We start from the raw sequence: 72089 nt of genomic DNA on the forward strand, positions 1-72089 counted from the left end.
CAGTGTCACCAATTATTAGAGAAATGCAAATCGAAACCGTAATGAGATATGATACAATATCATGCCATTCAGAATGGTGATTATTAGAAAGTCAAGAAACAACAGATGCTGGTGAGGTTGCTAAGAAAAAGGAACACTTTTACGCTGTTGGTGGGAATGTAAATTAGTTCAACCATGTGGAAGACAATGTGGCAATTCCTCAAACATCTGGAAGCAGAAATACCATTTGACCCAGCAATCCCATTACTGGGAAAATGAGATACCAAAGGGTAATAAATCATTTTATTATTAAGATACATGCATACATATGTTTATTGCCTCACTATTCACACTTGATTTTAGCCAAAAGGCTGAGAGGCGATTGCAGCACTGTTTCCAAGAGCAAAGACATGGAATCAACTGAAATACCTATCAATGGTAGACTGGATCGAGAAAATGTGACACATAGGCAACATGGTATACTATGCAGTATGGAAAGGAACAAGATCATATCCTTTGCAGGGACATGGATGGAGCTGGAAGCTGTTATCTTCAGCAAACTAATGCAGGAACAGAAAACCAAGCACCACATGTTCTCACTTATAAGTGGGAGCCAAATGATGAGAACACATGGACACACAGTGGGGAACAACACACACTGGGGACTGTCGTGGAGGTGGGGGTAGGGAGAGAGAGCATCAGTAATAATAACTAATAGGTGTTGGGCTTAATACCTAGGTGATAGGATGATGTGTGCAGCAAACCACCATGGCACACATTTACCTAAGTAACAAACCTGCACATCCTGCACAGGTACCCCAGAACGTAAAATACAAATAGATGAAAAAATGAAACAAAAGATATATTTTACTACAGAAGTAAATACTTTCTACCTTAAAAAATTTATAAACTATTTATAACAAAAATTTCAAAATGGGTAAAAGCATGTATACTTATAAAATGGGCTAATTTTCTCATTATACAAAAACTCTAATAGGAAAAAGATCAATTCAATATAAAGGTGAGTAAATACATAAATTGGCAGTTAACAGAAATATAAATATAGATTGCCAATTAATATTTTATAAGTGCTCAACCTCTTGGGTAACTAAGTCCAAGTTGGAAAGAAAATACTTTTTTAAAAGTTATAAAAGGACAAAATTGTAGCGTGAGCTTCGATGTTGTGGGTAGGTATGGGGAAGTCCACCCATTCAGCGTGGGACACTGCTAAATTAAATTGCATATTATTAAGTGAAGTTTAAAATTCACAATTCTTTTCAACTATTTTCAATTTTATTCCTAAGAATTTGTTTTATAGACTTAAGTATTCCCATGAAAATGAGTAAACATGAATGATCATTGTGACGATGTTTGCCTGTTAATTATCTACTGCCGTTCTTAAAAATTACTCCAAAACTTAAAAGTTTAAACTCATAATAGACATCATTATCTCACAGAGTTTCTGTGTCTCAGTTACTGGAGAGCAATTTAGCCAAGTGGTAGTCTCATGGGGTTGTAGTCAATGATGACAGAGGCTGCAATCATCTCAAAATCTGACTGGGGCTGGAAGATGCAATTCCAGTTTGACTTGCGGACTGACAAGTTGCAGGAAGGCTAAGCTCCTCACCAACAGTTATGTTCCTTCTGACATAACTGTTGGAGGATCCTCATGACACGTTAACTGGCATCTCCCAGAATGAGTAACTCAAGAAAGTACAAGGCAGAAGCCACTATACTTTTTATAACCTAGCCCTGGAAGTCATATGTTGCCATTTGCACAATGTCTTCTTGTTACACAGGACAGCCTAATTCAATGAGGGAAGGGAATATACAGGGGCATTGTCACCTGGAGATAAGGGCTCATTGCGGGCCATCTTTTGAGACTTCCTGAAGTTTGGAAGAACAGAAAAAAAACAAAGAATGTAAAAGTATCTTAATATCCATTAATAAAGTACCGGGTATAAATTTTTAAACTTAATTAAATGTTATAGAGCATTTAATATGTAACTGAATTAAATGTTACAGAGTTTTTAATATATATTTAATATGTAATATAAAAATATAATGTGTTTATTAAAAAGAAGGAAGGAGACTAAATGTGTTGCTGTGGAAAATTGCCCAAAACACATTAAAGTATATAAAGCACATATTTATGCATTTATAATAAGACTCCCTCAATATTTTTGTAAAAGTAGACATTTATGCATAGTTATATGCATAAGAGTGAGAAATTTCCTCAAAAATGTATAAAGAGATCGATCAGTGGGTGGCAAAACCTGGGGGTGATAGTGGTTAGGGATATATAACTTTTTATTTTATGCTCTATACTTACACTAGTAATGTTTGAAAAAAAGTTACACTGCAAATATATTACATGTATGATATTTAAAACTAGCTAAAATTATGTTCCACGGAGCTCTAAAGGACAGATAACCAAAGGGGAATATCATTTGAGCCAAGCTCAGACAGACTTCTTCCTGACTACCTCCTGTTCAGAGGAGCTGAGTGTGTAGACAGGAGAAACATATGTTGGTTTTCTGAATAGAGAACTGAGTGCTACCCAATCTCTTTAGTCTTTGGCCTTTGCAAAGCTGGATTAACAAGACAGTGATTATCTCAAAAGTAGAATTCTATTGTGGCAGATTTCTCCCTATTCTGAAGTTGTAGGGTCCATTAGAGAATATGGAAGCTAAGAATCTTCAGGGATGGCAGGGTGTGCAGATAGCAGCAGTTACACAGGAAAAACCTCTCAGCACCTTGGTGTTAGCAAAACTCAGCTCCAGTGGCTTTCCAAAGCATCCACTACTATTATAGCAAGGCTGGGGCATCTGAACACCTGTCTTAGAAGATTTTCAGGAACTGTAGTGGCTGGGAGTTGAGGTAATCCAACTCTTGATAGATTACCTTGAAGTGATGGAGACCCAGATCAGCCCGTGCTCAGTTGATTACAGGGCCAAGTTTGGGGTTTGAAGCCTCAAAAGAAACCCTCCACTGAGTTGAGGAAAAGAATAGCTAAGAATTGTCAGCAGCAAGAAACCACAAAACCTCTGAGTCACAAAGCTTTAAGAAAGCCTTCTAATAGCTTGTATCAAAGTGCAAAGAATATAATGATAAGAATTATACAGATGCAGTTAACATTTATTGAACACTTATTTTTCATTTACTAATTCATTTTATAGATGAAAAAGATGAGAATTGGAGAAGTTAAGCAATATTCCCAAGGATATTGCACACCCTATAAAATTTTTCAGTTTTAACAAACAATTCAAAATGGTCTTTTCAAAAAATGAAATTTTGACCAAACATTTTAAGAACTTTTGAAACATTTCTACAAGACAAGTGAAAAACCACTGCTTTGCTATTTAACCACTGGAACCAGTAGGTGAAATTTATAGAAAAGTAGATTTCTGTTCAATATAAAACATAAGTTTATTCATAACTAAATTATCCAATTATAAAATGAAAATTTCTGAGAGGTAGTTAAGTTCTCCATTACTGGAAATGTTCAAGCAGAATCACTATTATTACCTGTTAGGTATGTTAGAAGTGTGAGCAGCATACAATCGGATTTCCTTCTAAAACTAAGATCTGATGTTCTCTGAGAACATCCACTTCACTTTGCTATTTCTTTTTTTCTTTTTTTTTATTTCTTTTCTTGAGATGGAGTCTTGCTGTCACCAGGCTGCAGTGCAGTGGCGTAATCTTGGCTCACTGCAACCTCTGCCTCCCGGTTCAAGTGATTCTCCTGCCTTAGCCTCCTGAGTAGCTGTGACTTCAGGCATGTGCCACCACACGCACCTAATTTTTGTATTTTTAGCAGAGGCAGGGTTTCACCATGTTGGCCAGACTGGTCTCAAACTCCTGACCTCAGGTGATCCACTTGCCTTGTGCTGGGATTACAGGTGTGAGCCACTGAGCCTGGAGTTCACTTTGTTATTTTTCGGGTTAAGCTGAGTCAGAACTTCTGATTGCACAAGGCTGAAAAAGTATATTTCCTGAAATTTTGGAGTTTTAATAGTAATAGTAAACATGTATAAAGCACTTATGTGCTCGACACTGTTTTAATTGCTTTACATTTGTTAACATAGGTCATCCTTTCTACTGCACTTTTGAGGAATGTATTATTTGTGCAGAATTACATTGAATTCTAACCTCAAAATCCAGCTACCACGTTCATGTTCTTCAGCAGTCTGTGATATTTATGCTCCATGTAGTGATACAATTGCAAGTCTATGACCTTGCAAGTGGAGAAGCGTTTAGCTAAAATACTGCAGATAAATGAATAAACAGATGCAGGAAGTGGTTTGTTACATAATAGGGAGTTTCTATCCATGTTTCTATAATTGTGTCACCAAACCACAGGTTGGTACTTTGAAAAAAATCAGTGCTATAAAAGCTTTCGTATCATTAATATTCCTTAATTCTGAACTCAGTAAAAGCTTAACCAAAGAAAGTATTCAGAGAATATGAGTTCTCTAGCATTTTGTATTTGTTTGTTTCAATAACTGTAGGATTTGTTTCCAAAGAGCAACAACCATAAGACATTTACAGTTCCTTTCTTAAATGCAAATCATGATTAGGGGCCGGGGCACCTAAACTGTGAGACAAGGTCTTGATTCCTATTGAGCTTTCATAATTTTAGTTCAGAGTGATGTCAGAGGCCAGACTTGTGTGTGTGTGTGTGTGTGTGTGTGTGTGTGTGACAGGATCTCCCTCTGTTGCCCAGCGTGGAATGTAGTGGTGTGATCTCAGCTCAGTGTAATCTCCGTCTCCCAGGCTCAAATGATTCTCGTGCCTCAGCCTCCTGAGTAGCTGGGGTTACGGGCACACACCACCACACCCGGCTAACTTTTGTGTTTTTAGTAGAGAGTAAACAGGATTTCATCATGTTGGCCAGGCTGGTCTCAAACTCCTGGTCTCAAGTGATCCCCCTGCCTTGGCCTTCCGAAGTGCTGGGATTGCAGATATGAGCCACAGCACTCAGCCCAGACTACTTTTTACTCAACACTTGGCTCTGTGGGGGTGAGCAAAAACTTCAACCCCGACACCTCAATGTTCTCATGCATGCAATGGGAATAACCTCAGGATGATTTCAAATATTGACTAACTTAACTCACGTAATTTTAGAACAATGTCTGGCACATAATAACCCCTCAGTATCGGGTATTAGCACTGGCTGGTGTGAAGAGAGATACAGCATTTAAGTAAATTTAAGTTTACAAAAAGATAAATAATTTTACTGAGTGCTATGTGAGAGCCAGGTGAGAGTTATGGATATGAAATATACGTGGGTTTAAAGAGTTGTCTAATTGCTATGAGTCGTACAGCATTGTGGGCCACAGGGGGAGACTCTCAGGATGAGGAGACTTGATCAGGGTCAGGAAATGAATTATTTTGTTCACCTTTGATGTAGCTCACATTCAAATGCTGTCACAAGTACAACAGTCTCAGCTAAACTAAGGTGGTCTTCAATATGCACTTGACCACAAAGAGGAAAAACAAAAACAAAGAATGAAAAAGTTAATCAGTAAGTGGGAAGTCGATGCAAAATAAAAAAATTAAAATACATACAAGTCAACGTGTTACATCTTTCCCAAATAAAATACATGCACATGAAAAATACAGGTATAATATTTTGATGTTTATAAATACCTATCCTTGAATTTTTTTCACTTTTCCAGCTACATTCCTTCATCAAATTATTTAATTTTCCTAGCTTAAAAATTATTATTTTTGATTTCTACTAAAGAAAGTGAAAAGCAATTTACTGACACATCTGTCTATATTACATAAACCTACATGCCCATATAAACTTTGCACTGGGAGGGGAAGAAGCATGATATGAAAATGACTAAACTCTTTCTCTCTGACCAATCTAGTCTCCTCTTTTTCCTACCTTTAAAGTGCTATCCAGTCATTTGCCCAGCTTTCTATTGATCAGATGTCTGATTGTTTGTTTTAATGTCTTCAGTTGATTTCCTAAATACCTACTGGTCACATAGCACTTAACAGTTTGTAAAAATCTTTCCCATGCGTTATTTTATTTACTGCCCACAGTAATTTTCAGAGGTACACATTACTTACTCTGTTTTACAGAGGAGTTAAGAGTAGAGTCTGTGTGATGTCCCTTAAATCACACAGCTGTGACTAGTCTGAAATATGGGCTCAGATTGTATGGGAATACTACAAAAGATTTTAGAAATGATCACTATCCATTTAAGGGTCCTCTGGTGTCTGATTAAAAAGTTGAAAGGTGAACAATTCAGATTTATATTTGAATCTCTGTCTATAAAGTTTTTTTGCGTTATAGCCCCTTGTTTGCCTTACTTTTATTTCATTTTTGTTTTTTCTTCTAACTGAAAGAAAGCTAGAGAGTTCTTTTCCCTCACAAGCTTCAAAAACCTGCCAGGCAGAGACTGATTCCCACAACCCCATCTGTGGTCTGGGCTTCAGGGAACAGGAAGTAGAGTGGTGGACCACGTTCTTCCTCTAGCAGCAGAGACACACTGGGCCACTGGGTCCTGGGAAACTTTTCCCAGGAACGGTCTTTATTGCTGCACTCTCACAACAATAACACACACTCATAACAAGCACTCATGTAAATTGTTAAAGCCACAACCCTGTATACAGCTGCATTAGCACCCAGAAAATGTGGCCTAATGTAGCAAAGGTAATTCCTACCGTAAAGTCCCTTACCGGAAGTGGTTCACAATGGGCCTGTAATAATTTAAGGAATTTCTACAAAAGGGGTAGGACACAGGGAGGCGGTAAGGCAGGGCCACTGTGGGAGAGGTAAGCAGCACACTGAGGATGGACCAGGAGAGTATTCAAAAGCAGTTGTTAACCACCAGAAGGGAGAGGAATTTCATCCAACCCAGGAAATATGAACCCATGGCCTAACAACCCCTTGGGAACCCTGAGTCTTTAGTGGAAGGTGTGAGAAAAAGGGGTAAAGTGAAGTATAAGTGAAGTTTCATGAATGAGAGAAAATTGAAAGGGTATGTTGGAAGGAAAAGAAAGACAAGATGGAAGTTAAAGGCAAGTGCAGGTTTTAGTGGCATGGCGATTCGTTTTATGTCAACATGGTAGGGCCACAGTGCCCAGATACGTGGTCAAATGTTATTCTGGATGTTTCTGTAAGAGTGTTTTGGATGAGACTAACATTTAAATAAGTGGACTTTGAGGAAAGCAGTTTGCCCTTTATAAAGTGGGTGAGCCTCACGCAATCAGTGAATGTTCTGAATAGATTGCCCTTCCTGAGCAAGAAGGAATTCTGGCAGCAGGCGTGAACTGCAGATTTGGGACTTGCCAGTCTCTGTATTCACCAGTTCCTTAAATAAAGCGATATATAGACATACACACAGGCATCCTATTGGTTGTTTCTCCGGAAGACCCTAACTATCACAAGCAGGCTGTGGTCATCAAGCTACACAGGGAGGGACATGAAGCTGGTGAAAAATATCAGGGATATAGCAGCAAGCCAAACTGCAGCTCCGTGAGGCAAGCATCTGAACACCCACCTTGCTCTTGGCTTCATCTTAATTTCCAACCATTAGTTTCCCTTTGTCAACTTTTCTTATTTTTAATTGAATTCATCTCATTATATTTTATGCATTATTTTATATGTCACCTTAATTCCTTTCTGGGACAAATTAGAAGTATGAATAAATAGATTCTCATCATTTGGAACAATTATGTAAGACTAGATTTAGAATCTCTACAAATAAAATTTAAGAGACATATGAATTACACAAATCTAAAAATGAAGAGATACAGATTATAAATGACAAAATTTTAGAGATGTGCAGTAGAAATCCAAGTGTATACGTAAGGGAACGTAGTTTAGTCATAAAATAGAAAGTATTGAGATTAATCAAGAAGCTAAAACATCAAACCACAGAGCTGTAAGCAAAAAGCGAAAACTCTTCATTAAAACAAAGGTTTACAGATCAGAGAAAATGCATTTTGTGTTAGTATGCCCACCTACATTTTTTGAACATTATATAATTAAAATACTTTCTGATGGAAGAAAATTAAGAGGTTCAAGAATGAAGACGTACAAGGTCCTGAAAACATAATGCTTCGTTGTCTTTGTCTATATATACAAAGACTATAGAGTAAAACCTCTTACTCTAAAAAAATTCTGCACTAATAAAAATTCAGGTGTACTTTTGCTCTATGTCGGTAAGATGAGTTGATGGCCTTTCTGACCTTACCTAAGGTTATAGCAAAGCACTAATAAATTGAAGAACAAACAACAATTATCTTAGACTGTCACACCACAAGAGCAGAGTAAGAATGAGAGGACTCCACCCCAGCTACCCACACAAGAACCTGGGCAGGCTAAAAGTCAAAGCCTGTTGTGGCCTGAGACACAGGGTTTGATTTTTACCCTTGCTAGATTTTTGTGTGCAGGTTTGATTTTTACCCTGCCCAGGTTCTTGTGTGGGTAGCTGGGGTGGAGCTACCCACACCACAGGAAAAGCATTGAGAGGAAGCCCAAAAGTGTCAGGAAGAAACATTCTTCAAATTGTTATCCATTTTTCCTAAACAGAAAGTGTCCTTCGATCTGCTGTCTTCACTTATCCCTGCTGTATTTGCACCAATCAGACCATAAGTGATGATGCTGTGTTGGGGGTTTTGATTCATTGAGAGCATTTCCTTCAAATTATCACTAAAATATAATTTGAAAAAAATAAAGTAGAGCTGTAAAAACTAGACTATGCTTTTCTCGTAATGTCATTCTATACAAATACAAATATACCCAAGTCCGTCTGGAACCCATGAGATGTATTCATGGTTAAGCCACAGGGCTGCTGTGTTTAGAAAACATAACACCAGGCGCAGTGGTCATTAATTTAAATGTAACTTCTAAACTTTGAAGCAAAAACTTTAAAAATGTCATATATCTGGACTATTGTCTAGCATACACTTTTTTTTTTTTTGAGACGGAGTTTTGCTCTTGTTACCCAGGCTGGAGTGCAATGGCGCGATCTCGGCTCACCGCAGTCTCCGCCTCCTGGGTTCAGGCAATTCTCCTGCCTCAGCCTCCTGAGTAGCTGGGATTACAGGCACGCGCCACCATGCCCAGCTAATTTTTTGTACTTTTAGTAGAGACGGGGTTTCACCATGTTGACCAGGATGGTCTTGATCTCTTGACCTCGTGATCCACCCGCCTGGGCCTCCCAAAGTGCTGGGATTACAGGCTTGAGCCACCGCGCCCGGCCCGCATCCACTTTCTGAAGTACCCTCCCCGTATACCTTGAGGTGTGTAAAAGCTGTGACTTACTTTGCATTTTATGAACAATGGTTTTACTTATTAACGTAAACAGAAAAGGCATGTGGGTACCACACATAAAGTTCTACGAATCTTTAAGGATTGGAACCTATTGAAGAATATTTTGCTCTGAACATGTCTTACTTCTTAAAGTTAAAAATAGTTCGAAGATAACATGTATTTAATCCAGCTCAACAGTGAGGTCAAAACAGGAAGCGGTCTTTAAAAACCCTGACAAAGTAATGGTAACACATGATACAAATTAATGTAGCGGAATGGAAAGTTTTTTCTAAGAAACATCTTTATGATAAAAATGCACAATTAAAATGATGTTTTCAGGGTTTAAAACATCCATGGCCTTTATTGTTCAATATTTGTATTAATCTAATGAATACAATTGGTTCAACAATCAAATAGTGGTAAAAGGTTATGACAAAAACCATCAATTCCCTTTCCATTTCTATCCACCCCAGTCCTGCAGTCTAAAAGCAACAGCTTTTAAATCTTTTTTTTTTTTTTTTTTTTTTTGAGACGGAGTTTCGCTCTTGTTACCCAGACTGGAGTGCAATGGTGCGATCTCAGCTCACCGGAACCTCTGCCTCCTGGGTTCAGGCAATTCTCCTGCCTCAGCCTCCCGAGTAGCTGGGATTACAGGCACTTGCCACCATGCCAGCTAATTTTTTGTATTTTGAGTAAAGACGGGGTTTCACTGCGTTGACCAAGATGGTCTCCATCTCTTGATCTCGTGATCCACCCGCCTCCCAAAGTGCTGGGATTACAGGCTTGAGCCACCGCGCCCGGTCCACAGCTTTTAAATCTTTTTGGTCTTTCTATTACCTCCATATTTCTAAGTGTAATCTCTTATCCGGTCTACTATATACTAATAAGAAGTCTGCCTGTCTGTGGTCTCTGCTTATTTTTTCTCTTTCTCTTATATTTGGAGACGTTTTCCTCAAATATCTAATGATCCTTGGCTATCTGTCTTATAAAGAGGCAGTAAGAAGTAATTGGAAGCTCTGGGAGGAAAGAAGGGGTAAAATAAATAGCTAATCATTTTGTGGTGAAAACATCAAAGCCTCTAGCAGTATTTTTTTCCTCTAGAACTATTCATCACTTATTTAAATACATACATACATACATAAAGCTCTTAAATCTCCTGTTCAGCTGGAAACCAAGTTCTCATAAAGAAATGAGACAGTTAATAGTTAGAGCCTTCAGTCAGCAGCTCACTTTCAAGAAACCTGGTATTTTCAGCCCCAGTGGATGATTTGCCTTTGAAAGGTTTGAATAATGGGGAGATGCTTAAGGCATAAAAAAGAAAAATGTGAGTATTCAAAATTATATACATACATATGATTTAACTAAATTAAAATATGCATAAAATAGCTAGAAATACATCAACATTTTGAGTATTTATGGTTGCTTCTGAGTGGTGGAATAAAATTTAACTATTTCCTTAATACTGTTGTTTATTTTCCAAAATTTCCACAAAGCATTCACACTAATTTAAACATATGGGAAAAAACACTTGATTTTTTAAAGAAGTACATATCAGGGTGCCAACAAGAAAACCAATAGAAGTGAATGTTAGTTTCAGAGTAAAATCATTTTTCTGATCCTAGCTTAAAAGATTTTTAATTTAATCCTTGATATACACATGAACATTTATAAAATATGAATAGGATATTAAGAAATATTCTATTGATATATTGAAATGTTGAAATGGCCACTTGTATATCAGAATCCAGCTGAACACTGCTAAGAACTTTGAAGCCATTCGTGAATCCTGCCTCAGTTCCATTCTCCATTCACCTGAATCTGGTATTTCATTATGTGTATCCTTAAATAGCCTATGGCCTTGCTTTGCATCTTTTGAATTTTAGACAAATGGAACCACATTATATGTATTATTCTGCAGGTTATTTTATCTTCAATCAATGTCTGTGATATTCATCTCTATTAATTTTCCCAGTTCTATAATTTATATATACATAATATAGAGTCTATGGCATTTCATGGCTTAATTAATATCCCTGAATTTACTTATCTAGTCTTCCATTGACTAAACTTGGGTTGCTTCTAGATTGTCATACAATTTTACCTCCTCTTTTCTAACCTTTGTATTTCTAATTCTTTTTCTTGTCTAAACTTATTAACTTAGCATCTCTAATACAACACTGAATAACAGTAGTGATACTAGACATCCTTGTCTTGTTCCTGTCTGCTTATTTCTCTTTTTCCTTTTCTTCAGTTTGTTTGGTTGTCCTATAAAATTTCTTGACTGAGAAATAGTTTATTTTTGTTTTTTCTTATTTATCAATATAAATATTTAAGCCTTTAAGAAACCACTGTATTCATTACGTCTCATGGGTTCTAGAAGGTATTGTTTATATTATCAGTATTTCCTAGATATAAGTAATTTTGTTTTACATTTCCTCTTTGATCCAAGACTGGGCTAAGGAAATAAACCTGTTTTAATTTACAGGATGCTGCAGCTTTCAGTCTTTTACTTGCTTGTTAATTTTTGTCTTCTTATGATTACAGAATATTGTTAATATCATTTCTGTGCTTTAAAATTTCTTATGGAGTTTGTAATTTAGAAAATAATTTTGTGAATGTTTATAAATGTCCCTAGGTACTTGGAAGGGTTGTCTCTATTTTCAGGGTTCAGAGTTCACGATACATGTAAGTTAGATATACCTTGTTACTCATGTAATTTAGGTCTGTCAGGGACGAAGTGAAATAATTCAATATGCGTCAGTCTAAATCTTCCCCATTGGATTTTTTCTCTTTGTGAATATGGTTATGTGCTTTGGTCCACTCATATTTATACCTTTTTACATTCACATTTTAAGTACCCTTCTTTTTATTATGTTATGCTTTTTGATGTGAATTCCATGATGGCTGATGTATCATCACTTCTTCATTTTTTAAAATTTGTACTTGCCTGGTATAGCTATTGATTTTTGCTTTCTGAAACATTTTGTCTAAATGTATCTCTTTTATATAGCATCTATTTGGGTTTTGTTTTATGGTCTCATTTAAAATCTCTTAAGTATGATACACTTTATTGATATGTATGTTATTTTTAAATTATTGATAGGATGGGTATGTTTGCTATGGCTTTATCATATGGTTCTTGTTATATTTTCTAAATTTATAGTTTAAAGTCTCTCACTTTAGTTTGGTTTATATTTTGATTACCTTTATTATATGGTATTTAACATCTATGTTCTCCATTTCTTTAGACATGTCCATTACTTTCCTCTAAAACCAATGGGAAATTAGCATACTTTCATTTCCTCCCCTGTAACTCTGCCCAGAGGTAAGAAGCCAAGCTTTATAGCTATTCTTTCTTTATCAAGACATTCTGCTTTCTTCTCCATTTTCATTTTTAGTCCATCAAAATGTAAAAACGTATACACTATTGAACAAGCAATTTTTTTATTACAAGCTGCTGATTTTGTACCCTCAAAATATGCTTATTTGTGAATTAAATACCTACATAATTCGATTGATTTATTGTGGCCATAATGAAATTACACACAAAAACGAGTTTTTGTTTTCTTACCTTTCTTCACTAAATTATCACACACACCCCCTGGGATTAAGACTCTAAACTGAATACACACATTTAGACAAATAGTCCTTATGCTTTCAGAATTGTGTGTCCTCTGAGAGTCAAATTAACATGATTCACTCTCAGACAAAAATGTTCACATTTGCTCAGGCAACTCGCAGTTCAGAGATTGCCAAGGAACTCAGCTGTTTAAGCACCCTACTTTAGACATTCAACAGTGTTGGAATTACAGACACTGCCAACTTTAGAATCTCCCAATCACAAAGTGAGAAATGAAACATGGTGGAGACATTTGACAAGATATAAACAGCATAGTCAAATCAGCCATGCTTGATTAAATATGTAATAACTCCTTTGATAATCCAACCACAGCATTGTTCAACAAGGGCCAGATTTCAGATAACTCTCATTTCCCTCCTTTTTGCCTCTCCTCTTTTCCTGTCCTGTTCTCCACCTTTTCTCTCTTTCCTCCTTCTTCCTCCCAGCATTTTTTCATTCTCCCTTTTTCTTCCTTGCTTTTCTTTACTTTCTCCTCCCTCCACTCCCCACCAAAACAAAACAAAACAAACAACAACAAAAAAACGCAGATTGGATTTTCTGCTCCACCTACTGGTTCTTTCAAGAATGTCTTATTTTTAGAAACCGAAGACACTACCTGGTATTTAATGGAAATAATTTTTCATCAAAATTTTAGTATCAGAGAAGACCTTAATAATTTATAGACTAGGATCATTTTTTAAATGTTAATTTAAAATCCCAATTTATCAAACATACGAACATAGGGTATAGATCATGTTAACATCTTCTATTTGGAAACAACCATTGTAATAGTTAAACCCTTACTACAATTGCATTCCACTTCTTCCTCCTATTCTATTTGTTCAGCTAGCTGCTTCTCAGCCGTCCTTCCTGATACCTCATCCCGTGTTCATTTCTCTGCCCCCAGTTCATTCTGTGATGCTCCTTTATAACATTGCATGCACTTCCTTGGGTGGCTTACCTTCTTCCACTTCAATTATCACTTTTACAAAATTTGTAGACTTATGTTTCTAGGCTGAGCTCTCCTGAGTTCACATCTCTAAATACTGGTATAGGTAGCCTGCAAGCATTTCAAGCTCATCAAAACTGCTCTTCTCATTTTTGTTAATGACAATCTGCTTCAATTATGTATTGCTATGCAACAAACTGCTCCAAACTTAATGACATATAACAGCAACCATTTTATCATGATCACGATTCTACGAGTCAGGAATTCTGATAGGGCACAGTAGTGATAGCTTGTCTTTGCTCCACACACTAGGGCGCATCAGCTTGCTGTTTGGGGAGATACCATATCTCCCACACATTACTAAGATGAAGTGTGGAGTGGAGTGGCTATTGACAGGTGCGATCCCACTACTGATCAGCACGGGAGTTTTGACCTGCTCCGTTTCCAACCTGGGCCTGTTCACCCGTCCTTAGGCAACCTGGTGGTCCCCCGCTCCTGGGAGGTCACCATATTGATACCAAACTTAGTGCGGACACCTGATCGGCATAGCGCACTACAGCCCAGAACTCCTGGGCTCAAGTGATCCTCCCACTTCAGCCTCCCAAGTAGCTGGGACTACAGGCATGTGCCACCGCACCCAGCCTTTTTTTTTTTTTGAGATAGAGTTTCGCTCTGTCACATAGGCTGGAGTGCAGTGGCATGATCTTGGTCCAGGTAAGCCCTGCCTCTCAGGTTCAAGCAATTCTCCTGTCTCAGCCTCCTGAGTAGCTGGGATTACAGGGGCCTGTCACCACGCCTGGCTAATTTTTGTATTTTTAGTAGAGACGGGGTTTCACCATGTTGGCTGGGCTGGTCTTGAACTCGTGATCTCAGGTGATGCACCTACCTCGGCCTCCCAAAGTGCTGGGATTACAGGTGTGAGCCACCATGCCTGGCCTGTATTGAGGGAGTACTAATTAAAATGTTCTTTGAGGATATCTGAACTAATTATTTTTAAGAAACTACAGTTTCAGCTATAAGAAATTGCTGAACTTGCATATTATACTAATGGTTAGAAGAATGTCAAGCAGGAGGTATGGAACAGACTCTAAAAGCCTGTCTGCCTTACCAAGTCATCAAATGGAAGCAACCTTGACCAGATCTGAGCATAGGTAAATTGCTAGAAAGATTTTTATTTATGAAAGCATTATTCACTTGCTATTACATAAGAGGCATCCAGTCAGTACAGCTTTGTGAACTTTGATACCTCTCAACCATCTCATAAGAAAACACACCCATGACAGAGTCAGTGTCGAAACTCTAAATGACTGCGAAGTCAATTTGCTTTCCTAAGTGGCTGTATTTGCATCAACCCATTGAAACCATGATGGGTTAGATTATGACAAGTTTTATGTTCTAATACATTTTGAAACATGAAGGGATTAACAGTAAAAGGATTATTTAAAATACTCATTGAATGAGCTTAACATCTAGACTAGAGCTGGCTACACTGATTGGAAGAGGAAATGAAGTTCAACTACCTTGCTCTGCTGATATGTTAGTGAATATCCAGTATAAAACCACTTGTAGAAACAAGTCTGTGAGTGCATTAGTCCATTTTCACACTGCTCTAAAGAACTGCCTAAGACTGAATGATTTATAAAGGAAAGAGGTAATTGACTCATACCTGGGGGCCTCAGGAAACTTACAATCATGGCAGAAGGCAAAAGGGAAGCAAGGCACCTTCTTCACAAGGCAGCAGGAAGGAGAAGTACTGAGCAAAGGAGGGAAGAGCCCTTCTAAAACCATCAGATCTTGTGAGAACTCACTACCACGAGAACAGCACAGGGGTGGTTTACCTTCATGATTCAATTACCTCCACCTGGTCTCTCCCTTGACATGTGGGATTTTGGGGATAATTCAAGGTGAGATTTAGGTGGGGGCACAAAACCTTACCATATTGGTGAGGTTTTATATTGTACAACCTATGACTTGATTTCAGGTGACAATACAAGGGAATTCAGTCAAGCCATTTATAAATGTCTACTTGTCACTTACTTCAGTGTGCTAATTTAGGTTTATCATGATCTGGATTGTTATGTGTGCTTCTTTGGGAAGAAAAATGAAATTTTTAAATGTGGGATTTCAAATAGGTAACTCATACTTGTGGCAGGGATAATACAATACATCCTTGAAAACAATTTCTAGATGGGCTTTTAGAGATACTGGGAACTTCTGCTTTCACAGACTAGGAATAAGACAGTTATACAGCTAAACAACACTAAGCTTGATACCACAGTATGTTGCAAAACAGTGCTGGAAAACAAAGATGAACAAATCATTCATTATGTAGAGGTACTATAAGGAAAGACCCACCTTCAATATTTTGTAACAAGTGGAGTGTGGATTGAATTAAACAGACTATGTTGAGAGCAATACTAAAACTAAAATGTGCTGAAAAGGTGGAAGAGACTGACTCCAAGGAAGGTTTCTTGAAGGAAATTTAAACTGGGCATGGAAGGGTGAACAGGTGTATAATACATTCCAAGCAGATGGCAGCAAGCAGCCTGAGAAAAGGCCAGAGGGGGTATAATCTGGGGCAAGTTCAGAAAAGTGGTGAGTAGTGGGCATGTGGTCTGAGGCTGAAGTGCACAGAGAAATATAGATAAGGCTGAAAAAATGATTTTTTGGATTGCTTGAATGTCAGACTGACTTTAGAATCTCTTCTGCTGGAGGGAAAAGGCTTTGAATATTTCAGCAGGGTAGTGATAATGGGACCTAGGAAAATAATTCTGAAGGGAGGGAAATGTCAGAGTGCCCAGAGGCAGGGAGGGCATTGCAAAAGTTCAGATGAGAGAGTATGTGAGACTAAAGCAGGGTAGTGGCAAAGGGCAGAGGAAGGAAACGAGGAGCCATTTCAAAGGTGGACTCAGCAGGAACTGATTAGAGCATTGCGGAGGGCAAGAATCTAATCTAGTTTGTGGTTTTGAGTGTGAAACACTGTGTGGAGATTTTGAAGATGACAAGTTTCTTGACCCCCCCCCACCCCATTGAGAATTGGGATCCAATTCCCTTCCACGTGAATCTGGAAGTGGCCTTAATGACAGACTTGTCAGGAGTCCAATGGAACGTGAAGAAAGTGAAGCTACATAACCTCAGAGGTTATGTTAGAACAGAAAACCACCACACTGCCTTTGTCTTGTTCCATGGAATTCATGTTCTGAGTCACCCATAGACAATGAGCCTGCAGTCCAAGGTGAGCTGGGCCTTTGAGTCATCCTCACCTATGTACAGACATGCAAGTTAAAACCCTGCAGTAGATTCCTGTCTCTCTGACTTGTAACAGCACAAGATGCATGGAAGGACAAGTCATAAAGAAACATTTGGCTTTCAAATCTCTACTCTTTAATGTGCAGAAGCAGTCACCTCAATACTCAGCTGACTAGGAGGGTCAGCAAAGTACAGTGATGAACAGAAAGCAGTGGTAAAAATTTGCTCCGGAGAATTTACATCTATCCCCTCCAGACACCCCTTATTACCATGAATATGCATGCATAAGACAGTTAGGTGTTCAGGGCATTTGGAGGTGCACTGTGGTCTTCAGGTAGACTCAATAAATGTCAATAAGAATTTGAAAGAGAAATTCACTTTGAGTAACAGCAGAATGACCTACTTTCTGGTAGTTATGTAATTTTTTTCAGACATAGCCTAATCCATAGAAATGCATAGTTACTGAAGAACATGAAAACAAATGCATAGAAAAATTTGATCTTCGTTGAGCCGTCAGACCTTTAAATACAACTAAACAGGCTAGTATTTTAGCATTACATCATCACTATGTAGTGATCTTCTATTTTTTAAAAGCTAAACTGAGGTTGATCTGAACATTTGTTCCTATATGCCTATATCGTTTTTTCTATTAGCTTTATTGAAGTATTACTCACATGTACAATAAAATTCCATGATTTTAAGTTCTGTGAATTTTGATAAATGCCCACAGTCTAGCAGCCATCACCATAATCAAGATGTAAAACATTTAAATCATCTCAAAATACTCTTTTGTTCCCTGTCACAATTCTGCATCTCCCAGCCCCTGGCATCCATTGATCTGCTGTCATTAAAGCTTTGCTTTCTCTAGGATTTCTTATAATGTAGTCATATATTAAGTACTCTAACATGCGGCTTTCACTTGGCATAGGCTTTTGATGTTCACCCGTGTTACTTCATTAGCAATAGTTATTCCTTTCCATTGCTAAGTATTTTAATATATGCATATATCATATATTGTTTATCCTGCTCACCTGTTAGTCATTTGGGCTGTTTCTAATTTTTAGCTATTAAATAAAGCTGCTATGAAAATTGAATACAAAACTTGTATTTTTCTTTAGTAAAATACCCAGGAATGAGGAACTATGGCATTAGTATAGCGGACCCTTGAACAACACAGGTTTGAACTGCAGAGTTTTTATTCTTTGCAGATTTTCTTCCACCTCTGCCACCCTCGAGAGAGCAAGATCAATTCTTCCTCTTACTACTCCCACTAAGCCTGCCCAACATGAAGACAATGAGGCTGAAGATCTTTACGATGATTCACTTCCACCTAATGAATAGCAAATATATCTTCTTTCTTACAATGCCCTTAATAACATTGTCATTTGTCTACCTCATAAGAAGAGTATGTAATACATATAACATAAAACATGTGTGAATTGGCTGTTTATGTTATTGGTAAGGCTACTAGTCAACAGTAGGCTAATAGTGGTTAAGTTTTAGGGGAGTCAAAAGTTGCACTAGAGCCTAAATAATCAGGCAAGAAAAAGAAATAAAGGGTATTCAAATAGGAAAGGAGGAAGCCAAATTGCCTCTATTTGCAGACGACATGATTGTATATCTAGAAGACCCCATTGTCTCAGCCCAAAATCTCCTGAAACTGATAAGCAACTTCAGCAAAGTCATAGGATACAAAATCAATGTGCAGAAATCACAAGCATTCCTATACATCAATAACAGACTTAAGAGAGCCAAATCAAGAATGAACTGCCATTCACAATTGCTACAAAGAGAATAAAATACCTAGGACTACAACTAACAAAGGATGTAAAGAACCTCTTCAACAAGAACTACAAACCACTGCTCAAGGAAATAAGAGAGGACACAGAGGGAGAAACATTCCATGCTCCTGGTTAGGAAGACTCAATATTGTGAAAATGGTCATACTGCCCAAAGTAATTTACAGATTCAATGCTATCCCCATCAAGCTACCAATGACCTTCACAGAACTGGAAAAAAACACCTTAAACTTCATATGGAACCAAAAGAGGGCCTGCATAGCCAAGTCAATTCTAAGCAAAAAAAAACAAAGTGGGAGGCATCACACTACCAGACTTCAAACTATACTACAAGCCTATAGTATTCAAAACAGCATAGAACTGGTACCAAAACAGAGATACAGACCAATGGAACAGAACAGAGACCTCAGAGGCAACACCACACATCTACAACCATCTGATCTTTGACAATCCTGACAAAAACAAGCAATGGGGAAAGCAGTCCATGTTTAATAAATGGTGTTGGGAAAACTGGCTAGCCATGTGCAGAAAGCAGAAACTGGACCCCTTCCTGACACCTTACACTAAAATTAACTCCAGATGGATTAAAGACTTAAACGTAAGACCTAACACCATAAAAAACCCTAGAAGAAAATCTAGACAAAAACAATTCAGGACATAGGCGTAGGCAAGGACTTCATGACCAAAACACCAAAAGCATTAGCAACAGAAGCCAGAATAAACAAATGGAACCTACTCAAACTCCACAGCTTCTGCACAGCAAAAGAAACAGTCATTAGAGTGAATCCGCAACCAACAGAATGGGAAAAAATTTTTGCAATCTACCTATCTGACAATGGGCTGATATCCAGAATCTACAAAGAATTAAAACAGATTTACAAGAAAAAAACAAATAAGCCCATTCAAAAGTGGGCAAAGGACATAAACAGACTTTACAAAAGAAGACATACATGAGGCCAACAAACATGAAAAAATGCTCATCATCACTCGTCATTAGAGAAATGCAAATCAAAACTACATTGAGATACCATCTCACGCCAGTTAGAATGGTGATCATTAAAAAAATCGGGGAACAACAGATGCTGGAAAGGATGTGGAGAAATAGGAGCACTTTTACACTGCTGGTGGGAGTGTAAATTAATTCAACCATTGTGGAAGACAGTGTGGCGATTCCTCAAGGACCTAGAAATAGAAATTCCATTTGACCCAGCAATCCCATTACTAGGTATATATCCAAAGGACTATAAACCGGTCTACTATAAAGACACATGCACACAAATGTTCATTGCAGCACTGTTTACAATAGCAAAGAGCTGGAACCAACCCAAATGCCCATCGATGATAGACTGGACAGGGAAAATGTGGCACATATACACCATGGAATACTATGCAGCCATCAAAAATGATGAGTTCGTGTCCTTTGTAGGGACATGGATGAACCTGGAAAACCATCATTCTCAGCAAACTGACACAAGAACAGAAAATCAAAAACCACATGTTCTCACTCATAGGCGGGTGTTGAACAATGAGAACACATGGACACAGGGAGGGAGCATCACACACTGGGGTCTATTGGGGGAAAACAGGGGAGAGACAGCAGGGGTTGGGAGTTGGGGAAAGGTAACATGGGGAGAAATGCCAGATATAGGTGATGAGGAGGAAGGCAGCACATCACACTGCCATGTGTGTACCTATGCAACTATCTTGCATGTTCTTCACATGTACCCCAAAACCTAAAATGCAATAAAAAAAATTTGAGAAAAAAGAAAAAAAATGTTGCACAAGGATTTGAGCCTGTGCGCAGTAAGGAGGAGCCGGCACTCCAGCCCTACTGTTGTTCAAGGGTCAACTGTAATAAGAAATATTTGTGTTTTTCTATATTATCCTGGCAACAAAAATATATAAATATTTATTGGTCGTACTTCATAATCAAATTTATTAGCATATCTGTTTAAGACATTGAAGAGTTCATACATTTTGCAGCCCTTTTTAAGGCCACATGCAATCACATACATTCAACATGTTCCAAGATAGTGTTTAATAATATATGAGATGCTGTTCCTTATAAATTTATTGTGAAACGACTAAAATAATACATTCCTGTTGTTATATAAACAAAGAAGTGATTCATTAAGAATTCTGTTGTGATTTTCTCTTAAGAGCAAAGAGCTGCAGAATCTCTAATATAAAAAAGAGGACATTTTTAATGTGTCCATTTTACTAAGAAATGTGTGTATGAAATGCCTGTAAGTTTCTCATATTATATATATTTGCTTTAAATAAGGAAATTATTTCTCATTTCACTTTCCAAATGAGAAATACTACCTAAATTCATGATATCCCTAGGATTGTTTTTAGTTTCAACTTCCACATAGAGATGTCTGAAATAGAAAATTTAAATATCAGAATTCAGGGATATAAGCTTTCACATTCAAAAGAGCAGAGAATCCCAACATTAACAAACTATGGTTCCACAAAAATCAAAATTACAACTCAGACATCTCTTAAATAATAGTAATGTCACTTTAGTTTACATACTACAGAAATAAATGAATTATAACACACGCAGAGATTAAGAATATTTCAAGTGCTTCTAAATGCCTATTATAAAAATGCATATCTACTTTACAATATTATGTTCTCTGAAAAAAGATATATAAAGATTACATCAGAGATTTTGGTACTGACAAAATAAAATTTTTACCTTCAAGTTGCATTCTAAAATTATTATGAAGTCTCAACTTCACTGAATTAATAAAAATAAAATGTATCCCATGACAGATTTTTGTGGCAGAAATGAAAACTTTAAAAAGTACATGAAACAAAAACAAGATGAGAAATTTCCTGATACATATAATACTATTTATATTCCCTTATCTCAATACTTGGAAACTCAATGTCCTATTTTGTAAACTAGTTATATAAAATGATGCTAGATGTATAAATGAGGTTTAATCAATTGACTGACAATCTTCCATCTCACCATTCATCACTGACAGCATCCAATACATGTTACCATCTGCCCATGAGGCAGGGTGCAGAGTTGAGAAGACTGGAGCACTGAGGCACAGGTAACTAACTGCCACACGGTGGCAACAGTGCCAGCCAGTGGCATGGGGGGCACACATCTTGTGCCCTCCAAACCCCTGCATGGCCACTTTGCCTGCATCAACGCACCCAGTCCCTTGGATGACGTAGAACTTCCAGAATTTCAGCTTCTTTGGAATTCTCTGAGGGTGAATGCATGTACTCCCATCTGAGCATGTCCAAAACAAAAGCAAAAAAATCATAAAAAATAATGACACACATACCTCTTTACTTAACATAAATAAAAAATAAAATCCTAAGAATTAAAAAAAAGATTTAAACTTCTTTGTCTCTACTGTGCCTGATGTGCCTTGTAACAACCAGACCTTTAAAAAAAAACAAATAGTTAAACAAATAGTTTAACTAATTTGTTTGCTAAACAAATAGTTTCTTAATAACTCTTGAGTATGCTTTGGCTAATATTAATATCCCAGAACCAAAATACACTTTTAATATAAACCAGGGTTTCATAAAGTGTAGAACCTCATATGATCCACAGGCAAACTTTCTTTAGCTTAATACTTATGCATACCTCTTCCCAGAGAAACAAATAGGCAGGTAAGGTCCATCTCACCTGCTAGCCACCATGACCCAGCCTGTGTTCTCTCTCCCTCTAGTGCCTCCTTGTCCTCATAGAGCTGTGGCATTCACCCTGTCACCGCTTAAAATACCCAATTTGATTTGCCTTAATTATTTGACTGTGATTTTCTTATAAAATCAGCAAAGTCAAAACTAACAAAGACATCTGCAGTGTCAACTTTCATATTTTGTGGGTGTTTGGGAATTGGGAGTAGACAGATAACAACTACAATGAGTTATCTTCTTACCGGGCAGTTAAAGGTAAAGACATCAAGATGCTTTCAATTCTGGATCCTGGAGTGAAGAGGCCAAACTTTGTCCCCCTATCATACAGCAGATTAAATTCTACATACCTGTCATAAATACATCAAATAACATTAAGGGCCAGCTCAATAAAATCTTAAGACTAACCCATAACAAATACTTAAAAAGGGGTGGGTTCTTCCCCCCAGTTCCCATCAGCTGGAACTGGCACAGAGGACACCAACCTACAGCCCACTGAGAGCTCTCCATCTGGACAGGCAGAAATAAAAGGGTATTCTACCCAACAAACAATAGAAAATAGATTCTGCCCCAACACAGAGCAGTTACAATACAAGGTTATGTTTTCCCATAAATAAACAGAATTGACACACAGCTGAGAAGTTTAAGACACAACAACAATTAAGAAAAAGAAATGGCATCCCTTTTCAGGATAACCCAGCTCCTTCTGGCCTTCCTCATAGTCTGAGATGTTTCAGAGTCAAAGATTTCATTACACTGCCTGTAACTCACAAGTACTACTACTAAGATGGTGTAAAACTTCTGCATCTGAAAGGCCAACTACAGCTAACAATAATTTATTAATAATAAAGATATTCTATATATTCTTCTTTCTTAAAGTAGTTAATTGCATTAATAAGCAGTCATATAATTCAGTCTCTCTGCAGATTAATAGCAATCATAATAAAAGATAGTGTTGAGTTGCAGCTTTTTTAATACCCTTAGCATCAACTCAAACTTGATTCAGTATATTAACTGCCATAGTCAAAGCTAGACTCCATCCAGCTTCAAAACCTGTATCTGCCTTTAACATAGGATGTAAAGGGTCTCCCTCTCCAATTTCAAAAGGATAATTTCTACTACTCAAAAGAATTTAGAATGATTCATAAATCTGAAAAGTTCAATAAACAGTGCCCCTTTCAGATCATTTCTTATCTTATTCAGAAATTCCTCCCTTGGTCTAAACTTCACTCACATATTCTTATTTACCTACTGGGTACTGTCTTGATGCCCATCTATAGCAAAAGATTCTCTAGATTCCCCCAATACTTTAATTTTTAAAAAAGCACCTTTTTATGTGGAACTTGTCAAAAGCCCTGCAAAAGGGTAAAGAATTTATCTATGGCTCCCTTTCTAATTCTCACCATTTATCATTGACTTTTATGTACAAACAACTATTTAATACCTTCTTATGTCTGTTTCAAAAGATAATTAAAGTGAATCTTCTGAATCCTTTTCTAAGCCCATGGGAAATAATTCCACTTTTTGGCTACCTTTTTCACCGGCTATTACCTTTCTGAAACAGGTAACTGGTCAGGACTGCAGTATTAGAAACCAAAAAACAGTGTTGATAGTTCTAGAGAAGAGCTGGGGTTATCCTAGGCCCCAGAGTTTATTGCCATCTTAAGGTCCAGAGATAAGGGAGGCAGAAAGAAGCTGTCGTTGAATAACAGTCACATACCATACCACAGAAAATTAATCTAACGTCCCACACTTCTGCCTATCTCATGACACCAGACGTGCAATATACACACAGTGACTTTCAGGATGACCTGCCATCAAGCAATGTAAAACAAAACCACAACACAAACCGTGACTCCTGTCAATGAAGCTTTAAAGGGTTTACTTAAGTAGTATTCACAAAACCTGCCAGCTTTGCCTATGAAATCTTCTGCAAAACTAGAACACTTTACTTTGCACAGAGTTCTAAATTGTCCTCTTAGGTCTGTCTACCCACTAAAGTATGAGGCTCTTTTTGACAGGTTCATGTTATGGCCACCTGGTAGCCAAGATAGTGCCTCATCTCTGGGGCCCAAAAATAAATATCAAGTGAAAGAAGGAAAGAGTGGTAGAGGTTTATTCAAGAAATTATGGAAACGAACAAAAAAAACCATGTTAAAAAATAGATGCATTATTTAAGAAATTTCTAAAAAAAAAATTACTCTCATGTTTTTCAAGTTAATAAATGGGAAGCAGATAGCACAGGCAGTCAAAAGAAGGATATACACAAATGTTTATCTTTAGACTTGGAATGTTATTTAGGTTGACCTCTTTATGGCAAAAGCTTTACCTCCTTAGTACCCAAAGCTTCTTTTGCCTGACACAGAATTAACATCAGTAAGAAAATCTATTTTATAGCCAGGTTCCAGTAGGACACAGGTATTTAAGGTGGTAATGAGACGCTGATCGGGGCCAGCAGGCTGTATAACCTGGAGTCGATTTACAAGTACACCAGTGGCTGGAGATAACCTCAGGCTGGACACCTACTGAGCTCGCCAGGCTCACTGCACAGAGCAGGGTGGCTAAGATGAGTATCACGGTAAGAATCACAAACCTGCTTCGACTGCTTAGCTGGATACGCTACACAGACTACAAGTTTTGAAGTCATTTTGACCCAGTTCCACATCTGAGATCTTATACTTACCAGCTGTGTTTCTTGGGCAACAGACTAACTTTGTGAAAAAAGATGATTACACCTATCTTACAGGTTTGATAAAAAACATCAGATACAAAATGCTTAACAAAGAGGCTGGCAGAATTTCTGAAATTATTTCCATTAAAAAAACTTCTGTAAAATCTTTAAGATGAATGAAAAAATGTATGATTCCAAATTTAAAAAGCAGCAAAGACATTAAATGATGCCCACATCATTAAGGCTGGAGGGTATTACTAGAAGACTAACTAAAAGAAATCAGCAGAATTAAATTCAGCAAGTACTTAACTACATAAGCCTACTATGAGTCTCTAATGTATAGATGAATTAAACTTTGCTATATTTATAATACTTTAAACAATGTCTTTTAATTCATTTAATATTCATCTAGCTATTAAAAGAAATTAACATAACGATTACAAAGTATCTAACAACGCAACACCCACTATTATTAAGAGCTGCTCCACCTCCCCCAGTTATGCCATGAAAGAATTCATTCTCCAGTCACTTACCGTCCTCTTCTGAGCTGCTGCCACAGCTTCTCCTGGGGGGTGAATGAGTCATTACAGTGCTTTTTCACAAGGGGAATATAAGAAGGCACTACAGCCTTGGCACAGCTCTGTACAAAGCAAAACACCTCCTCCTTGGATGGAGAGTCAAGATCATCAAAAAAGATACCACCAATGCCCCGCCGCTCTCCACGATGGGCAATAAAGAAGTAATCATCACACCTGGAAAACACAGCAGGCCAAACCAGGGATCAAATGGAAAAAAGAGACATGAAAATCAATGTGAGCTTTTCAGGTTACAGCACTATCCTCAACTAATCTCAGCATAGTGTCCTTACTTGCTGTCCAACTATGAAAATGAAATGAGGACTTCAGACAGATTTTTTTGCAGATATCACCCATGTAGAAAATGATTATCCTCTTATCTTCAAAGCAACCAGACAACAGAACACAAGTCTATGTAAAGGATGTGAAATTCTTAAGAACTATAGTGAAAAGAGAAATACTCCAATATTGACACTGTATTTCTTGGAATGAGTGATGCTGCTACCTTCAGAAGCACTGCTGCTTTTGTAAGAGGCAGGAAGACAGGAATCTTCCACTAACAATGATACAACCACGTTGCAAATCCAAGCTCTCTTGAGTTCTTTATTCACCAAAGGAAGGTACTATAAACAATCTCTCAGGTTTTCTTCAGCAATAAAATTTGATGGTTCTATAGCATGAACAACAGAGCAAAAAGCTGGTGGAAAAAAAAGTTCAGAGAATAGTTATTCTTTCATATGTCATAGCAGACATATGAAAGCTTACCCTGTGAGGCAGCACATACAACTGTTCATCCGTTTTTGAGTCTCCTCGCCTGTGTCTACTAGAACAGTTTCTTAAGAAGCTGTTTCCGAACTGCTAAACTTGTAAAATAGTTTACACCCTAGAAGTAGTTCTTTTGATAATCTCTGCATAAAGGTCCCTAAATGGAAAAACGTGTTCAAACAAAAACTAAAAGCTATGTAAAAGGTCACCTTAAATACAGCTTCAACTGCTTAAAAAACAACAAAAAGCAACAGCTGCAAATCCCTAGAACTGACGCATTAGTAGAATTCACCTCAACTGTGACTTGTTGGCTTTATATGCACATTTTATTAACATGGTCTAAAAAAGTAAATCCTGAGCAAGGTTGTAAAGTCAGCTCTTAACCCAAGTTATACTATTTCAAAATGTCTCTTCAAAAAATTATAAAATTAAGTGATCTATTAAACACTTATTTCCCAGTAGGTGTTCTATTGCTTATAATAGAATAGCTGAAACTCTATTAATTTATAAATAAAAGGAACTTATTTCTTATAGTTATGGAAGCTGAGAAGTCCAAGGTTGAGGGGCTTCATCTAATGTGAGTGTTCTTTCCAGTGGGGTCTTTGAAGAGTCCTGAGGCGGTGCACAGCAACACATGGTGAGGGGGCTGATCATGCTAGCTCAGGTCTCTTATAAAGCCACCAGTCTCACTCCCATGATTTAATCCATTAATCTATGAATGGATTAATCCATCGGTCAGGGCTCTGCCCAATCACCTCTTAAAGGACCCAGCTTTTAATACTGCCACATTGGGGGCTAAATTTCAACGTGAGTTTTGGAGGGGACAAATATTCAAACCAAAGCACTTATACTAAAAAATTCTTAACTAGCTAGCATCCTAGATATTTTATTACCTAATACTGCTTAAAGTCATCTCAGTAATAGCTAGAGAAAGGAAGCAAAAAAAGAGAACTGTCTACTCTATCAGTCCTCCTGGAAGGATGCTAACGTCTGCGAGAGACGAAAAATCAAACAAAAAACCCGTATCTGCATGCATCCATGACTACGTAGTTTTCAGTAGTAACGTTAAATCAAGAAGAGAATATTCAAATGTTTCATCTTTTCTGAGGATTTTAAAGCAGAACTCCATGCTCTTGCATCAATGATATTAACATTTCACAACTATTAGCTCTAAAAACAAAGCAAAAAGACAAAAACTTTTCTGTTCTTCCTTTTTCAAGAATGACAATTAGCTCTAAGCAGAATCAAGTACTTGGATTCCAAACTATTTGTGCCAAGATTCCATTTGATAGATAACAAATATTCTGGGTCTTCCCACACTTTTGTTTGTTTGTTTTCTTATTTTACCTTTAGAATTTCTTTAACAAATTCCCAATTCTTCTTTCCCCTTGGCCAAAATCTCTGGTATGTTAGCATCTCCCTCCAGTGGTTCTCCAACCCTTCCCATGCCCTTACACATTCCCAAGTCAACATCAGGATAATTCTCATTTGGAATGAGAATTTACCATCCCACTCTAGATTAAAAAGCCTCTCATTCTCAAGTATAGATCACCTTATAGTTTATAGTCTACCATTCTAAATCATTTGGAATAAAAAGATGTTACTACTCAATTTATATTATAATATTCCTAAGTAAATAATAAAAACACTTAAAACTGGTATACTAATTCTTCTGATGAGCAAAGTAAAAAAAATAGTCCCATTTTCATATGTAGAAGATATTTTGTGACAGTGGCCTTCAGAAGGAATGGAATGTAATTTGGGGTCATGGAAGTTCAGTTCTTTTACCTACCATTTTTTAAATTTGGGGTAGAGATCTGAACCATGCTGGTCACAAGCCTCCTTTAGTGTTCTGTGAAAATGGACAGCGTCTTCTTGGTTCAGGTATGTTGGGGTGAGGTCACATCCACCACCAAACCACCACTGCTTGTTACCTACAAAATCAAGACATGGGATTCTAATGTGGACTTGGAGATTCAGCATCACTGGCTATATTAGGAAATTTAATTTAGCAGCTTAATTTATTAAGCATAAAATGGATGACAATTAAAAAACATTTTAACTGATTTTAGCTCTAAAGACGAGTAAGGCCCAGGCAGAACAAAAGAGGTAAAAGCAGCCAGGTGCAGTGGCTCATGCTTGTAATCCCAGCACTTTGGGAGGCCGAAGCGGGCGGATCACCTGAGGGAGTTCGAGACCAGCCTGGCGTACGTGGTGAAACCTCGTCTCTACTAAAAATACAAAAATTAGCCAGGCATGGTGGCAGGAATCTATTATCCCAGCTATTTGGAAGGCTGAGGCAGGAGAATTGCTTGAACCAAGGAGGTGGAGGTTGCCATGAGCCAAGATTAAGCCGTTGCACTCCAGCCTGGGCGACAAGAGTAAGACTCCATCACAAAAAAAAAATAAATAAATAATAGTAATAATAATAAACAACAGAACAACAACAAAAAAGTAAAAGCAGAAAGGAAGAAAGTAAAAGGCAGGAGAGTGGAACTTGCAAGGAATGATATGCAGGGCAGTGAAATGATAAAACCGTGTAGTGGTGGATGAGGAAGTAGACTGCAACTCTAGCTGTATATGAGAATCATATGAGGAGCTTAAAATAGCTCTTCTGAGCACCATTTAAAAAAAAAAACAAAAAAACCACACATCTCTGGCCCAGGAATCTGTAGTTTATAAAAGCTCCCCAGGAGATTCTCACACTCCTTGTATTAAGAACCACTGCCACCCCTCCCCTTTCCTAGAAAGAGTAAAAACACTTGCTGACGCAACTTACCACTTGAGAATAACTGTTTCACGTGCTCACAGGTGTTTGAGTTGTCAATACCAGTTATCAACTTTAAACATAAAAGGTTGAACAAAACTGAATGACTTCAAAATGAAAAGTTAAAGCAGTGACTTCAAATGCCTTCACCTACATAGACACCAACAGGAGTAGGCGTGGCACTGCAGAGGTGCTCTGACATGTGTTATCAGAGAAGAAACAGGCTGGAACTACAAACTACATGCACACGAGGCACAATCAACTGCCTCCCATTTTAACCCACTGCTAATGCACTGGTGACTAGCAAAGCTATGTACATGTAAAATATTTTCCCAGAACAAGTTCTCATTTTCAACTTAACCTTGTACATAAGGTGCTCCTTCGGATGTAATGTATTTATACTTGCAAAGAACCCTAGGTGCACCCTGAAGTTCAGGTTCATTAAATCATTCCTTATACGTTGGAGGAAATATGGGAAGGTCAGAGTCAATCAACATTTTTTTTTTTTCTGAGACGGCGTTTCTGTCACCTAGGCTGGAGTGCAGTGGCACAACCTCTGCTAACTGCAACCTCCGCCTCCCAGGTTCAAGTGAATCTTCTACCTCAGCCTTCTGAGTAGCTGAGACTACAGGCACGTGCCACTGCGCCCAGCTAATTTTTTGAATTTTTAGTAGAGATGGGGTTTCGCCATGTTGGCCAGGCTGTTCTCGAACTCCTGACCTCAAGTAATCCGCTCGCCTGAGCCTCCCAAAGTGCTGGGATTACAGATGTGAGCCACCGTGCCCAGCCCCATTCTCACTTGTCATGTCTTGTGCATAATCCATTGCACTTGCCAAGAAATTGCCTTTATATGCCTCCTGAAAGACCCAGTTAAGACTATTTACTCTTTCTCGTTTTCAGATGTTATGCCCTCTTATCTGTTTTAAAATGCACATTTTGCACAATAGTACTTTCCACAGCTCCTGAGATCCTTACCGTCAGCTTCTTCTACTTCAAAGTATCTGTAGTTGAAATGGATAGTAGGAGCATGAGGATTCTTGGGGTGGATAACAGAGCTCACACCCATAGCACAAAATGGCAATTTACCTGGAAAGTAAAATACGAGTAGTAAGCTATATTCAGTTACCTTGAATGGCTTGAAACAATCTAATATGCTTCTAAGTCAATTTTCAAAAGCTGCTTTTTCATTTGTCTCTTAAAAACATAATTTTTAAAAAGGAATTGTCAATATGTGGCATATGAACCCAAATGGCTTTTTTCAGAAACAATATTTAATTTATAAATAAAACTTGTGGGCAAAATAAGGTTTGCAGGGACTAGTAAAGACTATCAAGATTGTCTGATTTACCATCTTTAGTCTTCAGAACTTTTCCTCTGCTTCTCATTTGTTTTGCTGCTTCCTCAGAAAGATTTCCATGAACAACAGAAATGCTCACCCCAGCCTTTTCGAAAACGCGCCCATCTTGAAGTACACAGCTGATGCCGCCACCTCCTGTGTATAGAAATGTAAAATAAGGAGACAGTGTAAGAGTATGTGCAAAACTGAAAGCAAACCTTGCATGAAGATGGTTATTTTCCTCCTGTTTCCCAAATCTTTTATGTCAGTGTATTTATTATTTTATGTATGATAAAATTAGATAACGAGTTTAGCTTTATGACATATGCTATTAATATTGGGCACATACTGGACCTTCTTATATCACTAAACTGAGTATTTCTTCAACATTCTCCTGCCATCATCTGAAATCAATCATTGGAATATTCTCCTTTCAAATACTACTGTTCAGAACAGCATCCAACAGTTATGATATATGAGAGAAAGCTAACTAAGGTAAAAAATAGGAATGGGTAGACTTGAAGGGTGTTCTATTATTACTGAATTTAAGAGATCAATACTGTTTCAAAAATTTCTTTCTCAGTGGGCTGCTTACCTTTTAATTTGATTTACAGGCAATTAAGAAACAATTGATATTCAAACTCTGAAAAAATTCAGAACCTTAATATGAGTGAGACGCACATTAGTATTCAGGTGTATGAGCCTTACTACTCATTTTTTTCTTAAGGTACTAGGGTCACTGCAAGGGCACTGTTTCATCAAATTTCATGTTTGGCTTGTTATTTCTAAGAACAGTTAGAGCTGGATAGGAAATAAGATGATCCTGTACAACTCTCATATATTCCCAATGAGAAAACTGAGGGCCAGAGAGGCAAAACATCTTATCCAAGATCTAACTGATGACAAGTGGCTGAAACAAATTGTCTAAATGCTATGTTTCGGACAATATTCTAAGCACTTCACATATATTCTATCCATATACATGTGTAGTAGGAGGATTAAATAAGATGAAATATATATATGTATATTTCACAGATGGGAAAACGCCATAAAAGAGTAACCTCTAGGGTCACACAGCTAGTCTTGTACTTGAGATTGTGTCCTGGTTCAGTGGTCTTTACTTGAAAACATTACACGATAGAAAACTAGACTCCATTCAATATAGATGTGGCAGTATCACAGATCGAAATCTGCTGGTGAGAAGCTGCTGTTGTATTTCCAGCTAGGAAAAGTCAGGAATCCTTCAAGTTTCCACTCAAGATGTGGGGTTTCCCTGTATGGGCAACAACGTGTCATGAATGTATGCCTCTATGAGAACTGGATTTTGATGCTCAAATATTTTGCCATTGAAAGGGAAGATTTTCCTAGCAGGAAACCTGATGGGTGCATTTGGTAGCGCTACTGAGAAACCAATCAAATATATCTTGCGCAATATTAAAAAGAAGTGGGAAGAGTCTGACACAATGATACCCTAACTGGAGGAGTTTAGCTGACACTTAGCGGGCAGGAGATGAGTTCTATATCCTAAAAAGGAAAAAGGGCAAATTCACCCAGAGAAGGAGATAAACTGTGTTCCCTAATCTACTGAAATTTATGTTCAATAGCAAACTTTGGACATCTAAGCTTGTTAGCTGCAAATATCACTTAAGATTTCTACAAAAAATTCTGCTATGGAATTGCAAAGATTTTGAAATGCAGTACTCGAGTGACAGCTGATCCGTGTCCATACCTGCAAGCAGAGGGGTGGCGACCCTTTCAGCGTCCCTCTTTTTATCAGCAGTCTCTTAACCAAGCAGCCTCTCTGTGGGTACCCGCTACCTACTACCCTATCCCGTACTGTGAACTATTATGTTTTCTGTCTGAAACCTGGAACCTGACCTTTTTTCCACTCATCTCCACCTTCCGCTAGTGGCCGGCTTCCTTACCTTCTTTCCTCTCCCACCGGTCCACAGAAAAGCTGGCACCCCCGTCTACCTGTGCCAGAGCCTGGCACACCTGCGCCTGGGTCTCCAGGATCAGCAGTTCCATCTTGGTCTTCATGTCGGCCGGCCTCCTTCGCAGCTCGCCCAGGTCGGTCACAGGCGCGGCCATGAAGCAGCTGCAGCGGCGGGCCAGCTCATCCTCCTCCTCTGGCCTCCCCAGCGAAGGTTCCCGCGTCCCCGAGCTCTTGGGCACCATCTCCGCCCGCTGCACATGCCCGAAGGCGGCGGCGGCCAGCCCCACCACCCCCGCCAGCGCCGCGGCCAGCCCTGTCCCCTGCCAGGTGCCGCCTCTCGCCGTCGGGACGTGCCCCAGCCCGCGGCTCTGCTCCGTGCCAACCGGGCCAGGGGGCCGGCAGATGCGTCCGGCTGCGCTGCACGGGGACCCGGCGCAGAGACCTTCACAGCCGCGGTGGGACCAGGCGCGGGGCCCTCCGCAGCCGCCCCGCGCCGCGCGCCAGCAAGGGGCTGCGCTCAGCCTGCCCAGCTGCAAGGCCATACTCCCGCACGGTCACCCCGGGCAGTGCCTGGGTCCCAGAGTCGAGCCTCAGAGCCCCCCGGCAATCCCGAGCCCGCGAGCCCCGAAAGCAGAGAACCCTTCTGGAAGGGCCGCTGCCGGCGCTTCGGGCTCCCGCGGCGCGGGCGCGAAGCGGGGCACGCTGGGAGATGTAGTCCTGCTCCTATCGCCGCCTGCCGCGTCCCGGCGCTGGCGGGAGATAAGAATCCGGAGCGCCCGGAAGGGCTGATCTGAGGCGAGGAGAGCGGGGGCGGGGGGGGATGGGACGTGCTGTGGAAGCTGCCCGAGAGATAAGATGGGCTTTCTGATCACATACAACCTTGGGGCGGCTGTCTTTCGGCCTCGGGAAGAAGATAGAGTAGGGCTGGGAGGCTGAGGGCGGACCGGGGCAGAAATGCGGCAGAGAACGTAGTCGCGCTTACATTTTCAGAGTTTGCAGAATGCAGATCCCGGCCCAGGATATACAAACCCGCCCTTCGCCCTGGGTCCTGGTCCTCTAGAGTTTCTAGGGCTTGAGGGGGCGGGGATGAGCAGGCTGGGAAACGTCTTGCTTAAGGATGATTTTCTAAAGAGAGTGGGAGAAGCAAGTAATGGGCTCGGAAGGGGATCTGGGAGAAGAGTTTCTGTGATCCAGTCCGCACCACCGTTCTGTCCTCAAGATTTACCCAGGCGTTGCTTCCATAGTGCCTACTTGTTTTAGAAAAACGAAAGGCAAAGTGACTGTTTCCGTTAACCAGTAGAAAATTCCTGACTTGGTGCGTTTTGGTGATTAAGAAGAATTTTAAAAATAGTTATTGTACTGTAGGGTCTTTCAAATATTGCTCACGTTTAGTACTTACAACAACGGCTGCAAACTAGGCAGGGCAAAGTCCACACGTCCTCCCACTCTGGCTCCCTTCCCCCACCCTTTAAAGAAACGAGGAAAGAAGCTAACATGTGACAGGCAGCTCTTTGTCCCCGCTGTAACCATACCACAGCTTCATGGTTCCTGGGCGCAAAAGTGTGAGAACTATTGTCATGGGCTAATTTGTCCCATAAGTCTCCACGATTATTTTAATTTCTAGTGGTAGATAATAATTTAAGCCACTGGTAGCTGTTGCCACAAGTTTTTTCTTAGTGGCGGGATGCACTGACGGAATCTCCACGGCTTTTGAGTCGGACCAATTGGTATCTTATCCACCCACAACTGCACCTGGCAGTTCTCCCACTGGGACATGATGTTAGCAAGGTGGGTGTGCTTGCCCAAGCCTCACCACTGAGAATCAATGGAAAGTAAGGGCTTGGGTTGAGAAGTGACTAAGCTACTTTTTTTTTTTGAGACGGAGTTTCGCTCTTGTTACCCAGGCTGGAGTGCAATGGCGCGATCTCGGCTCACCGCAACCTCCGCCTCCTGGGTTCAAGCATTTCTCCTGCCTCAGCCTCCCGAGTAGCTGGGACTACAGGCGCGTGCCACCGTGCCCAGCTAATTTTTGTATTTTTAGTAGAGACGGGGTTTCATCTTGTTGACCAGGATGGTCTCGATCTCTTGAGCTCGTGATCCACCCTCCTCGGCCTCCCAAAGTGCTGGGTTTATAGGCGTGAGCCACCGCGCCCGGCCTGTGACTAAGCTACTTTTAGGGAAGAAAAACAATTAGCTTTTAGCCATAGCACCACCTGCCAGGAGGCCAAGTTAGAAGTGGAGGCAAGGAAATGAGAATGATCATTGTAGGAAAGGTTGATGCCCTCTTCTGGATGCCTGTGATGGGGTTGGGCTGGGCCTGGTGATGAGAAATGAACCTCATCAAATGAAAAGGAGCCTCTCTGCTCGTTTATTTGTAAGAAGATCCTTCATTATTGCTCTAATTCTGCAAATACCCATAAGGTTAGTAAAAGCTAAGTAAGAACAGACTGTTTTAAACATTCGCCCAGTCACAGAGGCTGATGCTGAGCAAATTGTGTACTAGCTTCCAGGTTTCCATCCCTCTCATCCTTAGCCTTTCTAAGCAAAGGGCCTCTCCGTTCTTCCTCTGGTTCCCCACACCCTCCCTACTGGCAACCTGTTATTTAATGCATAAGAAAGGCTTCAATAGCTTGGTTAGTATGGGTTTAAATCACCTTTCTGGGGGTTCAAATTGTTCCCAAGTGGGATACTCGTATTTAAATCATATTTGTCAGTGTGTGGAGGAAAAAAAAAAGATATCACTAATCTAAGTAATTTCTTACATCAGAAAACTAGTTGGGACAAATAAAAAGTTTCTAATTAGCTGTAGAAAGTAAGGTGTAAATTAGAAGTTCTCATCTATTTTTTAGCTTAGTTTCTTGCATCGCTTTGCAACTTTATTTTTTATGTGATCCTATCACAAAAATGATTCTGACTAGACTTACAGGTATTAGTAGTAAGTATTATTTTTCAAAATAATACATGCTTCTCAGAATCCTTATGAACTTTTCCTTCTCCTAAAGCCCTGTTGAACATAACTTATTTTAGGCCTGCTGGTGCATATTAGAAAGAGTTCTAATGTTAATCCCTCTGGTAGATTTACCACCTTCTAACAACACACACACACACACACACACGCATTCTCACTATTTTTACTAAACTATACTATTTTCAACAATTATCAAATTCTGAAAGCCAAAGTTAAGAAATGTATTGCTAAATTCACTTAGTTCTGTTGCTTTCAGATAGATATAGAAACTCAGGCAAATATTACAGAAAATCTGTGTTTACCTTGGCATGCTTCTGCCCAACTCATCAGAAATTTTGGTGGGGTGATGGGAGGAGTGGTAAGATTGGCAAGGAAGTAGAATTTTTAAAATGTTAACTCAATTTTTTGTCCTGGAACTTGTATTTTAAACTTTTAGGTCTATAGTAGCAAATGCTTACATAGATCATTAAAATAATTGGTTCTTAAAGCTGTATGTAGTCTAAATATCCAATGCAATTTAGTGTTGTTGACTTGCTTTTTCTTTAACTGGTGTAATTTTAAAATTATTTTTTCACAAATGTATAGATTACATTTCAGGGAGATTTTATGTAAGGGACCAACTCATGTTACCTATCCTTTCAGTCCCCTTAGCTTCTCCCTAATTCTTCCCTATAGTAATATTGATTGTAATGTCTGGCGTTGCAGCAACCACTTTGTGACTAAGACTCTGAAAGTTCCATGTCAAAGTTTGCGGAGCAGTTAGATAGAAGGAGTCTGAGTCCCGATGACATTCTTGAGCAGATACACCAGCCCTGGGCTGCTTACCTTTGAACTTCTTGTTAGATGAGAAAAAATAATTTAAGAAAGTGTTTGTCAGGTGTTTTGTTGCTGCTTACATCTTTCTGATATAGACCTTTTCTCACTGTGGTTCAAATATCTACCCTGGGACCAACCAATAAAAAATAGCCATGAGTGAAAAAAATGTCATCATGTAAGAACAGGAGCTCTCCCATTAGTGTTTTGTGGTAGGGAAGTTGGTGAGGATGTGGAATATCATTTCTCGAAAAAGGGAAATGCGATGAACAGAAAGTACCATAAATCATCAATGCCCACAATAGGGACAAGCCTTCAAATGTGATTCTAGGGTTTTGAGCCCGCATATCTAAGATTACCAAAAATAGGGAATTTAGAAAGAAGAACTAGCAAGTACAGAGCAGAAGTTTATCGGGAGAACAGGAAATAATCAGTTTGATAGAGACAATTATTAATAGAGATATTCCCACCAGCTGAGGTAAAGCTCTCTGACTGTTCCATTTGCCCAGACACAGAAGCTTCCTGGCCACTCCATTCCTTCAGTATAAAAATGTTCTTAGCATCCATTCTCAGAGTCTTAAAAATGTTATGGACCAACCAAAAGGGTGTGTCATCTGAGAAGATGCTGAGGACAAAGTGTTGGGATATATATATAGTATTTTTCTTGTGAGGCAGTCGAACAATGGGTATTGGGCACCTGTTGAGTAGTCCTCATCGGACAGAATAGAAAAGATATTTAATATTGTCCCTGTACCCCCTCCACGATGCTTTCAGGGCACTTGCAACCAGTAGTACTTGCTCAAGAAACACGAAGCAACGGTCCACTTGTGTCATTGAGAGTTCGTCTCCTCTGGTGGACTGGAATACTGTCTTGAAAAATACATATTTAAGACCTTTTACTTTAGACCCATATCAATAGCTATCTAAACTTGAGAGTCAAAAATCAATTCTCTTTGTTCTCTGCATCTATCTAGAGTGATCTTTTCTCCCACGTTTAACTCTTCAGCCTGGGCCAAGACCTGGTTCTAGAATTAATGTGGTTGAATAAATGCAGGAGGAGGGAAAAATGCATTTGAAATACTCTCTTACTGCAGACATGTTGAACTTTGGTGTTAGTAGTATAAAAATGGAAATGCAAGGCCAGAAAGGATGAGGGCTGGAAAGATACATTTTTGAGATACCCACAGTGCGGGGATGATGAGCTCATCCAGAAGAACTCTTAAAACAAAAAGATAAAGGGCTCAATGTTAGAACATGGGACAACAGACACATTTAGGGACAAAAACAAGAAGTCATGAGACCTTGAGTGTGATGTCACAGAAACATGGAGGGAGACAGCATCAAAGAGGAGAATGTAGTCAGCAGGCTTTACTCTCTGATCAACCAGAAAACAGAAGTACTGAGTAGAGGCTAGGGGAAATTATGAAGTCACTGGCTGTTTTTGAAACAAGAGCTTTGGAAAACCCTTTGAGGTGGCAGCTGAAATGAAAGAACATGTAGTAGCTCAGAATGGGAAGTTGTCATGTTGATCTTTTATTTGGAGTGGAAGACTAGAGCATGGTTCTGTTTGTCTTTGCTGAAGGAAGTGAGGCAACAGAGAGAACTATAAATACAAGACTATACACCACTCAGAGACCTCATGGCCAGTCTAAAGGTTTTGTTTTCTTCTCTTCCCAAATTGCACCATTCAGGCTGCATTCAGGGAGTATAAAGGTCAATGGCAATGGGAAAGAGGATTGAGTAAAAAAATAGCCATTTGAGGTTCCAATATACATAACCTTCAAAGGGCCTGGCTTGCTTTCTCCAAATGGTTGTCCTCACCTTCATTCTAATCAGTCCTCAGGCAGCCTTCCTGTGTAAAACAGGAACTCAACTATAATTGAAGGGTTATGAGAACTCTGTAGGGTAACTACCCTGAGTCAAACTGAGTCCTGAATCATTTATTCTTTCTATAGACACTTAGCACCTTCTATGTGCTATGTTCAAATCAACCCCACAAGGTACAGAGGACTACTGTTGTCACTCCTCACAGGATAGATTAGGAAACTGAAGCTTACATGGGTTTAGAGATAGACCGATTCTAGACCTTGTCTTTAGGCTCTATTAACATTGCAACCCTGCTCTTCATCTGACCCAGGGTCATTGTACGCTAATACAATGTTAACAAAAATATTTACTAAACACCTGCACCTGACTAGGAACTTCAGAACACACAGAGGAGCTGCCAGCCTTTCCCATCCTCCTAGGAAAAATGGATTCCACTTAAGCCACCAAATAATCTCTTCAAATGATCTATTACATAGGCAATACTCATTTTGCATGGTCCTGTGGGACCATGACATTGACCTTGGAAGCAGAAGCCAGACATATCATTCTTACTAATCAATAGGAAATTATGATTGTTATGTGATCGTATGTATGTATGTATGTATATATATATATATATATATATATATATATCTGTGTGTGCATGTGTGTGTGCATATATATATATATGTACAAATACTTTTTGAGACACAGTCTCCTTCTGTTACCCAGGCTGGAGTGCAGTAGCACAATCTTAGCTCACTGCAATCTCCGCCTCCTGGGTTCAAGTGGTTCTCCTGTCCCAGCTTCCCAAGTTACTGGGATTACAGGTGCATGCTGCCATGCCCAGCTAATTTTTTTGTATTTTAGTAGAGATGGAGTTTCACCATGCTGCCCAGGCTGGTCTCAAACTCCTGAACCTAGGTAATCCACCCACCTTGGCCTCCCAAAGTGCTGAGATTACAGGCATCAGCCAATATTAAAGTCGTGATCTTAATATTTTTAATAGAAACATTAAAAACTCAGTTACTGTAGGTTGTAGATGAAAAAATGGAAAAACTAATTGTGTTGGTACATTGTGATTTAAAACATTAGAAACATTGAGAATTCACGTTTTATTTCTTCACACTTCTACAGAATAGTTTGAACAGGCTTCCCTTCTTTTTCTTATTGTAGAACTAAAGATATGAAGCAGGCGTCTTTTCTATGCCTTGGTCAATTGTCAGACGTTCTAAGTCTGGATCAGCTTTCAACATTTGATCCTCTGTGCTTTCAGTGTTGTGAAATATTCCAACAGTTTCTTTAAAATGAAGTGGGTTTTTTTGTTTGTTTGTTTTTTTCCAGCAGCACTTCCTCTGAAATATCTTCATCCAACACGAGCACTTCAGGTATGCCAGAAAGTTTGCCTTCACTAAGTTCCTGTGATGGTTAATTTTATGGATCAAATGTGCTGGGCTACAGTGGCCGGATATTTGGTCAAACATTATTCCGTATATTTTTGTGAGGGTGGTTTTTAGATGAAATTAACATTTAAGTTAGTAGACTTTTAGTAAAGCAGATTGCCCTCCAAAATGTAAGTGGGCCTCATCCAATCAGTTGAAGGTCTGAATAGAACAATAGACTGACTTCCCCTGAGCAAGAAGGAATTTCGCAAATCCTGCCATCAGATGGCCTTCAGACTTGAACTCTACATCAGTTATTCCCCGGATATCCAGCCTGCTGGCCCACCCTGCAGATCGTGGACTTTCCAGCCTCCGCAGTCCTTAAAATCAATCAGCTACTTCCTCTCTCTCTCCATATATGTAAACATATACACATTCTACTAGTTCTGTTTCTCTGGAGATCCTTGACTAATCTAGTTCTGGGTGAACATCTGAGTGTCTCAACAGGCAACAATGTCAACATTCCCCTGGTCAGCTGTTTTTTCCGTAATTCCATTTATGTTCAACCAGAATTTCACTTCCAGTTTTGTTGCTTTCCATTTCTTTGCTGCATTTTAATCTTTCTTGACCAGTTCCCTCTTTCAATGATCCATTTTTGTAAAATGACACATGTATTTATCATGGGGCAACAAGGAAACAACATGGCTACACACTTTGCACAAACTGTGCATAAACTGAAGAACAGATTAGCACTGACCAATCACCAACAGACTTTGAAAAAAGTAGGATGACTGGTTGTGAACATGATGTATATATATTATTTATGTAGTGATTTGTAGACTGAAGAGCTAGCACCAGGTTTGTACTTTACAAAATTACCCATAGTCATCTAATGTGGTAACTGAAATTTGAACTCTGTTGTTCGGGAGCTGGTGAAGTTTAACCAAATCATGATAATGAAATGAAATTTGTGCCTCTTAGAACCATGCAATGCCAAGACTGCCTACACTTGCTTTTGAACTGATTGTCTAGGTTCATAATAAAGAAGTCTCTACTTACCATGAAGGACCATGAAGCAAAGAAAACAAGGTTCTTAACAGAATCAGCAGCATCTCTATAAAATTTCTATTATTTTATTAACTTGAATTCTTAAAATACTAGGCTTATTTTTCTGCCTATTTTCTGTGAATAATTGACGCTTGTAGAATCACATAAAAAGATACAAACATAAGAAGTAGTTTGTGGCAGAGGCAGCTAGTTGTCCAACAGAAATCCATTTTTCTCCTCTTACTTTAATAATCATATTCCAGGTTTTAGTGGAGCATACTGCAGCTTCACCTCACAGCTCTAGTAGAGTGAAATGCTTCCACTATCCTCCTATCCTCTCTTGAAGCTTATGTTCAAATTCTGGCCAGTACAATGTGAACAAAACTACCGTGTGTCACTTCTGAGTTTATTCTTCAAAGGAACAAATGTGCTTCCTCTGGCCTTTTTCCTACCGGCTAGGATACAGCGGTGAAGGCAGGAAGTGGAACAGCCACTTTGAACCCAGAAATGAAATCTGTGTGTTAAGTAAGGATGACAGAGCACTGTTATAGAAAGTTATATCAGAGACAATGAACTTCACTTTTGTTTTAGCCACTGAATTTTGAGGTCTTTTGTTATAAACACTTAACTCTAACCTAATAAATGCAGGCATAGATTCCTTTTTGAGAATAACCAGTAGCTTAACGTAGTCACATAGGTAGTTTATGCGCATTACACTAAATAGTGAATGGATTGTCTCTATTCTAAATTTCATTTAAAGATGACAGGAAGAAAGGCTGAGGGCCCCAAGTGTAATGGCATCCCCTTCTGAGGGAATAAACTGAGCAGGAGCCACTGAAGACAATTCATGGTCTAATGCAACCAACATAGACAGGATGGATAAAACCTGCCTGTTGCAGAGTGGATGTGATATTTTCCATTCAGCATTTATTATACCCTATAGCTATGAACCTCCATTCTTAACAATCAGCTGTATTGGGAAGGGGGACCTCCGATAATTAAATTGAATTTCCAGGAGCTGCTGGTATCTAATGGGAGAGAGATACTTGGCAATACTGTGTTTATAGAATTTGTGTCAAAAATATATTTAAGGCGGTACAAATCAGTTTAGTCATTAACATGAATATAATTTATCCAGCTACAACTATTGAAATACGTGCGTCATGAAATTTGTCTCTTTTTTACGGAGCACATTGAAAAGGATCTGATACATCAACAAATGTTTAATGCTCATATGTGTACACTAGAGGGCACTCACTTTCTATTAATTTGCAAACCAGTATCAAGAAGCATCTCCTTGGGATCTTGTTAAAAATGCATGTTTTGAGGTTGTAGAGGAGCCAGTGAACCTGCTTTTTAATGGAATGCTCTCTAAGAGCATAGGAAAGAAAATGGCTCATGGAGTCTGACAGCTCATGGAGTCAGACAGGGTTTGAAAACTAACTTTGCCATTTGTGAACTTAGGCAATTACGTAACCTCCCTGTGCCTGGATTTCCTCATCCATTGAATGAAGTTAGAAATAACACCTGCCTCTTAGGGTAGTTGTGATGATTAGATCAATTAACTTAGAACACAACCTAGTGCATGTCAATATATACTAGCTCTGTTATTATGAGCATTATTTTTAATAATCATAGTAACCTATGGATCCATAGTTTACACAGACAACAAGGTGATTTTCTGATGACTCGTTGGAGAAACATTACCAGTTCCAAACTTTCTCTCTTTCCTCTCTCTGTTGACAATTAAACTCAAAACTTACCTGGTCCAGGAAATGTCTACCCATCTGATTCTACTTGCCATTGTAGCAACTTTTATTCTTAATTTACTTTGTTGAACCTCTTTTCCTCACCTGTAACATAAGAATGAGAAAATTTCTTACTGTTTTTGTATGAGAAAAGGGGAACAAGATATGTTAGCTGTTTTGGCACAGTGCCTGACACTTAATAAAATTTTTGGTTCCTCGTCTGATGTGAATCTCTGCTAGACTTAGTAATTTGACTCAGTCAAATATTGTATAAAAATAAGAAATTTTCTTAATATTCCTATCTTATAGGTGAGAAACAGAGGTTCGGCCAAGTAGATTAAGAATAAACGTTGCTATGGTGGCAGATGGAGTCAGGTGGGTAGACATTTCCTGACCTTGTAAGTTTTGAGTTTAATTTTCAACACGGAGGGTGAACAGAAAAAGTTTGGAACTGGGTAATGTTCTTCCCATGAATCATCAGAAAATCACCACATTGTTGTCTGTCTAAACTATGATCTGCAAATAATTTGAAATAGATCAAATTTCTTTTTATCTTCCCATCTTTTCTTTTAGAATACACTCTAATTTCTAGGGCCCTGTTACTTTTTGTTTCATCTGTTCCCCCTTTTGTATCTTTTATTCTGGAATGATAATAAGAAAGTGGAGACTAAAGTTGATATCCATATTTAACACTGTTGTTTACCTTTAGTTTCAAAGTTTTTCGAATTTCTTTTCTTATTTATTTTTGAAATAAGGTCTTACTCTGTCACCTAGGCTTTAGTGCAGTGGGGTAATCTGGGCTCACTGCAACCTATACCTCCTGGGTTCAAGCGATTCTCCTGCCTCAGCTTCCCAGGTAGCTGGGATTACAGGAGCCCACCACCACGCTAGGCTAATTTTGTATTTTTGGTAGAGATGGGGTTTCTCCATGTTACCCAGGGTGGTCTCAAACTCCTAACCTCAGGAGTTCACTAGCCTTGGCCTCCCAAAGTGTTGGGATTACAGGCATGAGCCATGGTGCTCAGCCAACATTCTCATTTCTAATGCTTCTTTCATCTTTAGGTGGTTAAAAACATCTTTTAGCTGTGGTTAACAAGTTCTATAGCTTTGACCAAGGATAAGGATCTCTGAAGATAAACATATGGTCAATGCAGATGAGCTAAAATTTACCCATGTTATTCAAGTGGAAATTCTAGACTGAAAAATTCAGTATCTGAAATAAAAAGTCTGAAGATCCACCTACCAACAGATTCAAGATATCAGAAGAAATCTGGAGATTGAGGTTCTTGAGATTGAGGACAAATCAATAGAATTTATTCAATCTAAATAATAGAGGAAAAAAATTATTGAGATAAGAATGGACAGAGCCTCAATGACATGTGGGACAATGTCAAAGATCTCTATACCTTTGTAGTTTCAGAGAGAGAGAAAGGAGAGGAAATGGAGCAGAGAAAACATTTGAAAAGATAATGGCCCCAATTCCTCCAAATTTGGTGGAAAACATCAGTTTACAAATATGAGAAGCTCAGCAAACACCAAGAAGAATGAATACAAAGAAAATCCTACCTTTGGAATATTATAGTTGACCTCATGACCACCAAAGATGAAGAAAGCTTGTACGAAACCAAAGATGAAGGGCACATTCATACAAAAGGAAAAATAATATGCACAATGGCTGACTTTTTTTTTAGGTTTCAATATTTCATTCAAGTTTTTTTTAAGTGATGTTAATTATAGCATTTTAATGGGAGGATCTAATTCCACATGAAATGGAAGACTCTAAACTGTACCCATTAAACTGCTAAAAAACAGCTTGAGTGCTGAGAATACAACAGAAATCCAGTTTAGATTTTGAGTGTTGTACCATGTGATTACAATCACACAGACTCTTCTGAGCTTATAGCTGGAGGTCCTGGAAGCTATTTCATACTCTGGGACAAGGGCAAAAAAACACAACACAAGAAGGAGTAAGTCCTGAATTATTGGCTTTATTACATCCACCCTCTCCACCCCAAAATGGCACAGAAGAAACAGTGACCACACCCTACAGACCTTTTGGTGTAAAAGAGGTGACAATAAACTGGGATGGGAACAGGTCATGAAGATCTACCTTAAAAAGTCCCATTCAGGTGAGTTTGTACACACCATCTGGCAGCGAGCCTCTCATCATTAGTGTTGGGAAAGCAAGGTTCGATTCTCAGGAAATCACAATGCCATTGATTTACTCAATATGAATTTACAAAGTGCCTACATATTATCAGCTTCCACTTGCAGCCTTTTCTAGATAAAAAAGAAACCTGGCATCTCAAAGGGGCCACCAAGTTCCCCCAAGTCTACCACTGAAACGATCTTTTTTGGAAATGGGTTTCTTCTGTACCTCTGAAAGGGTAACATCTTAAAGTTGAATCATATTTAACCTGGAGGTCTCAAATATTTAACAATACTTGCATCCCAGACATATAACATTAAAATATACACTAAATGCTGAAGGTAGGTATGCTGCAAAATAGTTTAAAATTAAACAATTGTACCGTATTCATTTATGCTTGAAATTCCAGTCCTAGACCAAGCTTGCGGCCACCAGCATTTGACGTTCTTGCCATCCAGAAGAGCTGACGGTGTCAGTTTGATACCTGGCTTTAGAGTCTGAGTGTATCCTAAACCTATCAGGCTGGAGTTCTTCACTTTAGCCGAGAAGCAGGCCTCAGGGTCAATCTGATACTTGGCTGCTATTCCGAAGCCCGTGTTACTGTTTCCTGCTGTCCAGGCGAGATTGACAGAGGTCTCCAACTTCTTGTTCACCTTCTGGTAAATGGAGCCGCCAAACTCTGTCCCATCATTCACATTAATATGAAGCTGAAATTCATCGGTCTTGTAGCCAACTGCAAAGTTGCTCTGGGTCACTCAGGACTTTGCAGTCTCAAAACTCATCTGGTAGCCGGCCAGCCAGCCTTCGTAACCCAGCACCAGAGTACCCCATATGGAAGGCCCAGCAATGTCTAAATCCACGTCGCAGCCCAGGTTAATGTGCTCCTGCTTGTACCCTGTCTTGATTTTAGCATTTTTTCCCCCAATGTTAGGTAAGAAGGATGAATTGAAGGTCTGAGTCCATGTGCAAGCTGATCTTCCACAGTAATCTCCTAGCTTATTGTCAGTGTTCCATTTCTCCGCAAACGTCAGGCCGTCCTCAGTCCATCTGTACTTGGTTTCCAGACTGTCACTTTGGTGATTTCAGTGTTGGCTGAGCCTGAGCTTGTAAATGCCAATCCATTCTCCGATTTTGTTTTCAAGTCAAGCTTTATTAAGCCAAATCCATAGCCCTTGGTGAAGACATCCCTGGCAGATTTGCCAAGATTGGCATATGTGTGTGGCACAGCCATCTTCTGCTCTGAGGCGATGGTGGTGGGTTCGGTAGTGGCTGCAGCAGAATGGCTGACTTGATGGAGGCCAGAAGGCAATGGAATGACAGACCCAGAGTCCCAAGAGAAAAGCAAATCTATCAGCCCAGAATTCTATATCCAGTGAAAATATTCCTCAAAAATGAAGATAAAATGAAGACTTTTTTCAGATTTAAAAAAGTTGAAGGAATTAATCACTTTCAGACTATAAAAAATGACTTTTTCATAATTTTTCTGAAAAACAACCAAATGCTTAAAGCTAAAATAAGAAAAATGTGTGACTGATTTCACAACATATGTGTGTATATACATGTTAGGTGTGTATATATATTATATATATGTGTATATATATATATAAAATGACAGCACAGTAGCACAAAGGATATGGGAGGATACTGGATTATTCTGTTGTAAAGTTCTTAACTGTATATAAAGAAATACAATACTAATTCTAAGTAGACTGTGATAATTTAAGGATTAATACTGTAATCACTAGAACAACTACTTTAAAATACAAAGAGGTACAGCTAAATACATAGTAGAGAAATGAAGACGGAATACTAAAAACAATGTGATTAATTCAAAGAAGGTATAGAGAAGTAAAAACATGGAAGTAACAGAAGACAAATCACAAGATGACCCTTCCCAGTCATTTTAAACAGGAGAAGGGAACAGCTCTCTTTTCTGAAACCCCTAATTATTCTCACAGAATTTTTTTACATTATACCTGGCATGATAGTTATTTGTTTACTGTTCTTTTCCTCCTACTAGATTAAAATTTCTGGAGGATGAGTACTGAGATAAAACAGAAGAAGAGATTAAAACTATGCAGATCTTCAAATTCACTAGTAATTCAGTTTAAGGGTCTTCTAGGTATCTTGTTTGCTCCTATTTGGATAAAAAAAAAAAAAAGTAGCCAAGAGTAGGTTCAAGCAATTTTAGAAGTTCTTTTCATATTCCAAGTTAATGTTTTGCCTGTTGACCCATGGAACCAATCATTTTCACACAGTGCCAACTGATCAAGAGGTCACCATAAACTACATCTAAATCACATAACAAAGAAGTTTCTTATTAATGAGGGTCAATTCTAATTGATAGATTGTGAAGCCACATCACCCTCAGCAGTGAAATGTGTCACAGTTGCCTTAATGTCAGCCATGGGTATGGTATGGGAGTGGGGAGTGACAGCATGACTGGTGTATATGATGATCTCAGCTTCAGTGTAATGATGCTAATGTTTACTGTGACCAAAATTCCAGAATATTTCTATAAGTAAGTGCTTAGTTATCAGACATGTGTTCAAATTTGGGATTCAGGAAACAGGTGATCATACTTAGGACAATAGTATTCACTTGAATTAGCATGAAGTTTCCTAAAAACACTCTTCTTCAAAAGTTTATCAGTATTACAGTATCCATAATTGTTCTTCAAATGATGACATAAAACTTGCTAATTTTGGTCCAAGAGTAAGTGAACTCATTCTGTTTTTACTACTGATAGTTCTAGTAAGTGCTCCTTGAGAATTAGTTTGTAAACACTTTGGAAAAAATAATGTTTTTATTTGTAGCCTTGATAACTTAGGTATAGATATATTGAATGTTTTGTCAGTAGTTCTTTTTTAGTCCTTTAATTTTCATATCATATTTTAAAAATCAAAAGAAATGAATTTGCTATTGACTACATGAAAATGTTTAGAATGAATTGATTCTCCCTAAAGCTTACTAAGATGAAAAACTAACTCTAAACTCATAACCAAATGTTTAACAGTGTGAGAAAATCAGAACACCCAGAAATAAAACCAGAAAATTAGTATTCATTTCATTCACACTCAAATATCCTTTTACTCAGTGTCCAGTTCCATTACATTTTTCAAAAATTCTACCACAGAAGGAGCCAATAACTCTATCAATGTTCATTATCAGGCTTCTAATCAGATGAATATCAAGAAATCATTTTCTAATTCAATTTAAAAAATAAAGCAAATAATTTTCCTTGAAATTTAATTTTCTCCTGAGAGTGTTCTCTTGAGAGTCTGATTTTTAAAACCTTACAAATGTAACTCAATGTTCAAAATATGAAATCATCTAAATGTTATGCTTTTCTCCAAAAGCACAAAAAGGATAGATGCAAATACGAGAAAACTCATTTTCGTCAAAAGAAGAAAGGGATTACTAAAAACAGCATGAATATTTGCTTTTTTTCTTTTATCATTACAAGTCTCACTTTCTTTGATCTCCTTTTGTACTTACAATTAACAGTTTATAATTTATTTTTTATGTTTAACAGGTTTATTAACAATTATATGAAGACACAATTCACATACTATACAATTCACCCATTTAAAATGTATAAATATCTGTTAAGTCCATTTGTTTTTCTTTTATTGCATTTTAGGTTTTGGGGTACATGTGGAGAACATGCAAGATAGTTCCGTAGGTACACAGGTAGTAGTGTGATTTGCCGCCTTCCTCCCCTTCACCCACATCTGGCATTTCTCCCCATGCTATCCCTCCCCAACTCCCCTCCCCACTGTCCCTCCCCTATTCCCCCCAATAGACCCCAGTGTGTAGTGCTCCCCTCCCTGTGTCCATGTGTTCTCATTGTTCATCACCCGCCTATGAGTGAGAACATGTGGTATTTCATTTTCTGTTCTTGTGTCAGTTTGCTGAGAATGATGTTCTCCAGATTCATCCATGTCCCTACAAAGGACATGGACTCATCGTTTTTGATTGCTGCTTAATATTCCATGGTGTATATGTGCCACATTTTCTCAGTACAGTCTATCATCGATGGGCATTTGGGTTGGTTCCAGGTCTTTGCTATCGTAAACAGTGCTGCAATGAACATTTGTGTGCATGTGTCATTATAGTAGAACGATTTATAGTCCTTTGGATATATACCCAGTAATGGGATTGCTGGGTCAAATGGAATTTCTATTTCTAGGTCCTTGAGGAATCGCCACACTGTCTTCCACAATGGTTGAACTAATTTACACTCCCACCAGCAGTGTAAAAGTGTTCCTATTTCTCCACATCCTCTCCAGCATCTGCTGTCTCCAGATTTTTTAATGATCGCCATTCTAACTGGAGTGAGATGGTATCTCAATGTAGTTTTGATTTGCATTTGTCTAATGGCCAGTGATGATGAGCATTTTTTCATATGTTTGTTGGCCTCATGTATGTCTTCTTTTGTAAAGTGTCTGTTCATATTCTTTGCCCATTTTTGAATGGGCTTGTTTGTTTTTTTCTTGTAAATCTGTTTTAGTTCTTTGTAAATTCTGGTTATTGCCCTTTTTCAGATGGGCAAACTGCAAAAATTTTTTCCCATTCTGTTGGTTGCCAATTCACTCTAATGAGTGTTTCTTTTGCTGTGCAGAAGCTGTGGAGTTTGATTAGGTCCCATTTGTGTATTTTGGCTTTTGTTGCCAATGCTTTTGGTGTTTTGGTCTGGAGTCCTTGCCTACTCCTATGTCCTGAATGGTTTTGCCTAGATTTTCTTCTAGGGTTTTTATGGTGTTAGGTATTATGTTTAAGTCTTTAATTCATTTGGAGTTAATTTTAGTGTAAGGTGTCAGGAAGGGGTCCAGTTTCTGCTTTCTGCACATGGCTAGCCAGTTTTCCCAACACCATTTATTAAACAGGGAATCCTTTCCCCATTGCTTGTTTTTGTCAGGTTTATCCAAGGTCGTACGGTTGTAGATATGTTGTGTTGCCTCCGATGCCTCTGTTCTGTTCCATTGGTCTATATCTCTGTTTTGGTACCAGTACCATGCTGTTTTGATTACTGTAGCCTTGTAGTATAGTTTGAAGTCCAGTAGTGTGATGCCTCCTGCTGTATTCTTTTTGCTTAGAATTGACTTTGCCTATGCGGGCTCTCTTTTGGTTCCAAATGAAGTTTAAGGTGGCTTTTTCCAGTTCTGTGAAGAAGGTCATTGGAAGCTTGATGGGATAGCGTTGAATCTGTAAATTACTTTGGGCAGTATGGCCATTTTCATGATACTGATTCTTCCTACCCATGAACATGGAATGTTTCTCCATCTGTTTGTGTCCTCTCTTATTTTGTTGAGCAGTGGTTTGTAGTTCTCCTTGAAGAGGTCACTGTCAGTGGAGTATCGAAGTCCCCCCACTATTATTGTGTTGCTATCTCATTTCTTAGGTCTAGTAGTAATTATTTTAAAAAATCGGGAGCTCCAATGTTTGGTGCATATATATTTAGGATTTTGATATTTTCCTGTTGGACTACTCCTTTTACCGTTACACGATGTCCCTCTTCATCTTTTTGTCTGTGGTTGCTTTAAAGTTTGTTTTGTCTGTTATATGAACAGCTACTCCTGCTTGCTTTTGGTGTCCATTTACATGGAATATATTTTTTCACCCCTTAAGTTTATGTGAGTCCTTATGTGTTAGGTGAGTCTCTTGAAGATGGCAAATACTTGGTTGGTGAATTCTTATCCATTCTGCCATTCTGTATCTTTCAATTGGAGCATTTAGGCCAGTTATTAATACATTCAATGTTAGTATTGAGATGTGAGGTACTATCCAATTCATTGTGTTATTTGTTGCCTGAATACCTTGTTGTCATTGTTGTTTCATTGTGTTTTTGTTTTATAGGTCCTTTGAGATTTATGCTTTAAGGAAGTTCTATTTTGGTGTATTTGAAGGATTTGTTTCAAGATTTGGAGCTCCTTTTAGCATTTCTTGTATTGTTGGCTTGGTGATGATGAATTCTTTCAGTATTTTGTTTTTCTGAAAAAGACTGTATCTTTCCTTCATTTATAAAGATTAATGTCACTGGATACAAAATTCTTGGCTGATAATTGTTTTGTTTAAGGAGGCTAAAAATAGGACCCCAATCCCTTCTAATTTGTAGGGTTTCTGTGAAGAAATTAGCTGTTAATCTGACAGGTTTTCCTTTATAGGTTACCTGATGCCTCACAGCACTTAAGATTCTTTTCTTTGTCTTGACTTTAGATAACCTGATGGCTATGTGCCTAGGTGATGATCTTTTTGCAATGAATTTCCCAGGTGTTCTTTGAGCTTCTTGTATTTGGGATGTCTAGATCTCTACCAAGGCCAGGGAAGTTTTCATCAAATATTCCCTAAAATAAGTTTTCCAAACTTTTAGATTTCTCTCCTTTTTTGAAAACACAAATTATTCTTAGATTTGGTCATTTAACATAGTCTCAAACTTATTGGAGGCTTTGTTCATTTTTTAGATTCATTTTTCTTTGTCTTTGTTGGAGTGGGTTGATTCAAAAGCCTTGTCTTCCAGATTTGAACTATTTTCTTCTGCTTGTTCAAGTTCAGTGCTGAGACTTTCCAGTGTATTTTGCATTTTTCTAAGTGGGTCCTTCATTTCCAGAAGTTGTAATTATTTTTTATTTATCCCATCTGCTTCTCTGGAAATTTTTCCATCTGTGTCCTGTAATATTTTTAACATTTCTTTAAGATGGTATTCACCTTTCTCTGGTGGCTCCTTGAGTTGCTTAATAATCAGCCTTCTGGGCAAGACATGGTGACTCATGCCTGTAATCCCAGCACTTTGGGAGGCCAAGGCGGGTGGATCACCTGAAGTCAGAAGTGAGACCAGCCTGGCCAACATGGCAAAACCCCATCTCTACTAAAAATAAAATAATTAGCTGGGCACTGTGGCATGTGCCTGTAATCCCAGCTACTCGGGAAGCTGAGGCTGGATAATCACTTTAAGCCGGGAGGAAGAAGTTGAACTGAGCCAATATCATACCACTTCACTCCAGCCTTGGTGGAGTGAGATGGAGCAAGACTCCATCTCTGAAAAAAAAAAAAAAATCGGCCTTCTCAATTCTTTTCCTGGCAATTCAGAGATTTCCTCTTGGTTTGGATTCGTTGCTGGTGAGCTGGTATGATCTTTTAGGAGTAATAAAAAAAACTTTGTTTTTTCATGTTACCAGAATTGCTTTTCTGGTTCTTACTTATTTGTGTAGACTATGTCAGAGGGTAGATCTGGGGCTCAAGGGCTGCTGTTCAGATTCTTTTGTCCCACAGGGTGATCCCTTGGTATGGTGCTGTCCCCCTTCCCTAGGGATGGGCTTCCTGAGAACTGAACTGCAGTGATTGTTATTTCCCTTCTGGGTCTTTCCACCCAGTGGAGCATCCAAGTTCTGGGCTGGTCCTAAGGAGTGTCTGCAAAGGGAGCCGTGATGTGATCTGTCTTCAGGTCTTTCAGTGGCAATAGTATAGGGAGTATACAAGTTTGCTGTAGGGTTGTCTGGATAAGTTTTGTTTAAGTTGGCCTCCAACCAGGAGGTGACACTTTCAAGAGAGCGTCAGCTATACGTAGGACAGGGAAGGAGGATACAGATTTCCCTAGTGTGACCTGGATAAGGATTTGGGTTTCTCAGGTGGTGGGTGGGGCCACAGAGCTCCAGGAGAGTATGTACTTTATCTCTGGCTACCAGGGTGGACTGAGAAAGACCAGCAGGTGGGGGGCAGGGTTAGGTATGTCTGAGCTCAGACTCTGCTTGGGTAGGGCTTGCTGCAGCTGCTATGGGGGATAAGGGTGTGGTTTTCAGTCCATTGGAGTTATGCTTCCAGGGGGATTATGGCTGCCTGTGCTGTATCATGCAGTTCACCAGGAAGTGGGGGAAAGCCAGTGGTTGCAGGCCTCACCCACTTCCCACACAATCCAAAAGGCCAGTCTCACTCCCACCCTGCCCCCGCAACACCACCAAGCTTCTAACCAGGCAGCCAGTGAGCAGGGCTGAGAACTTGTCCCAGGCTACAAGCCTCTCTGCTGAGAATGCAAGCATTCTGCATTCTCGGTTCACTCCTTCCTCCAGGTTCTGTCCTAGAAACTTCACATTTGGTTGAAATTGTTACAAAGTTCATCGGGAAGTTTCCTTCTCCCTGTGGTCTTTTCCCAGTTTCATAGGCAGCCCTCCCTAAGGATTCCTGTGAGCAAAGTCAGAAATGGCTCTCCTGGGGACCGAGTGCCCACATGGCTCTTCCCGCTGCTTAGAGGTAGAGACCCCAGCATTCCATTCGGCTCTCTAAATTTGTCTCAGCTCCATGGAAAGTCAAATACTTTTCCATGATTTGGATCTTCAGGTTTCCCGGTGAGAACGTGTGTTTAGGGCAGACGATCTCCCTTTCACACTTTCACACTTTGGGCACTCGCAGTGTTTCAGCTGTCTCATGGAACCTGCAACACCAATCCACTTCCTTTATAGAGTCTGTGGATTCTATCAGCATTCCTGATATATTCCTGTGGTAGTTCTTGGAACAAAAGTTCACAATGTGAGTCTCCACATGCTGCTCTGTCTGTCCAGTTGGAACTGCAAGTTAGTCCTGCCTCCTATCTGCCATTTTCTTGGTACCATCATTTTTTTAATATATTACAATCGAAGGGAACTGGTAAAGAAAACAGAATTTCTCTGCATTATTTGTTACAACTACATATTAATCACAATTGTGTCAAAATAAAATATAATCTAAAAACAAACAGCAAAGTAGGAATAGATAAGAACTTCCAATTTGATAAAAAAAATAGTTCTAAAATACATACAACAAATATACTAGACAAGAACCTGTTTTCACCACTTTTATCCAGCATTCTATTAGAGGTTCTAGCCAATGCAATAAAGCAAGATAATGAAATAAAAATTATAAGTTTAGGAAAAGAAGAATTAAAACTGTCAATATTCACAGATGGCTACACATATACAAACTCCAAAAAAAGGAGAGATAATTTTTAAATTAATAGATACATTTGCAGAGGTACTGAATGCAGAGTCAATACACAAAAATCAATTCCATAAGCTAGAAAAAAACAAAAAGAATTGAATACATCATTTTCAGTATAATCAAATATCATTAAATTCTTCAAAGGTTTATGTCACCTCTACAGGTAAAGAATCACAGCCAACCGAGGGACCTGCTGAAGCAAAGGGAATATTGAATGTAGAATGGAAGAAGGTAGTTACAAATAGCTATGACCATATGACCAGTTACCAAAACAAGAACTATACTTATCATATTGAGAGACTTTGAAAATTGCCTGTTTCAAAGGCAGGAATTTGCTAGCGCCATACCTCCATCCATGACCCCACCCGGGAATATAAAGTTCTTCGTCTAACTCCCCACCCCACCACCCCCGTGTGGGCTAGGTATACATTCCAGGTGAGCTTCTTTTGTTCAGAAAGCTGCCAAAAGCCCTGGGAGGAGGGGCTCTGTTGTGGGCCCAGGCAACCAATCTGGGATCAGAGTCGAAGAATAATCACTCCCGAGGAAGTTTGAAAGAACTCCTTTCATTGGACAAGAACATGAATGTGGCCAGAGTAACTCCAGGGTTAAAATCACCCTGCTTTCTTACCTATAGGGATTTCTCTCTCTGGGATCCCCTCCCATGGCAACATGGGAGCTGTCTCTCCCCTCTGTCCCTATACAGATATCCTCTTCAGATTCCCCTCCCATGGCAGCATGGGAGCTCTCTCTCTTTCTTTCTCTCTTTCTCTGCCTAATAAATTGCTCTCTGCTAAACTCTTTGGATCCAATATTCACTTGAACAGTAAGCTCACCATGCCACCAGGGCCCTTTCCCGGTTCCTGGGGCAAGTGAGCCCAAGAACCTGGACATCTTTGGCGAGCACGGGGAAGGAGCTGAGCCCCTGTCTTCCTGCCACCAGTTACAAGATTTCTTCATTTTTGTTATAAATACATTTGTATGTGTGTGTACAAAACACATATTTTCTTTTTCTTATCACCTTATCATGTAGCATAAGATATATTGACTTTATATCACGGTATTTAAGTATTATTAATGTTGCATCATAGTGTTTAAGTTATAGGACATCAAGAAGAGTAAACATCAGCCAAAGACCTTGCACCTTCTTCTGGGAAAAGGATTGGTGCATTTTCAGTTTTACCCACATAATTTCATACCTCACATTAGGCAGAGGCATAACCTTATTATTGTCCCTTTTTGAAGATTAAGTATAGTTAGGAGATGGGTATGAGTGCCAGGGTAACAAGGAGTAAGCTTGCGATGGTTAATTTTCTGTATCAAACCTTCTGGGCCACCGTGTCTGGATAGTTGGTCAAACATTATTCTGGACATTTCTACAAGGGCGTTTGTGGATGAGATCAACATTTAAATTGGTGGATTTTGAATAAAGCAGATTGTCCCCCGTAATGTGAGTTGGGTTTGTACAATAGTTGAAGGCCTTAGTAGAAAAACAACTGACTTCCCCCAAACAAGAGGGAATTCTGTCACAGGTAGTCTTCAGACTTCAACTGCAACATGAACTCTTTCTGGCTGTTTGTGGGCAGGTAGAAGAGGGACAATGGGGGAACTGTACTTTCTGCTCAGTACTTCTATGATCCTAAAAAATAAAGTTTATTTAAAAGAGAAATAAAGTCTATACAAAAGAGAAAATAATATCTTTTTAATATTATGAAGAAACACAATACAGTCTTAGAGGAAGGGAGGCTGGTTAAAAGGTTAATTCATCGGGAGTCCAAGGTGGGCAGATCGCAAGGTCTGGAGTTCAAGACCAGCCTGGCCAATATGGTGAATCCTATCTCTACTAAAAATACAAAAATTAGCCGGACATGGTGGCATACACCTGTAGTCTCAGCTACTCAGGAGGCTGAGGCAGGGAGGCAGAGGTTGCAGTGAGCCGAGATGGCACCACTGCACTCCAGCTTGGGCGACAGAGTGAAACAACATCTGTTTTTAAAAAAAGTTAATTCAATGAAGTAATGAGGGTTTTAGTTGAGATAAGCTATAAGAAGTTGGTGAATATAGCTCCTAACCTCTTTTTGTTTTTTATTTTTGAGACAGATCCTCCCTCTGTTGCCCAGGCTGGAGTGCAATGGCTATCTCGGCTTACTAGAACCTCCACCTTTGGGGTTCATGTGATTCTTCTGCCTCAACCTTCTAAATAGCTGGGATTACAGGCATATGCCACCATGCCTGGCTAATTTTTGTATTTTTAGTAGAGACAGGGTTTCACCATGTTGGCCAGGCTGGTCTTGAACTCCTGACCTCAAGTGATCCACCCACCTTTGCCTCCCAAAGTGCTGGGAATACAGGTGTGAGCCACCATGCCTGGTGTCGACTTAACCTTTCTAATGCTATTTAACTTTCTGCCTTTTAACTGTGAAAAGTAAGAAATTTAGCCTTATCCTTCTCTGAACTGTTGAAAATTAATTTCAAATTGCTGACCTACTAATGAACAATTTTCAGATATATTTATAATGGAAGCAATGGTACAACTTAAATAGTACAAGTTTGATATGCATTGACTTAAAGCATGGCAATAACTTTTGTTTACTGGTGGATTCCATATTTTTTAAAACTGTGAATAGTTCCACATTATCAATAGTAATGCTAATACTTTGAGACCTAAAAATACAGTAATAAGAAGTTATCTTTATTATTTTTTAAACCATTATTTACAGTCATGTGATTGTGTAAATGTCCCAAAAGAATTACAGGTAGTTTTAGAATTTAGAAATGTATCAGCAAAGATACTGGATGTGAAGTCTATGTACAAAAATCAATTCCACATACTAGCAAAAAAAGAAAATATGCCATTTATGACATAATCAAATAATGTTAAACACTTGGAAATCTGTAACACAAAATGTATGTACAAGGCCTCCACCCAGAAAACTATAAGCATTATTAAGAAAAAAGAAGGATGATCAAGTAAATTGAAGAACAGAACACAAATAGATTTTTAAAATCAGTATTATAAAAATGTCAACTTCTGGAATTGACCCATGAAGCCAATGCGATCCTAGCCAAAATCCTGTAAGTTATTTTTGTTGTTATTAAGCAATAGACAAGCCGATATCATTTATATCGAGGCAAGAATAGTCAAGTCACTGTTAAAGGAAAACACCAGAAGAGAATTTGCTCCACTGAGTACTAAGCCCTATTGTAAAGCTACAGAAATTAAAAGAGTATAGTACTGGCACAAAAGCAGATCATCAGACTATTGAAACAGACTGAAAGATGCGGAAACAGATTATGCAATTATGACAAAAGTGTAACTGCAGAAGAATGGGTAAAGATGGTTTCTTTAATAAGTAATGCCAGGCCAATGTATTCATTTCCTTTAGCTGTTGTAACAAATAACTACAAACTTAATGGCTTAAAACAATAACAGTATACTATTTTACAGTTAGGTCAGAAATATAGCACAGGTTTCACAGGGCTAATATCAAAGTGTTGGTGGAGCTGTGTTCTTCTTCGGAGGTTTTACGAGTGAAGTATTTCCTTGCCATTTCCAACTTCTAAAGACCACTCACATTCCCACCATGTGCCACACTGGCTCATGACCCCTTTCTTCATCTTCAAAGTGAGCAACGTTATGTCTCTCTATCATTCCCTAGTTACAATCACCTCCTACTGTAGCCTGGAATTGTTCTTCCATTTTAAGGACGCATTTAATTAGATTGGGTTCACTGACATGATCTAAGACAATCTCCTTATCTCAAGATCACATCTGCCAAGTCTTCTTTGCCATGAAGGTAACATATTCACAGTCTCCAGTGATCAGGATGTGGACATATGTGTGGGACTGTCATTCTGCCTACTACAGTCAATTATACATTCCTATGTAAAAAATAGGAAACATTTCTCTATCTCTCACCACACATAAAAATCAGTTCCAGATGAATTGTAATTCTAAATGTGATAGTCAAAAATAAAGGTTTTGAAAATATAGAAGAATGTCTTTACGACATTGGAGTAGTGAAGAATTTCATAGCCAGAATATAGAAAGAAAAAAAATTCTTAAGATTGAGAAAGTGATCTAGATTTAAATTAAAAACTTCTTTTTATTTAAAGATCCTATTAAAAAGTGAAATGCAAGCCACAAAGTGAAAGAAGATACGTGGAGCAAATATCATCCATGAAGGAGTGTGTCTAAGTTTGGGATCCCCTGAAAGCAGAGGCTGAGAAAAGGGCTGTGTGCAGGAGCTTCTGAAGATTCTGGTATGCCTTTACTTCACAATTCAAATTAACAGAAAACAAAGGAGAGAAATACGGTCTTACATGTAAGAGTTCACATTTACTAAATGCTTTCTATGTGCAAAGCTTAGTTCTAAGCGTTATTTTGTGCATCAATTCTCTTAACACTTCAATCAGGCCAAAAAAGTGGGGACACTTATGATTCCTACTGCAGAGGAAGCTGAGTTACAGACTAGTTAATGTCCTAGAGCTAGTAAGTATGGTTTGTGAAAGCAGGGATTTTTGTCTATTTCAGTTGCTTTTACATTCCTTGTGCCCAGAAAATTGCCTTGACTAGAATACAAAGAAAGGATTCAAACCCAGACTGTCTCTGGTAAAGCCTACATTCTTAACCATGGCACTACACAGATCATAATATCACTCATTCATTTAAACTCTCTTATTCAGGTCCAATCTATAAGAATGAAGATAATAAAAGTATAGGAAAATAAAAAATAATTACAAAATTTCATCCATTAATCTAGATTTCGTAGACAAAAGGAGGATGGGAGAAACCAAAGGCCTGAAGAATGTTTTAAAATACTTCTCTTCTCCACTAGGTTTATTTAAGATCATATTCCTCTTGCTCCTAGCCAGCTTTTTAGCCCTTGCCAATGAACTTCACAGATTACAGAAACCCACCTTCATCACTCTTCTCCCAACACCTACACCTAATCCCTGCATGACTCTTTCCCAGGTGAAGGACGTGTTGCTGTTGGCTGTTAGTTCAGTAGTGCTATTTCCAGCCACTGAATGGTATTAAGCTGAAATCAAAACCAAATACATATTCCTCTAAGAAGCAGACAGCCAGAGTTTTCACATTGAATACTGAACATTTTTTCCCCAGCAGTCCAGGAACTCCAGCAGTTCAAGGATGCTGACCAAGAAATGAGTGTCCAAACTATCGACCACTGTAGAATTGTCTTGTTGATGGTGGTGGTGGCAGCGGGGAAGTGTTTGAAACAGGTGTAGAAAAGTTCCTGCAATAGCGTTCCCCCATTTTAAGAGGTAATTACCAGTATAAGTTTATAGAATACAGACACTAAGGTCTCTTTTGAGAGATCACAATTTCCCTTCTCAGAGGAGACGGCCATGTTGTATTTTGGTGGGTAAGGAAAATATTTAAATTATTTTCATAATTTTTCATTAAAATGTGCATTTAAATGAACCACAAACCAACATTTGTCAATTGAAGTGGCTATTATAGTGACTTTAGATACAAGTGTTTGGTGTTTGTGATTATGTCTCCAGAGAAACCACACAGTCTAAAATACTAACAATTTTCAATTCCCTCTTCATTTTATTTTCTATAAAATATACTTATGTGTATATATATATATCCATTATCATATGAAATTAATATGTTTGTTTATTGATATTTCCTTGAGCCTATTGAAAGTGAATTAAGCATAGTTTCCTTAGAATGCATTCAGCTTATATACAGTAATATTTCAGTCACAAAAGTGTATTCATTTTGAAAGCTCTAATTTTACATACTTTTATTAGGATTACATATAATAAAGTTCCAGACTGTAGAGAATCAGTTAGAAGAAACATATGCATATTTGGAAGAAATAAATTTCAATATTGTACATAGGGGTATTTACTATTTATCAAATTGAATATTTTTTTTACTATATTTTCATTTTTTAATAAAAAGTAGTTCATAAGTATCACTAAATGTGTTTTAAATGTTTGTATCCTAAGAGTTCTTTTCATATTTTAACATTAACAAATCAGAAAAATAAAGTATTTATTTGAACACAATGAGATGAATGATATATTAGAAAGAACCTGGATTTTTAGAGTCAGAGCTGGATGAATGCACATATTGACTCTGCCACTAACTAGCTGTGCAACTGTAGGTGAGCAACTTGACCTCTCTTAGATTTTGTTTTTCACCTTCGCAAAAAGGAATAATAACACCTGCCTAGCAGGGTTGTTGAAAAGGATTGTATACATAAATTTTTTCAACACCTAAGCATTTGTAAATCTTACAACTCTTTAACATGAGCATTGAAATAAATAAACCTCTCCCTCACCCAGTTATCCTACAGTTGTCAATGTCTCAAAAATGTAGTGCCAGAATTAAAATATAAACATAACAAAATGTGACACCTGAAATAAAATTCAAATATGACAAAATAGTAGACAAACTTTCTCAAGTCCTTATTTATTTCTTATTGCCATGTAGCACTGATTATCTACTTCTGGGAGGCCCCAGGTGTAAGTGTGTGTTAGATGGCTGGACCCCAAGAATATGAGTTACTGTATGGTTACAACAGGATGAGCATCTCTTGGACTCTAGTCACTAAAACTGCTTCTTGAAAACTGAACAATAGCCATGAAGCTTCAGAAAACGCTCACCTCCAGAGTCCCTGCTACTAAAAGGAGGACTGGTTAGACCTGGGCAATACCAATGTAATTACCAAAACCAATGTCTCCAGCAGATCCAGAAGCTGATCAAAGATGGCCTGAACACTGGCAAGCCTGTGACTGTTCATTCTAGCGTTGATGCCAGAGAAATACCTTGGCTCCCTGAAAGGGCAGCCATACAAACATAGATAAGCAAAAGGGGATTGTCCGTGCTCAACTGCCCAAGAAGCTAATTTGAATGTGACAGATGAGATTTCTGCCCCTGCTGCTTAGAAAATGCTGTGGATCTAGTTTAACCATATGTGAACATACTTGAACACAAAGGGAAATGTGCTCAAAAACAAGTGGATTCTCGTGGGACATGTCTATATGCTGAATGCCTACAAGGGCTTCTAGCTGACTAGGCTGAAGCTCATAGGTCTAAGATCAAAGGAGCAGGTAAGTACCATGAGGAGCACCTCCAGACCAAGAAGGAGAAGATCATCAAGTCTAAAACAAGAAATAAATCTTCCCTTCTCTTGTCTTTACATAGTGGCTTCATCAATTATATAAATCAGTTATTCAATAAAACAAGTCTACTTGCCTGAGAAGGAAAAAACTGAATAGCATTTGCTTTTCTGTCAACTCTCTGGTCATACTGATCATTCAAGTAAGTAAAAATCTATGTCATTTTCACATGAAGTACTATTTAATAAGATTTCCTCTTTCTGTTGATAAGATATTGATCTACTGATCTGAAATATAGGATTTAATGGGTTTTTTTACTTAGGTTTAATGATATTAACTTTAGCCTATTTGATTTAACCTGTCAAGTTCTGTTGACCCTGTTTCTAATACACAGCATGCTAATTAGTCCTTTCAGATTTGTGAAATTTCTACATCTAATTAAATGTAAAATTCAATGCAGCTAAATTTTGTCTGAGAGAAAGGGAAAAGAGGATGTGATTGAATACAATATCTTATGTCATTTGGTATTGTATGCTAAATTTTGGTATTGAAGTTTTGCTAAATTTTTCCCAATCCAATAAATAGCCTTCTTTGATTTTCAGATGCGAATTGGCCTATGTTATCATCCAGTTCAAATGTCTGCATTTTGCCAAGAAGATATCATAAGAGTCTTTGGTTGTATTTTGGCATTTTCCTCCAGTATTCTTTAAACATTATGAACAGGGCTCCTAAGTCACTTCCGGAAGTCATTATTTCAACTGAAGAATAAAGCTGTTAGCCATGAACATGGATCCTTATGTAAATCATCTAGGCACTCTTGTTTGGTACTGCCCTACTTGGGTATCCCTGCTACCATACTTGTGTTTCCCTGTTAATATTTGAGGGGGTTTTGTTTACATATGATTTCCCCTGTGATACAACTTCAGTTGCTCTGCTTTCTTGCCTTCCTTGGTAAATGTTACATTGTTTATCCTATTAGTGTCTGTCTCCCTCCCTACCTTGTTCTTGGTCAAAAACTTCTCCCTCTTCTAGCCCTACCACATACTCCTCTCTTCAAAATTCTTTTTGTTGATCTTAGCTTTAAAAATACATATATATTACCTGAACATACATGAAAGCTTTTATTTTCTGATATTCTTTTTTTTGAGTATCGCTCTTGTCACCCAGGCTGGAGTGCAGTGGTGCCATCTCAGTTCATTGCACCTTCCACCTCCCAGGTTCAAGCAATTCTCCTGCTTCAGCCTCCCAAGTTGCTGGGACTGCAGGTGTGCCCCACCAGGCCTGTCTAATTTTTTGTATTTTTTGTAGTGATGTGGTTTTGCCATGTTGGCCAGGCTGGTCTCAAACTCCTGGACTCAGATGATCCACCCACCTTGGCCTCCCAAAGTGCAAGGATTACAGGTGGTGAGCCACTGTGCTTGGCCCCACGCTTTTTTCCTACAAATTGCTAAGGTCAGTTTTAAATGGTCAGATAGCAATATTCCTTAATAATATCAAACAACAAGAACAGAATGTTTGTTCATTTTGTGCTGCCATAAAGGAATACCTGAGGCTGCATAATTTATACAGAAAGGAGCTTTATTTGGCTGACAGTTGTACAAGAAGCATGGTGCCACCATCTGCTCCTGGTGAGGGTCTCAAAGAGCTTTTACTCATCATGGAAGGCAAGGGGAGCCAGCATGTCACATGGCAAGAGGGGGAGCAAGACCAAGAGGAAAGGGAGGTCCCAGAGTCTTTTTAACAATCAGATCTGCCCTGGATTAATTACCACAGGGAGGGCACCAAGCCATTCATGACCCAAATAGCTCCTGGTAGGCCCCACCTCCAATACTGGAGATCAAATTTCGACATGAGATTTGGAAAGAGCAAATATCCAAACCATATAAAACAGGGATAGTTTATTCATATGCATCCAGCACTGTTTTGGCCTAGGTGGAATGATAGAATCCTGGAATGTTCTTATGGAAGAATATAATAGATCATCCAGAAAACTCCAAACTCTTTTCACATCTCCCAGTAAGTAAAGTCTGTATCTTTCAGATTTACTGTCTTGTAGATTTAAAAGTAACAGTAACACTTCAGATTTCATTGACACTTGTTCATCTGCTCACACAGGATCCTAATCTCCTGAAAATTTCCCCAAATTTTGGAGGGAGTTGAGGTAATGTTTTACATATACTGTGAAAAAAAGTTAATTATCTGTTGAGTTTTCACTTTCTTTCCTCTTCACCTGCAGTAACTTCATAGGCTGGATACTGCAGAGTGTCCTGGCACTGCCACCTCCCCTAGGGTGCTGCCATGATGGTCCCGGGAACTCTCACATGCCAAGCAATACAGGAGTCTGTGGAGAAGCAGCAGAGACTGTTTCCCTTTCCTCTCCTATTAGAAGGTTCCCAGTAGTGCCATTTCTGTTTTATGGAATTTTTACTGAAACAGCTTCTTAGGAATGTACTTAAACCCTTGCTACTCAAAGTGTGGGCCTTGCACCAACAGCAGTCGGCAGCATTGTTAGAAATGCAGACTCTCAGGTCTCCACAATCAGAATCTGCATTTTAACCACAGCCCCAGGTGGTTCATATGCAAGTTACTCTTTGAGAACCACTGACTTAAAGCACCTCTCTCTTCTTGGGACTAAGGCGTTAAAACCAACTGGGGACAACAGCGATGCTGGGTCAGGGAATAAAAGTTCTCAGGAGGCTGCCTCACTCCTCATTGCCTCAAGAGGTAGACTTTGGTGACCTGCCACTTCTACTAGGTTCAAGCAGACTCATCATGAGAAATCTTGCACTTCACTTACACACAAAATATAGTTTTCATTTAATCAACATTGTTTCAGCATATATCATTTACAAAGCACTCCATTATGGCTGTACATACACCAAAACAAGTGGAACAGTCTTTGCCCTCAAAAGATGCAAATTAAGGTGTATGTTGCAGCAGGTAGGGACCTTTGGGATACAGTATAAGGAGGAGCCAAAGGTTCCCAACTGGAGAAGTCTTCTGTAGATTGGAGAAACCACTAAGACCTCTCATATTTACAGCCTGTGTAGCTTGTTTTCCAGGTGGAATGCCCTTCTTCCATTTCCAATTCTCTACATTCTTGTTCAGTTTTCAAGGCCAATTTATTAATTAAATCTGCCCTATTATATCGGTGAGACCAGCTCCCAATACATCAATGTGGGTTTAAGATCTCTCAAAGTGATCGAGTGGTTGGTAAAAAAGAGAGACAAGAAAACAATTTTCCTTAAAGCTGGGCCCAGGGAAGACACCACATAATGCTGCTCCATGGATGTCTGACATTCCCCTGAAACCCTGTTTTTTATTGTACTCTTTCAATAGGAGAGGGGGAGCAAGGTTTGCAAAGTTTCAGTGATAATTATACAAAAAGAATACATTTGCAAAAACTGGCACACAAAAATCACGACGTGGTATTATAAAAGCAGAACAATGTAAAGATAACTGTGTGTCAACATAGAAATCATACATCTTAGCAAGAATATAGATTAAACATAACCTTATGATTATCAGCAAGAATATATTGGGCTCCCAGCTACAGGGAAAACAGGATCTGACACAGGACAACCAGCCTGACCACAAAAACGGCAAGAGGAGGGGCTCCACAGAGGCCTGGAGGAGCAGTGGGAGAAAAAAGACTTACATCTTATCTCAACCACAGAGACAAACGCCCCTCATGAGTCCATTTACAGGCTCTCCATAAGGGTCGCATCCCCTTTCCAGGGCCCTAATCAATATGCCTTTCCTGGGAAAGGAATCCAGGTAATAAGCCTCTCCATTTCACGTCGGTTTATGGGCTCTCTGCGATGAGAAGCCCATTACCCGCTGTCATCTCTCTCCCGCGGTCAAGCTATGTGGTTAGTCCCTTTCACAGAGTTCCTGTTTTTACCAGAACTGTTCAGCAGAGCCAAAGTTACAAGTTACAGCATTTCACATTGTCCTTCATTTTCTCAAATATAATTGGTACAGTAACAAGCATCACAAAGCAAATAACTCATTTCAGGAAAACGAAATTCTAAGAGAATTTACAGGTTAAAAACCAACAACAATTTCTTCTTGTTATTTTAGATACCTTGGGTTTTGCCAATTCTTCCAGAAGCTTGGGGTTGCTCAGTCACCACAGAGGGGTTCAGAGTATTCCCAGCACTATTCCCCTTACTGAATATGGTGTTGACATCTCAGAACTCCCATCATATCCCACCTTGAGATCAGTTAAGTGTGTTGGGGTCTTACAGAGAAAGGAGGGAGATGTATGGTCCCTCATAGACAAAATGCATTTTAGCCAGTTTTCTTAGATTCGCCATGGGATCCAGCATGCGGTGCCATAATACTTTCTGAAGAAAGGAAAACAATTAAAGGAAATGCATCCTTTTTGTTGATGCCTCACTACTCATGGTATATATCAGCCTTCTCAAACCACAATCACAGAAAACACTGAACACTGACTGGGTTAGTAAAAGCACTAACCCCCTCTTTCTTCACTATTTTCTCTGACTTGATTGGTTCTTTCATCTGGAAACAATGTGCTCATTGGTAGATTAGTAGCTGTTAATCTCAGCTTAAGGGAATTTCATTTTATAAGAAGGGGGCTGGCTGTCTTCCTGTTAGTATTTAAGAAATCCCTTACCTTAGTAGGTGTTACTTCTTATGGCCGGATTTCCCTAATGCTGAGATGGAACACGAGGCCCACGTTCCCTCTCTGAAGAGTGTAAAGTTGCTATTAACCGAGTAGCAGCTTATGAGCTGCTTATCAGTGATGTTTATTCATCCATGGTAGGTTTAGATTCTTGAGCAACTGAGAGGAATGTTTTAGCTCTGCTCTGGGTGAAAATATATCTTGTATCTCCTTAATAATAGTGTTATGGCCAGATTGGTGGTCAAATACCAGACAAAACAGCGATTCAGTGGTTGGGATATTGCTTCTCTGCAGCCCTTGGATTACAAGCTATGGGCTTTGATAGGGAAAGTTACGGTTCTTTCCAGTGTGTTTCCAAAACTACACGGGCATCAAACACTGGTGACAGAGTGAATACACAGTTTTATACCTATACAGTATTTCAAAATTAATATGGATGTGTTAGGATTGATGAAATGTGTTTTTAAAATGTAAATTTATGTTATACTTGTCATATCTACAAAATTAGAAGATATAAGTACTGGCATCTAAGTTAAAAAATATGACCCTTAAAGAGGCCATAAGAGTAAAACATTAGGCACCAGCATATTGGGACTGGATAGCTGATCTCTGAGGTAGACTAGGTTGTGGGTACAGCTAGAGCCTTCTGGAGGTCAAAGAACAAACAGCCCCCAAGACCGACCAAAGAAGGCCTCTTCCAGGGAAAGAACTGTAACTTTCCCTATGAAAGCCCATAGCTTGTAATCCAAGGGCTGCAGAGAAGCAATATCCCAACCACTGAATCGCTGTTTTGTCTGGCATTTGACCACCAATCTGGCCATAACACTATTATTAAGGAGATACAAGATATATTTTCACCCAGAGCAGAGCTAAAACATTCCTCTCAGTTGCTCAAGAATCCCTACCTACCATGGATAAATAAACATCACTGATAAGGAGCTGATAAGCTGCTACTCGGTTAATAGCAACTTTACACTCTTCAGAAGAGGGAAGGTGGGCCTCGTGTTCCATCTCAGCGTTAGGGAAATCCAGCCATAAGAAGTAACACCTACTAAGGTAAGGGATTTCTTAAATACTAACAGGAAGATAGCCAGCCCGCTTCTTATAAAACGAAATTCCCTTAAACTGAGATTAACAGCTACTAATCTACCAATGAGCACATTGTTTCCAGATGAAAGAACCAATCAAGTCAGAGAAAATAGTGAAGAAAGAGGGGGTTAGCGCTTTTACTAACCCAGTCAGTGTTGAGTGTTTTCTCTGTGATTGTGGTTTGAGAAGGCTGATATATACCATGAGTAGTGAGGCATCAACAGAAAGGATGCATTTCCTTTAATTGTTTTCCTTTCTTCAGAAAGTATTATGGCACCGCATGCTGGATCCCATGGCGAATCTAAGAAAACTGGCTAAAATGCATTTTGTCTATGAGGGACCATACATCTCCGTCCTTTCTCTGTAAGACCCCAACACACATAACTGATCTCAAGGTGGGATATGATGGGAGTTCTGAGATGTCAACACCATATTCAGCAAGGTGAATAGTGCTGGGAATACGCTGAACCAGTGAGACAACAAGGTGAGTTTGTGTGAGAGTCGGGTCTTAAAAACTACTTTATCTCACCCTCAGCTTCCCCCTCTTCTTATATTTGACCAGGCCTGTTATGACACTGAAGATACAGGAATACCTTCTTCTGCCAAGTTCTTCTCAGAGCAGGCTGAGATGAAAAGGGAGCATGCAAAGCGATTCCTAAGATATCTAAGAAAACGTGAGAGTATGATCTGCCTTCCAGTTACTAAGGTGAATGTCAAACTTTATGATGACTTCTGTGGGGCCTTTGCCAGGTCTAGAGAACTAAACTAAACTGGTTAGTTGCTACTAACTTGTTAGGTTACTCATGTTCCAACATGGGCTTCTTAGCAACTAACTGACATTGAGAGCAAGTATATGTCAACATCATTGTAGCCACTAAATGCTCATTTGGCTGAGCTAAATGAGCTTCACAAAGTGTGGCCTCTGGATTGTCCGTATCACCTGTGGAATCATTAGAAATGCTAATTTATGGCTCTCACCCCAGACATAGGCCCAAAGAGCTATATCTTAAGCTCTTCAGATGATCCTAATGATACGTGTAGTTCAAGAAGCTCTCTTCTAATACCTTGTTCCCAGAGGTGTTATCATCCTATTTCAGATTGTTCATCTAATTCAGATACATGTTCAGGTATTTAATATGGCTGTCTCTTTAAAGCAGTGAAACAAACTTTTTTTTTGCTTGGGCACACACTCCAAACAACCTGAAATTTAGTTGGAAATATTACACCCGGGACATACCTAATTTTCCTAAGGTTTTTTTTTTTAACTCCAGCTTCATAAAAGAGAAGTAAATGTCTGCTAATAACAGTTGGACCACCATCATAGAATTCCAAAGCTAATGGAATACTTGTATGTGTACCTGTGCTAGTAGTACCCTTGCCCTGTAGTGCATTAAAATCACCTGGGAATCTTTTAAACGTCATCATGCCCACGTTGCATCCCATACCCCAATTAAGTCACGGGGTCTGCAATTGACAGCCAAGCATTAGCATTTAAGATTCTCAGTTGATTCCATTGCATCTCAAAGTTGGGAGACCATTATATTATGCAAATCTGGTCATGGTCCTACACAGGAAGCAGAATGCAACAAAACTGTGCCTGAAGTAGAAAAGCGACTCTCCTGTTCATCTCCAATAGAGGCCTGACAGAAATAACCGGGGAAGTGGCTTACAAGCCCTGAAATCCGCTCTGCAGTTGGAGAACATGTTAACCGATGTCCTCCAGGACCTGAAAACCACAGCTTCTAAGGATGAAGAAACTGAGGTAAGTAGTTAACTGGTTCTGACAGTGTCATCTTTCACTTCTGGATTATGATTTGCCTCTGGGAAATATGACCAAGGCAACAGATCATGCAACGTGTGTTTGTTTTCCTCCAAGGAAGTCTGGGAACTTATTTCTAGGAGCAGTTTGGGAGTGGGGAGACAGTTGTCCTGGTAAGGAAAAATGAAACTTAGTATATGGTGAAAACATCTTCCCAGGAGTAATGCGCTCTATAAAATTAAACCAAACAATGTTTTTTTTTGCTGCTGCCTTGTAAATCTCCTAAACCAGAAATGCTTAAGATTTACTGAGCTTAAGCATTTACAAGATGAAATCAAATGCTTAAGATTTACAAGATCCCCTGGAGGGCTTACTAAAACAAACTTCTAGGGCTCAGTCCGAAAGTTTTCTTGGGTTGGTTTTGAATGGGTCTCAGGAATGTGTTTTAACAAGTCTAGGTGATCCTGCTGGCTGACAGCCACAGTTTGAGAACTGCTGTCCTAGACTGTCCCTGCAAAAGTAGACGTTAATGGTGGCCTATTACAATACAGACTTCTCTGAAGTCTTCCTGGTTACTGGTAAACACTACCTCAATGTGGTAACTTCTCTAACTCCCTAGCTTCTCAGGAAGTCAAAGTGAAGAAAATGGGCCTAGTACAATAGCTCTCAACTCTAGATACATATTGGACTCAATGAGGAGCTCTGAAATGGCACAAGTGCCTGAACCTTATGCCAAATCACTTAAATTTCAATCTTTAGGAATGAGGTCTAGGGAGCTACTCAAAATCTCTGTGATTCAAATAATCAGGATTGAAAACCATTGCAGTAGTAGCCTGTTACTTAAAATAACCTGTACTTTTGATGAGACAACCTAATACTCATTCCCATTGGAAGTAGATGCTTATATTCACTCAAAGGTCTTGAATATCTTAGATCAGTGCTGTTGGATCTTGAGTATGGATGTGAATCACCTAGTCTCTTTTAAAATGGTTGGTTTAGTAGATCTGGGGTGGAACTTGAGATTTTGAAATTCTGACATGCTCCTGGAACTGCTGGTCCCTGGGCTAGAAGATGGGTAGCTTCTTGCTGCAGATGTGGTCCTTAATGTAGGTGCTTCCTTGTTTTATTTCTATAGCTCATAAACGTCGTAATGGAGTTCCTACATAAACAGGGAACAAACATAGCTTTTTTGGAACATGGACAGAAGGTATTAGAAGAGTTTCTCCAACAGAAAGGCCCATCTGAAAAGTCTGCTAAGACATCAGGTGAAGAGACTTAACTTCTGAAGGCAGCACAGCAAGTCTTCCCATTGTAGTGATCCCAGAGTCAGCTACTTAAGTCCTGATCAGTTCCACTTGCCTGAAGACTGCTTTGCTTTTTATATAGTTTCCTAACTCTCTTCGCTATGCATGCAAATAAATCTTCTTTGTATTATAATTATGTATAAGCAGATTGTGCTCCAACAGCAATGTGGATTCGGTATAAAAAGCTTCCTGAGATGGTGGGTGCATTCAGTTAAAAAAAATCTTTCCTCTACCATGCCCCTACCCCACCTTGACACCCAGAGTCAGGATTTGGTAAATGCAAGCAGTACAGGTGAATATACTAGAAATTAAGTGGTGAAACCTTACCTCTTAATGTTCTCTTCTTATTTGTATATGTACTTTAAAGTTATGATAGGGGTTCCTTCATATTAATGCAGAGCTAAGATTAAAACAATTCTCGGTCTAGAAAATTGACCTTCACCTGAAGGATGTGCAATGCCTTTTCGTAGTCAGGGGTAGGTGTGGGCTGCAGGAGGGTACACAGAGGTAATTCATGCATTGCAGCTAAATGTGTGGATGCCTCTACCCATTGCACTGTAAGCCAATTAGCTACCAATGTAATCATTTTCAGGGGCAAAGAATAAGCATGCAAGCTTGAATCAGGTTTCTCAGGGCCTCAAATGACTGGTACTCCCTGGGAAGAAATAGGGGCTCAATGGGATTGTATGCAGGCTCCAAAACTTATTAACTCCTTGGCCTTGAGCTTTTACTTTCTCATTGCCTCAGTTGGGTCATCTGTAAAGTGGAGTGTATTAGGGTTTTCTAGAGGCACAGAATTAATGGAATAGAAATATATAAAGGGGATTTTATTAAATTTTAACCCACATAATCACAGGTCCCATAATAGGCTGTCTACAGGCTGAGAAGCAAGGAGAGACAGTCCAACTTCCAAAACTGAAGAACTTGGAGTCCACATCTGGTACAGCAGCTGCAATGGGAGTCACCACTTGGTTAAGCTTACAGTAATTCACTGTCATTCTCCAAGATCCATCTGTCTTCTGCACAGGCCATATGGGAGAATTGAATGGGGATGTGATGGGAATGATCACCCCTGCATCTTTCAAATCCTTGAAAGGAGATTGGTGGCACTAATCTCCACAATCCCTGCAGAGATGTGATACTGTTTTTGATTTACTATTCTTGTAGATAGAGGCAGCTCTAATGGCTTCCATTTGACCTTTCCCATCTTAATAGTTCTCACTCTACCAGTCAAGGAGCCAATGTGGGGGTTCTGCCAGCTGCTAATTATGTCTATGCCAATTATGCCTTCTGGCACCGGGGAAATGACCACAGGATGAGTCTGGGGACCCACTGGACCTAGTGTAAGTTGGACCTGAGCTAAAACTCCATTACTTCCCTGACCTCCATAAGCCCTTTAACTGGAGGACCAGCAATGATGTTTTGGGTCCCCTGGAATCAACGTCAACTCAGAGCCAGTGTCCAGTAGTCTCCAAAATGTCTGATCATATCCCTTTCCCCAAGGCACAGTTACCTTGGTAAAAGGCTCCATAAGGGGAAAGAAGGGAGATTCGCTGCATAAATTGTTGGCAATGTAGTGGAGGTCCTTCTTCAAGGGGACCAAGCCTCTCTTTCATTCAAGGGGTTCTGGACCCATAAACTGGCTCAAGTCTAGAAATTGGTTGAGGGGCTGTGATTCTGTTTTCATAATTAGAATTAGTCTTTTTTCCATTAAACCTAGATGTTTTCTTCTTGCATAAATTAAGTAGTTCCCATTGAGCTGCAACATTACAGGCAAAGTCCCTACTTAAAGGGTCCAAATTAAAAAATTTAGCCTGATCCAACTTTATGTTCCTTCCACCATTATCCCAGACCGTTAATATCCACCATGCCTGTTCTCCAGATTTCCGTTTATATAAATTAGAAAACTCAAGCAGTTATTTTCAAGTGTAGCCCACCTTCTCATGGGTCACAGTCTCAACCTCACCTCTAGGAGCCTGCCAGGGCTTTAGTCTAATTATAGGTCTAGAAGCAAACAGGGGTATTGGGGGTGGCTCCTGAGGAGAATCAACATCATCTTCCCTGGCAACTCCCTGAGGAGGCCATCACTGTTGCGTCAGGTAGCACAGGGTTTATCTCCTCAGACAAAGGTGGAAAGGCTGATGGCAGCATGGGCCAGGGAGGGGATATGGCCACTACTCAGAATGGGGAAGCTGTTTCTTCTGGCAAAAAAGTTCCGTCAGAGTTAACAAGCTCAGTGTCCCCAGCTTCATCAGGGTCCTCCCACACATTCCCCCTTCCAAGTTGCAGGGTCCCATTCTTTTCCAATCAATACCCTCACTTTAACAGTGGACACCTGGTGAGGCTGTGCATGCACTTTCATTGCAGGTCAGCCATTCTCCTGATAACAGCTTGTGTCTGTTTTTCCAAATTTCAGCTCTTTCTCTACAGGAGATAAGACTCTCACTCAGGGCAGTCTTAGTGGATTTGAAGCTCAGTATCTGCTTCTGAAGCTGGAATATAGAATCCCTGAGTTCATCATTTCCTTTCATCACTTTGTCCACTGAACTTAGGGGCAGCCAACCAGCTATTATGTTCCTTGGTTCTCCACATATGGTCAAAGGTATTATATATCGAGTCACTAAACTCCTTGCTTCTCATGAACAATGAACTAGGGGTGTCAAATGCATTTATTTTGCATAACTCTCTAAACAGTTCAGGCCAAGGACTGTCAG

At 39.1% G+C, this 72089-nt stretch overlaps 2 protein-coding genes and 1 pseudogene across 2 annotated transcripts; 1 reads left to right on the top strand and 2 right to left on the bottom strand.

The window, feature by feature from the left end:
• Positions 1–20780: 20780 nt before the first annotated feature.
• On the bottom strand, positions 20781–33236 carry CPOX (coproporphyrinogen oxidase). The gene is made up of 7 exons (XM_002758871.4): positions 32581–33236; positions 30668–30811; positions 30295–30405; positions 28345–28486; positions 25746–25964; positions 22787–22891; positions 20781–22128 (listed from the first exon to the last, which is right to left on the bottom strand). The coding sequence occupies exons 1-7, from the start codon at positions 33131–33133 to the stop codon at positions 22041–22043; spliced, it is 1362 nt and encodes a 453-aa protein (XP_002758917.1). The 5' UTR covers positions 33134–33236; the 3' UTR covers positions 20781–22040.
• Positions 33237–44895: 11659 nt separating this feature from the next.
• On the bottom strand, positions 44896–45961 carry LOC100389600 (non-selective voltage-gated ion channel VDAC1 pseudogene; annotated as a pseudogene).
• Positions 45962–65315: 19354 nt separating this feature from the next.
• Positions 65316–69478, top strand: LOC118142784 (soma ferritin-like). Its single transcript, XM_035274189.3, has 3 exons — positions 65316–67018; positions 67949–68074; positions 69207–69478. Exons 1-3 carry the CDS (start codon positions 66941–66943, stop codon positions 69348–69350), a joined length of 348 nt encoding a protein of 115 aa, XP_035130080.2. The 5' UTR covers positions 65316–66940; the 3' UTR covers positions 69351–69478.
• The last annotated feature ends 2611 nt before the right edge of the window (positions 69479–72089 follow it).

This window comes from Callithrix jacchus, chromosome 15, assembly GCF_049354715.1.
Source record: "Callithrix jacchus isolate 240 chromosome 15, calJac240_pri, whole genome shotgun sequence".
Classification (NCBI taxonomy): Eukaryota; Metazoa; Chordata; class Mammalia; order Primates; family Cebidae; genus Callithrix; species Callithrix jacchus.

Bases quoted from the DNA above. Each gene is read 5' to 3' on its own strand.
- CPOX (XM_002758871.4), bottom strand. From the start codon at position 33,133: ATGGCCTTGCAGCTGGGCAGGCTGAGCGCAGCCCCTTGCTGGCGCGCG. The intron at 28,487-30,294 runs GTAAGGATCTCA...TTGATTTTGTAG, and splicing joins TGAAGTAGAAGAAGCTGACG to GTAACAAGCAGTGGTGGTTT. The intron at 22,129-22,786 runs GTAAGAAGATAA...GGACATGCTCAG, and splicing joins TCTTTACCTTTAACTGCCCG to ATGGGAGTACATGCATTCAC.
- LOC118142784 (XM_035274189.3), top strand. From the start codon at position 66,941: ATGAAAAGGGAGCATGCAAAGCGATTCCTAAGATATCTAAGAAAACGT. The intron at 67,019-67,948 runs GTGAATGTCAAA...CATCTCCAATAG, and splicing joins TCTGCCTTCCAGTTACTAAG to AGGCCTGACAGAAATAACCG. The intron at 68,075-69,206 runs GTAAGTAGTTAA...TTATTTCTATAG, and splicing joins CTAAGGATGAAGAAACTGAG to CTCATAAACGTCGTAATGGA.